Source organism: Nicotiana tabacum, chromosome 4 (assembly GCF_000715075.1).
Source record: "Nicotiana tabacum cultivar K326 chromosome 4, ASM71507v2, whole genome shotgun sequence".
NCBI lineage: Eukaryota > Viridiplantae > Streptophyta > Magnoliopsida > Solanales > Solanaceae > Nicotiana > Nicotiana tabacum.
This window is the reverse complement of record NC_134083.1, coordinates 54591427-54663515: the sequence shown is the minus strand read 5'-3', so window position 1 is coordinate 54663515 and position 72089 is coordinate 54591427. Positions and strand designations below refer to the sequence as shown.

The 72089-nt window shown below is 39.4% G+C and overlaps 3 protein-coding genes across 3 annotated transcripts; 2 read left to right on the top strand and 1 right to left on the bottom strand.

The window, feature by feature from the left end:
- Positions 1-50312: 50312 nt before the first annotated feature.
- Positions 50313-51011, bottom strand: LOC142179927 (uncharacterized). The gene has a single exon (XM_075250822.1). It carries the CDS (start codon positions 51009-51011, stop codon positions 50313-50315), a length of 699 nt encoding a protein of 232 aa, XP_075106923.1.
- Positions 51012-53440: 2429 nt separating this feature from the next.
- Positions 53441-57575, top strand: LOC107783646 (histone acetyltransferase MCC1). The gene is made up of 6 exons (XM_016604649.2): positions 53441-53604; positions 54533-54903; positions 55064-55208; positions 55286-55385; positions 55473-55701; positions 57171-57575. The coding sequence occupies exons 2-6, from the start codon at positions 54782-54784 to the stop codon at positions 57352-57354; spliced, it is 780 nt and encodes a 259-aa protein (XP_016460135.2). The 5' UTR covers positions 53441-53604; positions 54533-54781; the 3' UTR covers positions 57355-57575.
- Positions 57576-67911: 10336 nt separating this feature from the next.
- LOC107791379 (uncharacterized) lies at positions 67912-70029 on the top strand. Its single transcript, XM_016613433.2, has 3 exons — positions 67912-68265; positions 68593-69403; positions 69708-70029. Exons 1-2 carry the CDS (start codon positions 68000-68002, stop codon positions 69401-69403), a joined length of 1077 nt encoding a protein of 358 aa, XP_016468919.2. The 5' UTR covers positions 67912-67999; the 3' UTR covers positions 69708-70029.
- The last annotated feature ends 2060 nt before the right edge of the window (positions 70030-72089 follow it).

Below are 72089 nucleotides of genomic sequence, written 5' to 3'. Positions count from 1 at the left end.
CGACCCTCGGTAGTGCATAATATATATCTGGATCGGGCCGTATGACCTCGGCATAAATCATGCGTGATAATACTCGGAGCCTAATTTTGCTTGATATAAATTTATGGCTTGAGCGGTTATTAATTATTTAAATGACATGAGTTGATTCGGAATTTATTATTAGTGAAAGAATTATTATTCACTACTTGTTACTAAGTTGTATTAATTGTTTACATAATCCATGCTTATTTATAATTCCTGCATTTTATTGTTAGCCCATAGTAAGTGTCGATGTCGACCCCTCGTCACTACTTCTTCGAGGTTAGACTTGATACTTATTGGGTACATATTGTTTATATACTCCACGCTACACGTCTGCACTAACCGTGAATGTTTTGAGGCAGGTGCATCTGGTAGTTACCTTGACGCACACCTCTGATACTCCGAGACTGAGCGGTGAGCTGCCTTCTGAGCTGTTCTGCAGCACCCAAAGTCTCTCTTTTGTGTTTTTGCTTTCTGTCTACTCTATTTCGGACAGTAGCTTAGTGCTTTGTATATTCTACTAGTAGCTCATACACTTGTGACACCAGGTCTTGGCACACACGCTAGTAGACCTTATGGTTTTAAGGTTATTACTATTGTTATGATTGCACTTAGCTACTTTCGCCTTATTTATTTAAATTTGTTGTTTCGTAACCTTTTAATTAATGGAATTTAATTACTTGGAAACTTGTTAAAAAGAGTAATCACGTGGTCAGTTCACTGATGGCTTGCCTAGCGGCGGAGCTGGATGCCATCACGTCCTATAGGAGATTTGGGTCATGACAACATGGTATCAGAGCCAGGTTCACGTAGGTCTCAGAAGTTATGAGCAGGCTTAAGAGAGTCTTGCGGATCGGTGCGGAGACTTCCGTACTTATCTTAGAGAGGCTATAGGGTGTTAGGAAACTACTCTTTCTTCATCTCTTATCGTGCAGTTGATGTTGTACTATTCTCTCATAGATGGTGAGAACGCGCGCAACAGATGTAACTGATCATGGAGGAGCTGCTCCCCCTATTACTAGAGGCCGAGGCAGAGGTCGAGGGAGGGCTCCGGCTCATGGTAGAAGACAATGACATCCTAGAGTTGCCCTAGCTATGCCGCTAGTGGATCCAGTAGAGGATCCTATTATTGAGGAGCAGGGCAAGGTGCCTACATCAGAGCCAGCCCCGGTGGATTTCATCTCCGCACAGGGATTCCAGGAGGTCATGGGCCGTATGCTGCGATTAATGAATTCTATGACTCAGGCTGGTTTATTCCCATAATACCCAACTACATCTCAGGCTGAAGGAGGAGCACAGACCCCTACCACTCAGGCTCCAGGGCATGCAACTGCCGTGTATCAGACCCTGAGCACACTACCCATGGGCGTAGCCCAGCTAGTTGCAGCAGCTATACCTTAGCCAAGACAAACTGCAGCCGGCGATCCGCAGAGTCTAGTGGAAAGATGGACCAGGCTATAACCTCCTGTCTTTAGAGGTGAGCAACATGAGGACCCCCAGGACTTTATTGATCGATGCAGGGACAGACTGCACAACATGAGGATATTGGAGTCACATGGGGTGGATTTTACTACTTTTCAACTCAAGGGCAGGGCCCATAGGTGGTGGCAGTCATATCTTCTCGGCAGACCATCAGGTTCTCCTCCCATGACTTGGGATCAGTTCGCACGCCTCTTCTTGGACATATATATTCCACCCTCTCAGAGGGAAGAGTTGCAATTTCAATTCGAGCAGCTCCAGCACGGCCAGATGTCAGTGACCAACTATGAGGCGAGATTCTATGAGTTGTCTTACCATGCACTTATGATACTTCCTATCGATGCATAGAGAGTGCAGAGATTTGTTATAGGTTTGCACTGTGCTAGCCAGAACACTATGGCCCGAGAGGTTGAGATGGGGACTTCTTACAAGCTATTTATGGAGATAGCTTGGAGGATCGAGGGTGTTCGTCAGCGGAGCCGAGAGCAGGCAACGAGGGATAAGCAGTTTCTATATTGTGGAGAGTTCAGTGGTGCCCCAGTTGGGGGCAGGGGTCAGTTCGTGAGGGGTCAGTCTAGCAAGCCCACATATCCAGCACTGCCGCCTCCTCGGGTTGCCCCAGTGCGACCCTATTTCAGCGCCATTCCAGAGAGTTCCTACTGGTCACCATCTATTCAGAGTTCCTCCAGTGGGTATTCTGGTCATCAGGGTCAAACTTCTAGTCAGCAGCCCGTCGTTCCAAGGGGTTGTTACGAGTGTGGGGATCCTTGCCACATGAAGAGGTTTTGTCCCAAACTTCAGGGTAAGGCAGTACAACAGGGTCACCAGCCTATGATTACTGCACCAGCTACCACACCAACCGTCCGGCCATCCATAGACAGAGGGCAGGTGGGTAGGGGTCGTCCTAAGGGTGGAGGTTAGACAAGTGGAGGCCAGTCAGGTGGCGCTCCAGCTAGATTCTATGCTTTTCTGTCCAGACCAGATGCAGTGGCCTCAGATGCCATGATCACAGGTATTGTTTCTATCTATGGTAGGGATGCTTCAGTACTATTTGATCTAGGGTCTACCTATTCATATGTTTCATCTCGATTTGCTCATTTCCTGGGTGTTACTCGTGAGTCCTTGAGTACTCTTGTTTATGTGTCCATACTAGTGGGCGATTCTGTTGTTATGGATCAGATTTATCGGTCCTGCATTGTTACTTTATGTGGTTATTAAACCTGAGCGGATCTTCTGTTGCTCAATATGACCGATTTTGAGGTCATCCTGGGAATGGACTGGTTGTCTCCATATGACGCCATCCTTGATTGCCATGCCAAGATTATTACCTTGGCGATGCTAGAGTTGCCTAGATTGGAGTGGAAGGGTTTGTTTGTCAGTACATCTAGTCGAGTCATCTCCTATCTGAAGGCTCGACACATGGTAGAGAAGGAATATTTGGCTTATCTAGCTTATGTTCGGGATACTACTGCAGAGACTCCGGCAATTGATTCAGTGCCCATGGTCCGGGAGTTCTCTGATGTGTTTCCTTATGATCTTCCAGGCATGCCACCAGATTGTGATATTGATTTATGTATTGACTTGGCTCCAGGTACCCAGCCTGTATCCATTCCACCATACCGCATGGCTCTGAGAGAGTTAAAGGAATTGAAAGAATAACTCGAGGAGTTGCTAGCAAAGGGGTTCTCCGGGTCGAGTGTATCACCTTGGAGTGCACCAGTGGTATTTGTGAAGAAGAAGGATGGGACTATGCAGACGTGTATTGATTACCGCCACTTGAACAAAGTTACTATTAAGAATAGTACCCGTTTCCACGTATTGATGATTTATTTGACCAGTTACAGGGTGCTAGGATGTTCTCCAAGATTGACTTGAGATCGGGGTACCATTAGTTGAAGATTCGGGATTCGAATGTTCTGAAGACGGCTTTTCGGACTAGATATGGACATTATGAGTTTCTAGTGATGTCCTTCGGTTTGACTAACGCCCCGACGGCGTTTATGAATTTGATGAACCGGGTGTTCAGGCAATATATTGATCCGTTTGTCATTGTCTTCATTGATGTCATTTTGATCTACTCACGTAGAATGGAGGAGCACGAGCAACATTTGAGAGTGGTGCTTCAGACTTTGTGGGAACAGAAGCTATATGCTAAGTTCTCCAAGTGTGAGTTCTGGTTAGATTCTGTGGCATTATTGGGGCATGTTGTATCAGGCAAGGGTATTAAGGTTTATCCCAAGAAGATCGAGGCAGTTTAGAGTTGGCCTCGTCCCACCACAGCGATCAAGATCAGGAGCTTCTTGGAGTTAGCAGGTTATTATCGCCTGTTTATGGAGGGCTTCAAATCTAATGCAACACCTTTGACTAGATTGACCCAGAAGGATGCTCCGTTCCGATGGTCTAATTATTGTGAGGCGAGCTTTCAGAAGCTCAAGCCTGCCTTGACTTCAGCACCGGTGTTTGTGCTGCCTTCCGGTTCGGGGATGTATATTATGTATTGCGACGCTTCACGCGTTGGTTTGGATTGTGTATTGATGCAGGATGAGCGATTTATTGCATATGATTCACGTCAGCTGAAGCCCCATGAGAAGAATTACCCTGTACACGATTTGAAGTTGGACGCGATTGTTCATTCTCTTAAGATCTGGAGGCATTATCTTTATGGGGTGTCCTGTGAGGTTTACACCGATCATCGTAACTTGCAGCATTTTTTCAAGTAGAGAGATCTCAATTTAAGGCAGCGAAGTGGCTTGAGTTGCTAAAAGATTATGATATTACTATCCTTTATCATCCGAGCAAGGCTAATGTAGTTGCGGATGCCTTGAGCAGAAAGGCAGAGAGTATGGGTAGTTTGGCATTCATTTCAGCAGGGGAGAGGCCACTAGCTTTGGACATTCATTCCTTGGCTAACAGACGTTTGAGGCTAGATGTTTCAGAGCCCAGTTGAGTTCTTGCATGCGTTGTCGCCTAGTCTTCACTATTCGAGAAGATCAAGGCTCGCCCGTTTGATGATTCGCACTTGTTGGTTCTCAGAGAGACGGTACTGTAGGGTGGTGCCAAGGAGGTTACTATCGGTGAGGATGGTGTTCTGCGACTCCAAGGTCGCCTATATGTTCCTAATGTTGATGGCTTGAGGTAAAATATCCTAGAGGAGGCACACAGTTCTTGATATTCTATTCATCTAGGTGCTACAAAGATGTATCGTGACCTGAGGCAGTATTATTGGTGGCGGTGGATGAAGAAGTACATAGTTGAGTATGTAGCGAGGTGCCTTAATTTCCAGCAAGTTAAGTATGAGCATTAGAAGCCAGGTGGCCTACTTCAGCAGATGACTATACTTGAGTGGAAATGGGAGCGCATTACTATGGACTTCGTAGTTGGGTTGCCGCGGACCTTGGGGAAGTTTGATGCAGCTTGGGTCATTGTCGACAGGTTGACGAAGTCGACACACTTCATTCTGGTTGTTAACACGTATTCTTCAGAGAGGTTGGCTCAAATTTACATTCAGGAGATTGTTCGGTTGCATGGTGTGCCTATCTCCATTATATCAGATAGAGGCCCTCAGTTTACTTCGCATTTCTAGAAGGCAGTACAGAGTGAGTTGGTGACCCGGGTAACGCTCAGCACAACCTTTCATCCGCAGACCGACGGGCAGTCGGAGCGGACGGTTCAGATCATGGAGGATATGCTCAAAGCATGTGTGATTGACTTCGGAGGGCAGTGGGATCGATTCTTGCCTTTGGCCGAGTTTGCTTACAACAACAGTTATCAGTACAACATCGAGATGGATCCGTTTGAGGATTTATATGGTCGGCGATGTCGTTCTCCTATCGGATGGTTTGAGACCGACAAGGCTAAGTTATACGGTACTGATTTAGTGGAGGATGCCTTGGAAAAGGTAAAGTTGATTCATCAGCGTCTTCGCACAGCACAGTCCAGACAGAAGAGTTACGCGGACCAGAAGGCGCGTGATTTATCATTTATGGTGGGCGAGAAGGTTCTCTTGAAAGTCTCGCCGATGAAGGGAATCATAAAGTTCAGTAAGAAGGGCAAGTTGAGCCCAAGGTTTATAGGTTCATTTGAGGTGTTGAGACGAGTTGGAGAGGTTGATTACGAGCTTGATTTGCCTCCCAGTCTATCGGGAGTTCATCCAGTTTTCCACATGCCTATGCTCCGGAGGTATCATGCCGACAGGTCATATGTGTTAGACTTCAGCACGGTTCAGTTAGATGAGAGCCTAGGTTATGATAAGGAGCTAGTTGCCATTGTTGATAAACAGGTTTGCCAGTTGAGGTCCAAGAAGATTTCTGCTGTAAAAGTTCAGTGGAGGGACAACTAGTCGATAAGGCGACTTAGGAGGCCGAGGAAGACATGCGGAGCAGATATCCACACTTATTCAGCACTCCAGGTATGATTCTAGACCCGTTCGAGGACGAACGTTTGTTTAAGAGGTGGAGAGTGTAATGACCCGACCGGTCGTTTTGCTTTCTAAATCCCTGTTCCCCTAAATAAGACTCCTCGTATGTGATTTTACTATTTTGTGACTTGCGGGGATGGTTAGTTCAGGATTTGGAAGGGTTCGGGTTGAAATCATAACACTTAGTTCCTTGGTTTGGCTTTAAAAGGCTAAGTTTGACTTTGGTCAACATTTAGAGTAAATAACCTCGGAACCGGGATTTGACAGTTCCAATAGGTTCGTATGATGATTTTGGACTTGTGCATATGTTCGGATCGGGTTTTGGATGACCCGAGAGCGTTTCGACGCTTAATATTGGAAGTTGGCACATTGAAGGTTTTTAAACTTCTTTAAATTGTGTTTGAGGTAGGATTTGGTGTTATCCAGGTCCAATTGGGATTCCGAGCCTGGGAATAGTTCCATACGGTTATTTAATACTTGCACGCAAAATTTGGAGTCATTCCGAGTAGTTTAAGTATGATTCGGTGCGCTCGGAGTAAGTTGGAAGAATTTGAAGTTCATAAGTTGATTCTATTGGCTTTGGCGTATGATTCTTAGTTATAATGTTGTTATCTGTGTTCCGAGGGTGCGAGCGAATCCATTTTATGATTTCAAACTTGTTGGTACGTTTGGGAACGGCCTCGGGGCCCCCTGATGCCATTTGGGCTATGCGCGGAAGTTATTTGGCCTTAGTTGGTTAACTGAAGCACCCAACTTCTGGTTCAATCGCACCTGCGGAGGGCCGGCCGCAGGTGCGAGCTCGCAGAAGCAAGCCAGCAGCCGCAGAAGCGGCCCAGCATTGGCAGCCCAGAAACCGCAGATGCACGATCGTAGAAGCGGTCAAGGGATCGCAGAAGCCTGGGTGTGCGCAGGTGCGGCAGCGCAGAAGCGAGCCATCATTCCGCAAATGCGGATTTAGGCCAGCTAAGGGAGGACCGCATCTACGATGAGTTTTTCGCAGATGTAGAGCCACAGATGCGGCCAAAGAACCGCAGAAGCGAAAAAACCTATTGGGCAGAACCTTAATTTAAGTCGGGACTTAAACATTTTGGGCTCATTTATTGCATTCCTTAGGCGATTTTCGGAGCTCTTAGAGAGGGGATTTCACTAGCTATTTAGAGGTAAGTAATTTCTATCCAATGTGAGTTAAATACATAGATTATAGGTAGATTTTAACATGTAAAATTATGAAAATTATGGGTTTAGATGAAAAACTTAGACTTTGATAAAAATGGGATTTAACCACAAAAATGGTTGTGGGTTTGGGTAAAAACATTTATATTTGAGTTCGTGAGGTTATGGGTAACATTTATCTTTGAATTGTGTAATTACTCTAATAGTTAAATTATGAACTTTTGAACATGTATTGACTAAATAATATAACATTTGATTAGTTCCGAGTCGTTTGGCACAAAGTTGAGGCTTTAGAACAAATTTGAGGATCAGAAGCGAGCTTGAGAACGAGGTAAGTCTCTTACCTAACCTTGTAAGAGGGAACTCATCCCCTTAGGTGTATTTCGTTATAAATTATTTGTGTGGGGAACTACTTATGTACTAGGTGATGAGAATTTGTGCGTAGCTATATTGCATGTGATGTCCGGGTAGTCTTAAGTTTACATCATGTTAATAGATGCATCTATCGTTCGTGTCGTTCAACCCTCGGCAGTGCACAATATATTTCTAGATCGGGCTGTACGACCGCGACATAAATCGTGTGTGATAATACTCGTAGCCTAATTTTACCTAATATATGGCTTGAGCGGTTATTAATTATTTAAATCACAGGAGTTGATTCGGGAATTTATTATTATTTAAAGAATTATTATTCACTACTTGTTACTAAATTGTATTAATTGTTTACATAATCTATGCTTACTTATAATTTATGCATTTTATTGTTAGCCCATAGTAAGTGTCGATGTCGACCCCTATTCACTACTTTTTCGAGGTTAGACTTGATACTTACTGGGTACATGTTGTTTATGTACTCACGCTATATTTCTGCATTAACCGTGCAGGTTCTGAGGCAGGTGCATCTGGTAGTTACCCCGACACACACCCCTGATACTCCGAGACTTAGCGGTGAGCTGCCTTCCAAGCCATTCTGCAGCACCCGAAGTCTTTCTTTTGTGTTTTTGCTTTCTGTCTACTCTATTTCGGACAATAGCTTAGTGTTTTGTGTATTCTACTAGTAGCTCATACACTTGTGATACCAGGTCTTGGCACACACACTAGTAGACCTTATGGTTTTGGGATTATTACTATTGTTATGATTGCACTTAGCTACTTTCGCCTTACTTATTTAATTTGTTATTTCGTATTCTTTTAATTAATGGAATTTAATTACTTGAAAACTTATTAAAAGGAGTAATCACGTGGTCAGTTCAATGTTGGCTTGCCTAGCGGCGGAATTGGGCGTCATCACGGCCTATAGGAGATTTGGGTCGTGATAGTAAATGAGACATGATAAAATAAATAGTACGATAGCTGGGTGCCATCATGGCCTCAAGCGCTTATGCGCTTGCGCACCTGCACGACCATGTCCGCTACTGCGTCCCCAGGCCTTCTTGGCCAACCTTCGCTTCTGCGATAGCGGCTTCACAGGTGTGGAATTTTCCTCGCACATGCGCTCCGAGACTTCCTCCACAAAAATCGCACCTGCGACCACTCCTTCCGCAGGTGCGATGGTACCAGACTTCGGCAGCATCAGCAAGTCCTCAATTCCAAGTTTCAAACCGTTTTCAATCCATTTCAAACCCGAGGTCCCCGGGACCCCATCCAAACATACCAATACAACCCAAAATATAATACGGACTTAGTCGAAGCCTCGAATCACACCTAACAACATCAAATCTACGAATCAATGATCGAAACCTTCTTTAAACTTTCAAACATTTAAATTTTGCCGAACGCATCCGAATTACACTTAAACATCCCGGAATGGCATCAAATTTTGCGTGCAAGTCACAAATCACGATTACGAACCTATTCCAAGGCACAGAACCTCAAACGGATGCCGATAACATCAAAATCCACTTCAAACCAAACTTATGAAATTCTAAAACTTTCAAAATGCCAACTTTCCATATTAAGTGCTGAAATGCCCCCGGTTCACCCGATACTCAACCCGAACATGCCCATGTCCGATATCATCATACGAACCTATTGGAACTTTCAAATTCCGATTCTGAGGTCGTTTGCTCAAAAGTCAAACCTTAGTCAATTCTTCCAACTTAAAGCTTCCGAAATTAGAATTTTTCTTCCGAATCAACTCCGAACTTCCAAAAATCCAAATTTCGACCACACGTACAAGTTGTTCTACATGAAGTGAAGCTACTCGAGGTCTCAAACTGCCAAACGACGCGCTAGAGTTCAAAACGGTCGTCGGGTCGTTACATAAAATCTTCTCCTGTAATAACCGACTGACTTTGGTCGGTAAATTCAACTATAAATTTTATAAAATATTTTAAATAATAATATAATTAGTAAAATTTAAAATTGTGTGTCCACATTACCGGCCGATGTTGGTCGGTAATCAAAAAAGTACTTTGACTAAGCAAGTATGACCATTACGGTCAAATATTTGACCAATTTCGGTCGGTATATAATTTTAAAAAAATATAAAATATATTTTTGATAGTTTTCGTCCGTTTTGGATGGTGTTTTGGTCGCTTTTGTTGACCGATCAATATTGGTTGGTATGCCTCTGGTCGAATTTTCCCGAATTTTTTAGTAGTGAATATTAAACAAGATGTTGCATTATAAATTCCTATGCATTTTAGTTTCACTTACTTTTTTCTCTTCTATTTTAGATGGGGACACATTTATATCGATAAACTACCCTTTGTTTCAAATGATTGTCTTAGTCGACTTCGACGGTTAGACTGTCAACTTACTCTAATGTTTCTACCACTTTGGAATTGAAATTTTAACAACTTGACAGTATTTATATCACTGGTTATAGGATACACGATGCGTGTGTATCCGGTCTTAATAAATATTTTTTTTTAAAATCACATAAATACTATATTAACTAATTAAGTTTGAGCTATAAAATAAGTTTAAGAAAAAAGTGTGAGTTCCTGAAATGGTGATTGTTGATTCTATTTAACAATTAAATAAATGAAGAAATGGTGATAATAAAAATCCTCAATCATCTAATCAGTCACTATTGTCAGCTTAAAAATTATTCGTTACTACACTATCACAAGTTGTCGTGCTTCTTTTTATTTTCATTAAGAACACATAAACTCTCGAAGATTTAAGAATTTTTTTGAAATCTTTTTGAAAAGTATATATTCTTAAGTTCATTCTAGAAAACACACACAAGGTCATCTAACTGATAAAATATTTTTTTTCTCGCAAGCAAAATGTGAATTATTCTATTTCTTTAATCAATAAGAAATAATATAGAAAATATACAACAACGAAAAAAAATTAATAATTTGGCCAAACAGGCTTTACGTTGGAGAGACAACTGCCGAATATTATCAGTGAAATTAAGTTTTATATTCAGTTGAAAAAATCACTATAAAGCATTATTGAGCATACGGCATATTTTAGATTCCGTAGAAATTAATTAAATTATATTTCAAAATTATAATTTTAATGACATCCATATTGTGGCATCTCCAAGAATGAGGCCAATTTTTCATCTTCTCGGTAGTTTTTATCCATGCACACTATTAATTATAATTTGTTATATCTTTTTATTTGAAATTTGATTATTCGTAAATATTTAACTCTCATGTTTCTAATTTCATGTATTTTTTTTCTTAATTAATATTTATATCTCAAAACAACAAATTATAAATTCACAAAAAACAGATTTATCTCATTCATATACAGCTAAAAGTTTATAATATAAATGTAGCACTTATAAAAAACTACAAGAGCATCATTCAACTGGTAATTACGAACTTGAATTGATAGCTATGTAGAAAATCACACGAACTTTTGGCACCACAAAAATCTAAAAGATGTTTGTTATTACAAAACTATAAGAATAATCTAAACGTTAGAAAATTTACCTCAAATATTTTTTCCCCTTTTTAACTACAGAAAAATTTGACCTCTTTTATATGATATTAAATAATGGTATTAAATAATGAGTGTCCTACTTAATGTCTTGTTCTTTTTCCCTTTTTAACCTACGAAAATATAGACTTTCCTACTTTTTCTCTTCTTCTTAATTTTTCCTCATTTGTTTTTTACAATTTTATCCATTATAGAGTTCACTTATGAAGAGTACACGCTTTGCGCGTATACGTTGTCTCAATAAGTATTAATTTTTTTAAAAAGTCATATAAATATTATTGTAAGAATTATGTTTGAGTTATATAATAGATTTTAAAGAAGAAAGTGTAAAATCATGAAAATGATAGATTAATGTCGATCCTATTTAATTAACTCAATAAAGAAAGAATCTCTATCTCATGGAAGTGCTTAAAATCTTAAATGTTAGTTCTACTAAAAATAAATTATTAATTATAATTACGATTTTTATTCAACATGAACGGCACTTATGAAGGATAAAAGTTGATCAACATTTCATGTTAATAATTCATATTTTTATGATATATTGTGTCAATATAGATAGATAGATTAGACTCATTTATCGAAAAGTTTTTAGTGCGAACATTGATCTGTAAATCATATTCCATCAAAATTATGGTAAAATTTAATTAGTTGGATTCAAAATTTTAAATATTACATAAATTTTAAATGTTAATATAATTTATTAACATAGAATTATTTGTTGAATAAATAGTTTAGTTTTTTAAAGCTACAAAAGTGAAGATGTCGACCAACTTCAACTTTGTGACAACTAACTTCATATAAATTACTCTACAAAATTTTAGATTGTTAGGTACCTTAAATATTTTATTTTTAGTTAGTTTTATTTCCAAAACTTTATATTTAACTTATACTTCAGATTATTCATTTTTCAAACTTAACATATAAAAAATAACAATGTAGGTAATTTTCAAAATTAATTCTTCGAAACTACACTAATTAATACTTCCAAATCTAAAATCCTTGTGGTTTCCAATCAATAACTTTTTTTGGCTTTGTTTGTACTTTTAAGCTTTACTAGTTTTAGAGTACGCGCGTTGCGTGTGTACTTCATATCAGTGAGTATAAGTTTTTTTAAAATTACACATATATTATTAATCTATTTAATTGAGTAATATGATGAATATTGATAATATATAGCCAATTTAATAAAGAAAAAAATGCGTGCATTGCATAAAATTATCATAATGTCTTATCATGATTTTGGCATATGAATTGTGCATTTGATTTAGTTGCTTGACATGACAGAATAATATACTAACTCGTACTCAAATATATCTTGAAACAATATTATATTCTTCATGGCTTAAAAAATAAATTCTATTTACTCAAGTATGAATTTTATCTTATTCCTTATTGGAAATCAAACTGAAAAATTAAAAAAATAAACAAGACTCCATATTATTAGGTTTAACTATCATACGAATAATTTAATCAGATAGGTATTTTTTAAACCCAACTACATGTGTTCCTGGAAAAAAAATGATTATCACAAAAATTAAGGTAAAAATTAATATTTATTATTTTTTTGTCCAAAATAAAGAAATTTTATTCAACCATTTGTATATATGACATCCGCTAGTTCTGTTTGGACTCTAAAACTAGCCACCTCTATTACTACCTATCTAAAGAGCATTCACTATTTGTATTTACAGACATGCAAACTACTCTTAGCTAGGATAAATGTTTAAGCTTTCTAATATCTTCCTCCATTTCTTGTAACTCTGGTATCTGATGTGTAGTTGGAGAACAATTTCTCTAAGTCTGCGACGACTTTCATTCCTTTCATTCTAGAATCTTCTAGCATTTCGTTCACTCCATATGTGATAAACAGTTGCCGCGAACAACCATGCCAGTATTTCTGCTCTAGCTCTGCTTCCTCGACTTCTCTTGGAAATCCAGTTCACTTCCTCATTCCATGCCTTGGGTTATCTATTTTCACCCATCCATCTTAGTAAAGAGGTCTGAATGTGTCTTGCATAGCTGCATTCAAAGAACATATGCACTAATATTTCCGTAACTCCCATTGAACATAGCACACAATCCTTGGGAATATTTGTCCCCCATTTCTCTAGTCTGTCAACAGTGGCTAGCCTTTGTTTAATGGCTAGCCAGAAAATAAATTGATGCTTGGGTAACTGTCTTGCCCCCATAATGAGTTGTTTCCATGATACCTTCGGGTATTGTGGCTGGAAAGATATATAAGTTTTCTTTATGCTAAAACCACCATCACTACTGCATTTGTGTAATTCCACCATGAAGTCCATATTATCAAACCAGCTCCTTGCATCAAAGATTTTTCTCACAAGCCAGCATGCTTGTTGGGGGGTGGGGGGTAGGGGCGTCTTCATAGTAGCTTGAACTTTATTCTTTATGTAGAATCCATGTATCCATTGCACCCATAGGGACTCTTTTCTTGAGGCAACTGCCCACAACAACTTGCAAATGGCTGCTTTATTCCGAATATTGAAATCTATCAACTTTAGACCTCCTGTAGCCCTTGGCATACATAATGATTCCCATGAGATCAATGCTTTCCTTGAGGCTTCACAGCGCCCAGTCCATATAAAGGTTCTGCAGATGCTGGTAATTAGTTGTATCACTTTCTTTGGTATCAAAAGACCTGGGCCCAATATGTTTGCATTTCAAAGAGAACACTCTTGATCAGTTTTACTCTCCCACTATAAGATAGGAATTTGGTAGTCCAGCACCTGATCTTGGAAGTCATTTTCTCCACAATTGGCATACATTGTTGTATGGAGATCTTCTTGGATGAAATGGGTACACCCAGATATTTGAATAACAGCTCACCTAATACAAATTGCATTTCATTCAGGATCTGATCTTCCAATGCTTGTGAAACACTAAAGATGTATAGTGAGCTCTTGTTCAAGTTTGCCTTCAAGCCAGACACACTAGAGAAGTGATTGAAAGCTCGGAGCATCAGCTGTATGGAAATTCGGTCAGCCCTGCAGCACATAAGCAAGTCATCAGCAAAGCAGATATGCACCAGCTTTATTCTACTACATCTGGGGTGGTAATTGAAGTCAGGGTTATGCTGCAACTATTTTAAGAATCTGTTGAGGTATTCCATGACCAAGACAAATAAATATGGGGACATGGGATTACCCTATCTCAGTCCTTTATTTGCCATAAACTTGGGAGTGATTCCACCATTTAAAATGGAATAGCTCACAGTAGTCACACTCCATGATCTACCCAACAAATTTTCCCGGGAATCCAAATTCTAGAAGAACAACTTTAAAGAAGTCCCATTCCACTGAGTCATATGACTTCCTTATATAAACTTTGATAATACATCTAGAAGAGATCCCCTTTTGTGTATAACATTTAACAAGCTCATGTGCCACAATTACATTATTTAGGATACTCCTTCCTGCTATAAATGTTGATTGTGAAGCTCCAACTAATTGATTTACTACCATTTTGAGTCTGGCAGTGAGAATTCTTGATATAATCTTATATAATGTTGTACAACATGCTATGGGCATGTACTCCTTCACATAATTAGGATTTGTCACCTTTGGCACTAAGGTAAGAGTAGTGCAATTGGCCTCTCTTAGCATTTTCCAAGATTCAAAGAACTGTAAGACAGCTTCACTTACATCCTCCCATATCACACTCCAGTATTCTTTAAAGAATTCTGCATTGAACCCATCCACCCCTGGAGCTTTATAATTTGGTAGATCTCTCAGTGACTGGAGAATATCTAACCTTGTGACAGGTTGAATCAACAGCTTTTGTTGGTCCCTCTGCAAGCAAGGACCATCCTTGGCAATGTGTGTATTCAAACAGGGTAGTTCTTGTGCTCTGATTCCCAACAGTTGTTGAAAGAATGCTATGAATTCTTACTGCACTTGCTTAGGATCTGTTAGTTTTACTCCATGCTCATTGCATATAATTGCAATATTATTCCTGGAATGCCTAGCTTTGAGTTGAGCATAGAAAAACTTAAAGTTTGAATCACCATGTGTGATCCAAACAGCTCTCGACTTCTGTCTAAGGACTTTCTCCTATATAGTAGCCCATTTATCCAGTTCCAGCATTAACTCTTTCTCTTCCATAATCAATTGAGCATTAAACAGGTCTACTTCCAGTTCTTCCTGAGTGTCTTTGAGCTTTGCTTGCAGGTCCATAATTTTCTGATCTAGCTTATTAATCTCTTGGTTCATCTGTGTAACGACCCGGCCGGTCATTTTGAGAGTTGTGGCCTCGTTCCCTCATTTACTGCTCCATTCGTGTATTTTATAACTGCTATGTAACTTGCTAGGGTAGTTGGTTCGGGTCTGGTGAGGTTTCGGAATGAATTGATATACTTAGTCTCAAGGATGAAAACTTAAGTTGAAAAGGTTGATCGGATGTGGACTTATATGTAGACGACTCCGGAATGGGATTTTGATGGATCTATTAGCTCTGTTGGATGATTTTGGATTTTGAAGCGTGTCCGGATTGTGATTTGGAGGTATATAGTTGAATTATGCTTGAAATGGTGAAAGTTGAAAATTTAGAAGTTTGACCGAGAGTGAACTTTGTGGTTACCATGATCGGATTGGGGTTCCAAAAGTTGGAGTAGGTCTGTGGTATCATTTGTGACTTGTGTGCCAAATTTGGGATCAATCGGACGTGATTTGATAGGTTTCAGCGTCGTTTGTAGAAGTTGGAATTTCCTTAGTTTCAATACGGTTGATTGGGTTGTGATTCATGTTTTTGATATTGTTTGAGATGATTTGAGGGCTTGACTAAGTTCGTATCATTTTTTAGGACTTGTTAGTATGTTTGGTTGAGGTCCCGGGGAGCCTCGTGTTGACTTTGGATGGTTAACAGATCGAAAATGGGATTTAATGCATTGCTGAACCTGGGAGTTCACTGTGATCGCACCTGCGAGGGGTTGGCTGCAGGTGCGATGCCGCAGGTATGGCCGGAGTAACGCAAAAGCGGGGGTTGGATTAAGGACTATGGATCACAGACGCGGAATAATTTTCGCAGGTGCGGACTCACACCTACGCGTGGAGTGTCGCAGAAGCGGAATGGAGCTGGGGAGGCTGGTCCACAAAAGCGGATGATTTGCGCAGATGCGCACCCACAGAAGCGGGGTTTTTTACCGCAGAAGCTGTTGGTCGGCTTTGAGTAAGTTCCGCGGATGCGGATGATCGACCGCAGAAGCGGCTAAATGAGACACATAGGCGAAAAGGCTGGGCAGAACACTTAAATTAAAGGGTTCGCGAATTGTTTTTTGGACATTTCAACTCGATCAAGGCAATTTTTGAGAGGATTTTCGAGGGGTTTCTTGAGGTAAGTCACTTGTGCTAATTTTTGTTCGATAATCTTGTTTCCCCATTGATATTTACACCTAGATTGTGTGGTTTTAAGGTGTAATTTGGGGATTTGAGGCTAGAGATTTGGAGAGTTGAATTTGGGGATTTGGGTGGCGATTTGGTGTCAGATTTTGGCAAATTTGGTGTGGTTGAACTCGTGGTTGAATGGGCTTTCAGATATTGTGACTTTTACGTTTAAGGCGTGGACCCAGGGTCCGGGTTTTGAGTCAATTTTTGACTTTTGATTAAGAGTTTAGTATTTTCTTATGAAATTGATTCTTTTAGCCCGTGTTTATTGTATCGCATTGTTTGTGGCTAGATTCGAGGCATTCGGAGACCGTTTCGCGAGGCAAAGGTGTATTGGAGTAGAGATTTGCTCGGATTGAGGTAAGTAACAGTTCTAAATTTAGTTCTGAGGGTATGAAACCCTGTAATATATGTCATGTGATTGTTTCGGAGGTGACGCACATGCTTGGTGACGGGCGTGCACCGTAGGAATTATGACTTAGTGAATTCCATGGAACTGAATAGTTGGAAAATCTATTGTTATCCGTATAGTCTTCATGTGTAATAGAAAATGAACTGTAAATCGTGTTAGAAATCATATTTAGACTATGTGTTGGCACTGTAGGGACCCACAGAGGTCGTATACATGTTGAATTATCTACTAAATTGTTGTTTTATACTCGGTCACAGTTTTGCTTGCATATTACATCTCAGTCTTTATTGTTCATTATTGATACATCATATCATTAATGTTTGGGCTGATTATCATGATTACTGAGATCCCGAGAGACTAGAGAGATTGATGATTGAGTGAGGCCGAGGGCCTGAATGTAAGTGATATTTATGGGATCGGGCTGCACGCCGCAACATATTTTATTTATTTATGGTTGGATCTGGCTTATTATAGCGCTTGGGCTGAAGGATCCCCTCCGGAGTCTGCACACCCACAATGAGCGCAGTGGTTTTATATTGAGGGATGGATCTTCCCTAGGCTTGGATCTTGCCGGAATCATTTATATTTAGGGATGAATTTTCCTTAGGCTGGATTTGCCTTATACAGTACTGAGTGACTGACTGTCAGTCTACATATATATATTTGGGATGGATCTTCCCTGGGCTGGATTGGTCATATACAGTACTGAGTGATTGAGTATTTTAGATCGTGAGTACACAGAGTTTTCACTAAGGTGAATTACATACAACATGTACATTGGCATGTAGATATAGAGAGGTTGTATTCCTCATATCATTCAGAATTGATCTATCTTACTTGCATTGAGTTTAACTGTTGAACTTGAAAGCATGCATATCTTTCTATGTTGAAATTTTTGTAAATTGAAATTATATCCGTGAAGCTCGTCACTACTTTCAGTCCATAATTTAGTCTTGTTACTTACTGAATTGGTTGTACTCACGCTACACCTTGTACTTCGTGTGCAGATCAAGGTGCTTCTGGTCACGGTGGATGTTGATTCCTTTTCGCAGCTTGATCGTTGGAGATTCCAAGGTAGCTACCCGGCGTTCGCAGACCTTGTCTCTCCTTCCCTATCTTTACATTTTATGTACTTAGTTTTAGTCTTTTATAGACAGTATTTCCAGACTTGTGTTGTATAGACGCTCATGTACTCTGTGACACCCCAATGTTGGGAATTACTTTATTGGGTTTTGGCCTTCTATCCAGGTTTTGAGAGTTTGATGATTTAAACCTGTATTATTCTTATTTTTTATTTAAAAGTATTAGTATGTGCAAAGTGTCAGCTTGCCTAGTACTATGATAGGCGCCATCATGACATGTCAAGTTTTGAGTCGAGACAAGTTGGTATCAAAGCCTAGGTTACATAAGTCTCACAAGTCATGAGTAGGTTTAGTAGAGTCTTGCGGATCGGTACAGAGACGTCTGTCCTTATCTTCGAGAGGCTGTCGAACCCTTAGTAAACTTCACATTCTTGTATTCTTGTCGTGTGAATTTGTTGATTCAGGTCACTAAATTTCTGATGTTCTATTCTATCATAGATGATGAGGACACGTGCTACCAGACAAGATGACTAGCCACCAGTACCACCAACTAGCGCCACGAGAGGCCGAGGTCGCGGTAGGGGCAGAGGTGCAGCTCGTACAACAGCTAGAGCAGCACCTGCTGATCCACTAGTTGTTCCTGCTCAGGATCAGGTTCCGGATGTGGTTGAGCCAGCGGGGCCAACTCAGGCACCAACTATGCCCATTGTGATTTAAGTAGGCTTTGATCCAGATATTGACTGTTTGCATTGGCCTTGCTCAAGTAGTTTTGACTCAGGCCGCACTAGCCACTTATCAGGCTGGGGGAGGTACTCATACCCCCACCGCCCGTACTCCATAGTAGGTGATGCAGGGACTTCAAACACCGAGGGTACTACCAGTCCAGCCGGTTACAGTTGCTCAGGACCGGGTGGGTCCCGTTATGACCGATGATGAGCAGAGGATACTTGAGAGGTTTGGGAGGCTCCAGCCTCTATCATTCAGTGGGTCTGAATTTGATGATGCCCAGGACCTTTTGCATAGGTGCCAGCGGATTCTTTGCCCGATAGGTATTCTAGAGACCAGTGGGTCTCATGAACTACTTTTCACTTTATTGGGCTACTTTCAGATGGCGGGAGGCCTATGAGAGGCACAGGCCAGTCGGTGCAGCACCACTTACATGGCATGAGTTCTCCATTCTCTTCTTAGTCTCGCAGGGAAGAGCTGCGCAGACAGTTTGAACAGCTTCGTCAGGATGGCATGTCTGTGACTCAGTATGAGATGAGGTTTTCGGAGTTAGCTTATCACGTAGTTTGGTTAGTTCCCACAGACAGGGAGAAGATTAGGAGGTTCATTTATGGCCTCACATATCAGTTGTGGTTGCTTATGACTAGAGAGAGGGTATCTGGTGCTAATTTTAATGAGGTGGTTGATATTACTCGGCAGATAGAGATGGTCCATAGTCAGGAGCATGAGGATAGGGAGGCCAAGAGGCCTCGAGGTTCGGGTGGTCCTAGTGGTGTTCATTCTGGGGGACAGTCTTACCACAACAAGGGTCGTCCGTATAGGCCCACTCAGATGGCTCGTCCAATTCACCGTGGTGCATCATCCAACCATGGTTCATACAGTGCTCGTTAGAGTCAGTCATCTCTCAGTGCCCTTCCAGCTCAGAGTTTGTCTCGTGCTCCTTCAGCTCCGGGTTCATCTACACCGGGTGTTTCTAGCAGGAATTTTGGTTCTCGGGCTCTGCCTCAGTACTTGTCGCCATTTTTAGAGAGGGGTTGTTTTGAGTGTGGAGATTTGGGTCACATAAAGAGATATTTCCCCCGCCTTTTGGGAGGTCCAGCTCAGTAGAGGAGTCGAACTACAACTTCAGCACTAGTTACTTCACCACCTGCCCAGCCAGTTTGGGGTGGGGCTCAGTCAACTAGGGGTCGCCCAAGAGGGGGATGCCGATCAGGTGGCGGTCAGGCCTGATTCTATGTTACTCGTGCCAGACCAGATGTTGTTGCTTCAAATACAGTGATCACAGGTATTATCTCAGTATGCCACAGGGATGCCTCTATAATATTTTACCCAGGTTCCACTTATTCGTATGTATCATCGTATTTTTCTCATTATCTGGATATGCCCCGTGAGTCCTTAGTTTCATTTGTTCATGTATCTATACCAGTAGGCAACACCCTTATTGTGGACCGTGTATATCGGTCGTGTGTAGAGACTATTGGGGGATTGGAGACTAGAGTTGATCTCTTATTGCTTAGTATGGTTGATTTCGACGTGATCTTGGGTATGGATTGGTTGTCACCATGTCATGTTGTTCTGGATTGTCACGCTAAAATGTGACGTTGGCGATGTCGGGGTTGCCAAGGATTGAGTGGAGAGGTTCTCTAGACTATGTTCCCAGCAGAGTGATTTCATATTTGAAGGCCCAACAGATGGTTGGGAAGGTTTGTTTATCTTATTTGGCCTTTGTGAGGGATGTTGGTGCTGATACTCCTTTTATTGATTCTGTTCCGGTGGTGCAATATTTTCTGGATGTGTTTACTATAGAACTGTCGGGCATGCCGCCCGACAGGGATATTGACTTGGTGTTGGGCACTCAGCCCATTTTTATTCCTCTGTATTGTATGGCACCAGTTGAGTTGAAGGAATTGAAAGAGCAGCTTCGGGAACTTCTTGATAAGGGGTTTATTAGACCTAGTGTGTCGCCTTGGGGTGCACCAGTCCTATTTTTGAAGAAGAAGGATAATACTATGAGGATGTGCATCGATTATAGGCAGTTGAACAAAGTTACAATCAAGAACAAATATCCTTTGACGCACATTGATGATCTATTTGACCAGCTTCAGGGAGCGAGGGTGTTCTCTAAGATTTACTTAAGGTCTGGGTATCACCAGTTGAAGATTTGGGACTCGGATATTCTAAAGACAGTATTCGGGACCCGGTATGGTCATTATGAGTTCCTTATGATGTCTTTTGGACTGACCAACGCCCCATCAGCATTCATGCATCTAATGAACAGTGTATTGCAGACTTATCTCAACAAATTTGTCATAATGTTCATTGATGATATCCTGGTGTACTCTCATACCCAGGAGGAGCATGCCTAGCATTTGAGAGTTGTGTTGCGGTGGTTGAAGGAGGAGAAGCTTTATGCCAAGTTCTCCAAGTGTGAGCTTTGGCTTAGTTCGGTGGCGTTCTTGGGGTACGTGGTGTCCAGTGAGGGGATTCAGGTGTATCCGAAGAAGATTGAGGCGGTTCAGAGTTGGCCCAGACCATCCTCAACTATGGAGATTCGGAGCTTTCTCGGCTTGGCCGGCTATTATCGTCTCTTTATGGAGGGTTTCTCATCTTCTACATTGCCCTTGACCAAATTGACCCAAAAGGGTGCTACTTTCATGTGGTCGGATGAGTGTGAGGAGAGCTTTCAGAAGCTCAGGACTGCCTTGACAACAACTCGAGTTCTAGTTTTGCCTTTAGCTTCAGGCTCTTATACAGTGTATTGTGATGCTTCTATTGTTATTGGGCGTGTCTTGATGCAGGAGGGTAGAGTGATTGCTTATGCTTTGCGTCAGTTGAAGCCCCATGAGAAGAACTACCTTGTTCATAACTTGGAGTTGGTTTCCATCATTCATGCATTGAAGATTTGGAGGCACTATTTCTATGGTGTGTCTTGTGAGGTATTTACAGATCATCGGAGTCTCCAGCACTTGTTCAAACATAAGGATCTAAACTTGAGGCAGCGGAGATGGTTGGAGCTGCTAAAGGATTTTGACATCACCATTCTGTATCATCCTGGGAAGGCCAATATGGTGGCCGATGCCTTGAGTAGAAAGGTGGTGAGTATGGGTAGCCTTGCATTCATTCCTGTTGGTGAGATACCTCTTGCAGTTGATGTTCAGGCCTTGGCTAGCTAGTTCGTGAGATTAGATGTTTCGGAGCCCATTCGGGTTCTAGCTGTGTGGTTTCTCGGTCTTTCTTACATGATCGCATCAGAGAGCGCCAATATGATGATCCTCATTTGCTTGTCCTTAAGGACACGGTTTAGTACCATGATGCCAGAGATGTTACTATTGGGGATGATGGGGTGTTTAGGATGTAGGGTCAGATTTATGTGCATAATGTAGATGGGCTACGTGAGTTGATTCTTGAGGAGGCCCACAGTTCGCGGTATTCCATTCATCCAGGTGACGCAAAGATGTATCAGGACTTTAGACAACATTATTGGTGGAGGAGAATAAAGAAGGATATAGTGGGATTTGTAGCTCAGTGCCTTAATTGTCAGCAGGTGAAGTATGAGCATCAGAGACCGGGTGGATTGCTTCAGAGGCTAGAGATTCTAGAGTGAAAATGGGAGCGGATCACCATGGATTTTGTAGTTGGGCCCCATGGATTTCGAGGAAGTTCGATGCTATTTGGGTGATTGTGGATCGGATGATCAAGTCCGCGCACTTCATTCCAGTTGGGACTACTTATTCTTCAGAGCGGTTGGCTGAGATTTACATCAGCGAGATTGTTCGCCTTCACGGTGTGCCAGTGTCTATCATTTCAGATCGGGGCACGCAGTTTACATTATAGTTTTGAACAACGGTGCGGTAAGAGTTGGGCACCCAGGTTGATTTGAGTACAACATTTCACCCTCAAACAGACGGACAGTCTGAGCGCACTATTCAAATATTGGAGGACATGCTACGTGCTTGTGTCATTGATTTCGGGGGTTCTTAGGATTAGTTTATGCCGCTCGTAGAGTTTGCCTACAACAACAGCTACCAATCTAGCATTCAGATGGCTCCGTATGAGACTCTCTATGGGAGACGGTGTCGATCTCCAGTGGGTTGGTTCGAGCCAGGGGAGGCTAGGCTATTGGGTACTAACTTGGTTCAGGATGTTTTGGACAAGGTTAAATTGATTCAAGATCGGCTTCACACGGTGCAGTCTAGACAGAAGAGTTACACCGATAGGAAGGTTCGTGTTGGGGAGAAAGTTACTTCTTAAGGTGTCACCCATGAAGGGTGTTATGAGGCTCGGGAAGAAGGGCAAGTTGAGCCCTCGGTATATTGGGCCGTTTGAGGTACTTCAGAGGATTGGAGAGGTGGCTTACAAGCTTGACTTGCCACCTAGTTTGTCGAGTGTGCATCCAGTGTTTCATGTTTCTATGCTCCGAAAGTATGTCGGCGATCAGTCTCATGTTTTGTATTTCAGCACAGTTCAAATGGAGGGTGATTTGACTTATGATGTGGAGCCGGTTGCCATTTTGGATAGGCAGGTTCGAAAGTTGAAGTCAAAGGACATAGCTTCAGTGAAGGTGCAGTGGATAGGTCAGCCAGTTGAGGAGGCTACTTGGGAGACCGAATAGAAGATGCAGAGTAGTTATCCACGCCTATTTGAGACTCCATGTATGTTTCTAGACTCGTTCGAGGATGAACGTTTGTTTTAGAGGGGGAGGATATAACGACACGGCCGGTCATTTTGAGAGTTGTAGCCCCGTTCACCCATTTAATGCTCATTTTCTACTTTGTAACTGCTATGTGACTTACCGGGGTAATTGATTCGGGTCCGGTAAGGTTTCGGAATGAATTGAGACACTTAGTCTCAAGGATGAAAACTTAAATTGAAAAGGTTGTCCGGATGTGGACTTATGTGTAGATGACTCCGAAATGGAGTTTTGATGAATTCATTAGCTCCGTTGGGTGATTTTGGACTTAGGAGCGTGTCCGGATTGTGATTTGGAGGTCTATAGTTGAATTAGGCTTAACATGATGAAAGTTGGAAATTTAGAAGTTTGGCCGAGAGTAAACTTTGTGGTTACCAGGCTCGGATTGGGGTTCCGAAAGTTGGAGTAGGTCTGTGGTGTCATTTGTGACATGTGTGCAAAATTTGGGGTCAATCGGACGTGATTTGATAGGTTTCAGCGTCATTTGTAGAAGTTGGAATTTTCTTAGTTTCAATAAGCTTGAATTGGGGAACGATTCGTGTTTTTGATATTTTTTGAGGTAATTTGAGAGATCGACTAAGTTTGTATTGTGTTTTAGGACTTGTTGGTATATTTGGTTGTGTCCCGGGGGGGCTCAGGTTGATTTCGTATTGTTAACGGATCGAAAATGGGATTTAGTGCATTGCTGAACCTCGGAGTTTCCTGGTGTGATCTCCAGCCGCAGGTGCGGCTAGAGTAACGCAGAAGAGGGGGTTGGATTGAGTACAGTGGAGCACTGATGTGGAATGATTTCCGCAAGTGCGGACTCGCACCTGAGCGTGGAGTGTCGCCGAAGCGGAAGGGAGCTAGGGAGGCTGGTCCGCAGAAGCAGATCGAGGTTTTCGACCACAGAAGCGGTTGTTCAGCTTTGAGTGAGTTCCGCATATGCGGATGGTCGATCACAGAAGCGGCTAAATGAGCCGCAGAAGCGAAAAGGCTGAGCAGAACACTTAAATTCAAGGGTTCACGATTTTTCTTTATTTTTGGAAATTTCAACTCGATATAAGGCGATTTTTCAGAGGATTTTCGAGGGGTTTCTTGAGGTAAGTCACTTGTGATCATTTTTGTTCGATAATCTTGTTTCCCCATTTATTTTTCCACCTAGATTGTGTGGTTTTAAGGTGTAATTTGGGGGTTTGAGTCTAGGGATTTGGAGAGTTGAATTTGGGGATTTGGGTGGCGATTTGGTGTCGAATTTTGGCAAATTTGGTATGGTTGAACTCGTGGTTGAATGGGCTTTCGGGTTTTGTGACTTTTATCGTGTTTTGAGACGTGAGCCCGGGGGCCGGCTTTTGAGTCTAAGGGTATGAAACCCCGTAATATGTGTCATGTGATTGGTTTGGAGGTGACGCACATGCTTGGTGACGGGCGTGTGGGCGTGCACCGTAGAAATTATAACTTAGTCAATTCCATGGAACTGAATAGTTCGAAAATCTGTTGTTATCCGTATATTCTTCATGTGTTATAGAAAATGAACTGCAAATCGTGTTAGAAATCATGTTTAGACTATGTGTTTGCACTGTAAGGATCCACAGAGGTCGTATACATGTTGAATTATCTGCTAAATTATTGTTTTGTACTCAGTCACAGCTTTGCTTGCATATTACATCTCAGTCTCTATTGTTCATTATTGATACATCATATCATTATCGTTTGGGCTAATTATCATGATTACTGAGAGCCCGAGAGACTAGAGAGATTGATGACTGAGTGAGGCCGAGGGCCTGATTGTGAGTGATATTTATGGGATTGGGTTGTACGCCACAACATGTTTTATTTATTTATGCTTGAATATAGCTTATTATAGCGCTTGGGCTGAAGGAGCCCCTCCGGAGTCTGCGCACCCACAGTGAGCGCAATAGTTTTATATTGAGGGATGGATCTTCCCTAGGCGATCTTGCCTGAATCATTTATATTTAGGGAAGGATTTTCCCTGGGATGGATTGGCCTTATACAGTACTGAGTGACTGACTGTCAGTCGATACATATATATTTGGGATGGATCTTTCCTGGGCTAGATTGACCATATATAGTACTGAGTGATTGAGTATTTTCAAAAGTGTGAGTGCAAGAAGCTTCTAGTGTGGAACATTACATACAGCATGTGCATTGGCATGTAGATATAGAGAGGTCGTATTCCTCATATAATTCAGAATTGATCTTATCTTACTTGTACAAAGTTTAACTGTTGAACTTGAAAGTATGCCTATCTTTCTATGTTGAAATTTCTATAAATTGAATTATATCCATGAAGCTTGTCACTATTTTCAGTCCATTATTTAGTCTTGTTACTTACTGAGTTGGTTGTACTCACACTATACCCTGCACTTCGTGTGCAGATCCAAGTGCTTCTGGTCATGGTGGGTGTTGATTTCTTTACGCAGCTTGATCGTTGGAGATTCCAATGTAGCTGCCCGGCGTTCGCAGACCTTGTCTCTCCTTCCCTATCTTTCCGCTTTATGTACTTAGTTTTAGTCTTTTATAGATAGTATTTCTACACTTGTGTTGTATAGATGCTCATGTACTCTGTGAAACCCTGATGTTAGGAATTACTGTATTGGGTTTTGGACTTCTATCCAGTTTTGAGAGTTTGATGATTTAAACCTGTATTATTCTTATTTTTCATTTAAAAGTGTTAGTATGTGTGAGGTGTCGGCTTGCCTAGTACTATGATAGGCGCCATCGCGACAGGTCGAGTTTTGGGTCGTGACAATCTGCTTCACAATAAGTTCTATTTGCTTTAGTCTCTTGCATACTCCATACATAGCATACCCAGGTATACTGGATTCCCATACAGACTGCACCACATCTTTGAATGATTGTTGTTGCAGTAGAACATTGAGGAGTCTGAAAGGTTTTGGTAGCTTTTGTCTGACAATATTAGTAGTAAGAAGTATATGAGAGTGGTCTGAACAACCATGATTTAGATAATGAGCTTCTATACTACTATACATGCTAATCCATTGAGCATTGCCAAATGCCCAATCTATCAAGCTGTAAATTCTGTCTCCAGGATCTCTCTTGTTACACCAAGAGTACTGACATCCCTTCATTCTGATCTGATGTAAGGCCCCAAAAAATTCTGCTAAGAAAATTATGATTTTGTGGTGCCAAGGTAGATTAATTAGTTCAAAGGTTGTAGAGCGGTACGGACTTTTTAGGTTGAATAGTGCACGGTGGAGTTAAAGAAAAAATTTGGGCAGAAAGATGCATTTCTTCGGTCCACTTTGCGGCCACAGAATCACTCTACAGTTCGCATAATGGCCGCAGAATGGGCAGGTGTGGGTGCAAATCTGCGGACGATTATGCGACCGCAGAACTATTTTGCGGTGCATTATGCAACCGCAGAACAGGTCTGCGAGCCGCATAGTGACCGCATACCTGGGCAGAATACGCCTAGTTTCGAGGGTCCATTTCACGAGCCACAAAACCATTATGCGGTTGCATATGCGACCGCAGATCGTGTCGCGGAGTTTATTTTTTGGGTTTTCATAACCCGACCCTATTTCGTTAAATAGACGCAATGGACCATTTTTTTTCAAAAATCTGATAATTTTAGAGAGAAGGGAGAGTGTTCTAGAGAGAGAGAGAAACCAAAGTGCTTGTTTCATCAAGATCTTGTCCAAGCTTTGAAATCCAACAAGGAAATCTCAAAAGATCTTCACCTAAGAGGTAAGGTTTCATACCCTAGTTTTCAATTTCGGATTTGGGTGGAAGATGGTTAATTAAGAGTGTGATTCTCGGGTGTAAGAGTATTATTTATACATACATTTACCAATAAGGTGTGTGAGACGATTGTTGAGCTCAAATGGGTATAGATTGGGTTGTGAAGTAAAAAAAATCTTGTGGAAGAACCTTGTAAACAATTTGCACATCTAGTGTTTGATAAAATGCTCAAATAGGCTGAAACCATGAGTATCTCTCTAATTGTGGTTCAATTTTTTTATGTTTTGAAATAGATTGGGATTGCTAGGATTTTTTTGGAACATTGTAGTAATTAAGAAAAGCTCAAGCAAGGTGTGTTGGCTAAATTTTCTCTCTTAGAATCAAATTTCCATAATATCCCCATAAGTTTCAAAGTATGGTTGGCTTCGGGGTTTTAAATTAAAAGATCTGCCCTTTATCATTTGAATTGATTCTGATAGCTTGTGTTGATTTTATCGAACTAATTGTGGTTAGATTCGAGACATTCAAAGTTGGATAATCAAGGAAAAGGCCTACTATTGGATTAAATTAACGCAAGTCAAGGTAAGTGACTTGCCTAACCTTGTGTGGGGGAAATTCCCCTTAGGATTGGTATTAATATGAACATTGTGATGTGTTGAAAGTTGTGTACGCATGGTGACGAGTGTGTACACGGGCTAAATGTGAAAGATTATATCTTTAAATTGTGTAGATCTCTATTACATAGTAATTAAATTATCTTATCCTGTTATATTCATCATTATTGGTCTATTTTTTTTATATTTTAAATTTACCTTACCTTTTTCCTGCTAATTGCTTTACCTGTTTAGTTGAAAATTTATTTCTTTTATTCTGTGCTCATTATTTGAAAGTCGAATTTCTTAATTGAATTATTATTAATATGAAGTATTTGACATTAAAAAAAAATTGGTATTGAGGCAAGGTATTAAATTTGTGAAATATTATTTTTGTTGAGTTATTCACTTCCGAATATTTTATGAGATTTTGTATTCATTGTGATTGAACAGCGAGCTCCTTGTTGTGAAAATAATATTGTTGTTGATTTATTTTGGCAAGTTAAAATATTTGGGCACTTGAGATGCAAATTGTGATACATTGTGATATTGATACGCATGTGGTGGTATAAGGTCTGGGTGTTGAAACGCATGCGGTGAGATAAGGGTGGCTTGATACGCGTGGCTAGTGGAGGAACTACTACAAGTCATGCGATATGATAAGGGTGGCTAAAACGCGGGATGTTATTTCGAGAAAAACATTTTCTTTAAAATTAAATGTGAAGGCTCCCGCGGTGATATAAGAAAATGAGATATTGTGAATTTATTTATGATTTGGGACTACGAGACGGTACCTCGGGAGTGCCCTTGTTGATATTTCTTTATGAATGCATTTGCCGTTGGTTTTTTTTATTGTGTGTGTGTTTTTTCTTAAAATTGTAAATTTATGTTTTCCTTCCGCGAGGTATTATTTGCCCTTATTCTGTGTAACGATCCGATCGGTCATTTTGCTTTCTAGAACCCCGTTCAACTAAATAAGACTTCTCGTACATACTTTTACTATTTTATGACTTGCGGGGATGGTTAGTTCGGGATTTGCAAGGGTTCGGGTTGAAATCGGAACACTTAGTTCCTTAAGGTTGGCTTAAAAGGCCAAGTTTGACTTTAGTCAACAGATTTGAGTAAACGACCTCGAAATCGGGATTTGATGGTTCCAATAGGTTCGTATGATGATTTTGGACTTGGACGTATGTTCGGATCGGGTTTTGGATGACCCGGGAGCGTTTCGGCGCCTAATAGTGAAAGTTGGTTCTTGAAGGTTTTAAAAGTTCTTTAAATTTTGTTTGGAGAGGGTTTTGGTGATATCGAGGTTCAAAAGGAATTTCGAGACTGGGAATAGTTCTGTAATATCATTTAAGACTTGCACGTAAAATTTGGTGTCATTCCGAGAAGTCTAAGTACGTTTCGGTGCATTGGAAGCAAATTGAAGAACTTGAAGTTCTAAATTTGATTCAATTGGTTTTGGGGTGCGATTCTTAGTTTTAGTGTTGTTTCGGGCGTTCCGAGAGTTCGAGCGAGTCCGTTTTATGATTCCAAACTTGTTGGTATGTTCGGGCGGGGCCCCGAGTGTCAATCGGGCGAGGCTCGGACCAAGATGAGAATTTGGAGCAACAGCTGATGCACCAGATCTGTCAAAATCGCACTTGCGCTTGGTCAGTCGCATATGCGAGCTCGCAGGTGCAGGCCAAACCTCGCAGAAGCGGCCAAAGGAGGGCGCCCAGGTTCCGCAGATGCGGCCCATCCTCTGCAGAAGCAGGTACCCGTCCGCAGAAGCGATCCCAGCCGGCCCAGTGAATTCCGCAGAAGCGGACCCTTGTCCGGAGAAGCGAGGGCGCAGGTGCGGCCCTATGACCGCAAGTGCGGAAACTGCTGGAGGTAGAGAGCCTCATTTATTACGGGTTAGGATCATTTTTATCACACTTTCTTCCACTCTTGGGCAAATTGAGAGCTTCTAAGAAGGGGAATTCGACCTAGCTTTGTGAGGTAAGTAATTTCTTTTAAATATGAGTCTAGTACATATATTATGGGTAGATTTTCACAAGCAAAATTTGGTAGATGTCACGACCCAATTTCGCCTATAGGTCGTGATGGCGCCCAACACTATAGCTAGGCAAGCCAACTAATAAGTCAAACATACATTGGTTAAACTTTTATTCCAAGAAGATAATAAAATACCAATTTCTACTAATGTGTGTGCCAAGACCCGGTGTCACAAGTGCATGAGCATCTAGTAGATTATACAAAACTCCAAATATTGTCTGAAATAAAATAGACAGAATAGAAATATCAGAAGAGACACTGGTAGCTGCAGAACGGCTCAGAAAGGCAGCTCACCACTATGCCTCGGGATGACGTGGGTATGTGATGATAGGTCCTCCACTAGTACCTGTCTCAGATCCTGCACAAAAAGTGCAGCAAGTGTAGTATGAGTACGTAAACAACGTGTACCCAGTAAGTATCAAGCCTAATCTCAAAGTGGTAGAGACGAGATGGCCGACTTTGACACTCACTATAGGTCAATAATAATTGAAATAAAACTAAGATATTTAAATCAGCATGATTTACAGAATTTACAAATAATTTATTTACTCAGCGGAAATAATCAAATTCCTTCAAATGTAACAATTCTCAATATATTAATTAAATTCCTTCAACTCAAATAATTTTCAATTTATCAATTAAATCTCATTTACAGGAGTAACAATTAATTCCTTAATAAGCAAGAATAATAATTTATTAAATTTCAAGGATTTTCCTATTTATTAATTAGCTTCATGAGCTGAAATAATTTATTAAAGTATCGTGTAATTATTATTATTAAGCACGATTTCTGCCGAGGACGTACGGCCCGATCCAGAGTGTCGTATACACTGCCGAAGGACGTGCGGCGCGATCCATAGATGCATCTATCCTATCGAGGCGTTCGGCCCGCTCCACAAGAAAGGAGGACATTTTCTTATGTGCCTCAACCAATTATACCGACAAGTCCTAAAACATCATACGAACTTAGTCGAACCTCTAAATCACATCAAACAATACTAAAATCATGAATCATACCCCAATTCAAGCTTAATGAAACTAAGAGTTTTCAACTTCTACATTCAATGTCGGAACTTATCAAATCAACTCCGATTGATCTCAAATTTTACACACAAGTCATAAATTACATAACGGAGCTATGAAAATTTTCAGAACTGGATTCCGACTCCGGTATCAAAAAGTCAACTCCCAGGTTAAACTTCCAAACTTTAAATTCCTATTTTAGCCATTTCAAGCCTAATTTCACTACGGACTTCCAAATAAAATTCCGATCATGCTCCTAAGTCCAAAATCACCATACGGAGCTGTTGGAATCATCAAAATTCTATTCCGGGGTCGTTTTCTAAAAATATTGACCGAAGTCAAACTTAGCACATTAAGGCCAACTTAAGGAACCAAGTGTTCCGGTTTCACCTCAAACACTTTCAAATCCCGAACCAACCATCCTCGCAAGTCATAAATCATTACAAGCACCTACAGGAAGTTTTATTTTAGGGAACGGGGTTCTAAAAGTTAAAATGACCGGTTGAGTCATTACATTCTCCACCTCTTACACAAACGTTCGTCCTCGAACGGGTTTAGAATTGTACCTGGAGTGCTGAATAAGTGTGGATATCTGCTCCGCATGTCTTCTGCGGCCTCCCAAGTCGCTTCCTCGACTGGTTGGCCCCTCCACTGGACTTTTACTGCAGAAATCCTCTTGGACCTCAACTGGCGAACCTGTTTATCAACAATGGCAATTGGTTCCTCTTCATAACCCAAGCTATTATCTAGCTGAACTGTGCTGTAGTCTAACACATGTGATAGGTCGGCATGATACTTTCGGAGCATAGATACGTGAAACACCGGATGAACTCCCAATAGGCTGGGAGGCAAGGCAAGCTCATAAGCAACCTCCCCAACTCGTTTCAACACCTCAAATGGGCCTATAAACCTTGGGCTCAATTTGCCCTTCTTCCCGAATCTCATAATTCCCTTAATCAGCAAAACCTTCAAGAGAACTTTTTCACCTACCATAAATGATATATCACGCGCTTTCTGATTCGCGTAACTCTTTTGTCTAGACTGTGCTGTACGAAGTCGCTCCTGAATCAACTTTACCTTTTCTAAGGCATCCCTAACCAAATCAGTACCATATAACTTAGCCTCACCTGGCTCAAACCATCCGATAGGTGAACGACATCGCCGACCATATAAAGCCTCAAATGGAGCCATCTCGATGCTGGATTGGTAACTGTTATTATAAGCTAACTCGGCCAAGGGCAGGAAACGATCTCGCTAACCTCCAAAGTCAATCACACATGCCCTGAGCATATCCTCCAAAATCTGAATTGTCCTCTCTGACTGTCCATCGGTCTGCGGATGAAAGGCTGTGCTGAGCTCTACACGGGTCCCCAACTCACTCTGTACTGCTCTCCAGAAATGCGAAGTAAACTGAGGACCTCTATCTGATATGATGGAAATTGGCACACCGTGCAACCGAACTATCTCCTGAATATAAATCTGGGCCAACCTCTCTGAAGTATACGTAGTCACAACAGGAATAAAATGTACCGACTTAGTCAGCCTGTCAACAATCACCCAAACTGCATCAAATTTCCTCAAGGTCCGCGGCAACCCAACTAAAAAATCCATAGTAATTCGTTCCCATTTCCACTCTGGTATGGTCATCTGTTGGAGTAGGCCACCTGGCCTCTGGTGCTCATATTTAACTTGCTGGCAATTTAGACACCGAGCTACATACTCAACTATGTCCTTTTTCATTCGTCGCCACCAATAATGTTGCCTCAAGTCACGATACATCTTAGTAGCACCTGGATGAATAGAATATCGAGAACTGTGTGCCTCTTCTAGGATCTTTTTCCTCAGTTCATCCACATTAGGAACACACAGACAATCCTGGGGTCGTAGAACACCATTTGCACCAATAGTGACTTCCTTGGCACCACCTCGTAGTACCGTTTCATGAAGAACCACCAGGTGTGGGTCATCATACTGGCGAGCCTTGACCTGTTCAAATAGTGAAGACCGGGCCACAACACATGCAAGAACTCGGCTGGGCTCTGAAATATCCAGCCCCACAAGTCTGTTAGCCAAAGACTGAATATCTGAGGCTAATGGTCTTTCCTCTACTGAAATGAAAGCCAAACTACCCATACTCTCCGCCTTTCTGCTCAAGGCATCTGCAACCACATTTGCTTTTCCCGGATGATACAAGATAGTAATATCATAATCTTTTAGTAACTCCAGCCATCTGCGCTGCCTCAAATTTAGATCCCTCTGCTTGAACAAATGCTGCAAACTGCGATGATCTGTGTAAACTTCACAAGACACCCCATAAAGATAATGCCTCCAAATCTTAAGAGCGTGAACAATCGCAGCTAACTCCAAATCATGTACCGGATAATTCTTTTCGTGGGGCTTCAGCTGACGTGAAGCATATGCAATAACTTGCCCTTCCTGCATCAATACACAACCCAAGCCAATGCGCGAAGCGTCGCAATACACTGTATACATCCCCGAACCAGAAGGTAACACTAACACTGGTGCTGTAGTCAATGATGTCTTGAGCTTCTGAAAGCTCACCTCACAATCATCGGACCATCGAAATGGAGCACCCTTCTGGGTTAATTTGGTCAAAGGTGCTGCAATAGATGAAAAACCTTCCACGAACCGACGATAATAACCTGCCAAACCCAGAAAACTCCTGATCTCCGTCGCCGAAGTGGGACGATGCCAATTCTGAACTGCCTCAATCTTTTTGGGATCAACTTTAATACCTTCGCCCGATACGATATGTCCCAAAAATGCTACAGACTCTAGCCAAAACTCACATTTAGAGAACTTGGCATATAACTTTTGTTCCCGTAATGTCTGAAGCACTACTCTCATATGCTGCTCATGCTCCTCCTTACTACGTGAGTAGATCAAAATGTCATCAATGAAGACAATGACAAATGAGTCAATATATGGCCTGAATACCCTGCTCATCAGATCCATAAATGTTGCCGGTGCATTAGTTAAACCAAAAGACATTACCAGAAACTCATAATGACCATATCTAGTACGGAAAGCAGTCTTCGGAACATCTGAATCCCGAATCTTCAACTGATGGTACCCCGACCTCAAGTCGATCTTAGAGAATACCCTAGCACCCTGCAACTGGTCAAATAGATCATCAATATGCAACAACGGGTACTTATTCTTAATAGTGATTTTGTTCAATTGGCGATAATCAATACACATCTGCATTGTTCCATCCTTCTTTTTCACAAATAATACCGGTGCACCCCAAGGCGATACACTCGGTCTGACAAACCCTTTGGCTAGTAACTCTTCAAGCTGCTCTTTCAATTCTTTCAATTCTTTCGGAGCCATACGATACGGTGGGATAGATATAGGTTGGGTATCTGAAGCCAAGTCAATACAGAAATCAATATCACGATCAGGTGGCATACCTGGAAGATCTGACGGGAATACATCGGGGAACTCCCGAACTACAGGCACTGAATCAATAACCGGAGTCTCTGCAGTAGTATCCCGAACATAGGCTAGATAAGCCAAACAACCCTTCTCAACCATGTGTTAAGCCTTTATAAAAGAAATAACTCGATTAAATGAACTAACAGGCGAACCCTTCCACTCCAGCTTAGGCAATGCTGGAATAGCCAAGGTAACAGTCTTGGCATGACAATCTAGAATAGCATGATATGGAAACAACCAGTCCATACCCAGAATAATTTCAAAATCGGTCATCTCAAGCAATAGGAGATCTGCTCTAGTTTCATAACCACAGAATGTAATAATACAGGACCGGTAGATCCGGTTCACAATAATAGAATCGCCCACAGGAGTGGACACATAAACAGGAGTACTCAAGGACTCACGAGAAACGCCCAAGAATGGAGCAAATAGAGATGACACATATGAATACGTAGATCCTGGATCAAATAATACTGAGGCACCTTTGCCACAAACAGAAATAATACCTGTAATCACGGCATCTGAGGCCTCCGCATCTGGTCTAGCCGGAAAAGCATAAAATCGAGCTGGAGCGCCAACTGGCTGGCCTCCGCCTGGCTGACCTCTACCTCTAGGATGGCCCCTACCCACCTGTCCTCCACCTCTGGATGGTCGGACTACTGGTGGAGCAACTGGTCCGGTAAGCATAGGCTGCTGACCCTGCTGTACTGGTCTACCCCGAAGCTTGGGACAAAACCTCTGCAAGTGACTGGGATCCCTGCACTCGTAACAACTCTTCGGTGTGATGGGCTGCTGACTAAGTGTCTGGCCCTGGGGACCTGAATACCCACTGGGAGGACCCTGAATAGCTAGTGGGCGGTAAGAACTCTCTAGGATAGCATTGAGATAAGGTCGCACTGGAGCACCTCGAGGAGGTGGTGGTGCTGGATAAGGGGGTCTGCTGGACTGTCCCCTCACGAACTGACCTCTGCCCCCGGACGGAGCACCTCTGAACTCTCCAGAGTACCTAAACCACTTATCTCTCATAATCTGCTCTCAGCTCCGCTGACGTACACCCTCAATCCTCCGGGCTATCTCCACAACTCGCTCATAAGAAGTACCCATCTCAACCTCTCGAGCCATAGTAGCCTAAATACCAGTATGTAAACCGGCTACAAACCTTCGCACTCTCTCCGCCTCGGTAGGGAGTATCATTAGTGCATGGCGAGATAATTCAGAAAACCTCGCCTCATAATCGGTCACTGACATCTGACCCTGCTGGAGCTACTCAAACTGAAACCGCAACTCTTCCCTCTGGGAGGGTGGAATATACCTGTCCAAGAAGATACGGGTGAACCTATCCCAAGTCATGGGAGGAGAATCTGCTGGTCTGCCAAGAGCATAAGACTGCCACCATCTACGGACTCTACCCTCTAGTTGAAAAGTAGCGAAATCAACCCCATGGGATTCCAATATCCTCATGTTGTACAATCTATCCTTGCAACGATCAATGAAATCCTGTGGATCCTCATGTCGCTCACCCCCGAAGACAGGAGGATGTAGCCTAGTCCATCTGTCCAATAGTTTCTGAGGATCGGCGGTTACAGCTGGCCTGGGCTCAGGTGTAGCTGCTGCCACTGGCTAGACTCCACCCACGGGTAGTGCACCCTGGGTCTGATATACAGCAGCTGCCTGTCCATGAGCCTGCGCAGTAGGGGTCTGTGCTCCCCCGCCCGCCTGAGATGTGGCTGGGTCTGCCGGAAATAAATCAGCCTGAGTCATTTTGTCCATGAATCGCAGCATACGACCCAAGACATCCTGAAATCCCGGTGCAGATGTGAAGTCCACCGGAGCTGGCTCTGCCACAGGCATCTCACCCTGCTCCTCAATAATGGGATTCTCTGCTGGATCCACTGGCAGCATAAGCGGAATAGTCCCGGGACGTCCTTGCCCTCTACCACGGGCTGGAACCCTCCCTCAGCCTCTGCCTCGGCCTCTAGCAACTGGGGGAGTAGCTCTTCCCTGGTCTGGAATCTCATTAGAGCGTGTTCTCACTATCTGTGAGAGAATAAGAGAAGGATATTTAGTACTACATCAATTGCACGATAGAATATGAAGAAAGGTAGTTTCCTAACACCATATAGCCTCTCGAAGATAAGTACAGATGTCTCTGTACCGATCCGCAAGACTCTATTAGGTCTGCTCATAACTTGTGAGACCTACGTGAAGCTAGTGCTCTGATACCATGTTGTCATGACCCAATTTCGCCTATAGGTCGTGATGGCGCCCAACACTACAGCTAGGCAAGCCAACTAATAAGTCAAACATACATTGGTTAAACTTTTATTCCAAAAAGATAATAAAATACCAATTTCTACTCATGTGTGTGCCAAGACCCGGTGTCACAAGTGCATGAGCATCTAGTAGATTATACAAAACTCCAAATATTGTCTGAAATAAAATAGACAGAATAGAAATATCAGAAGAGACACTGGTAGCTGCAGAACGGCTCAGAAAGGCAGCTCACCACTATGCCTCGGGATGACGTGGGTATGTGATGATAGGTCCTCCACTAGTACCTGTCTCAGATCCTGCACAAAAAGTGCAGTAAGTGTAGTATGAGTACGTAAACAACGTGTAGCCAGTAAGTATCAAGCCTAATCTCAAAGTGGTAGAGACGAGATGGCCGACTTTGACACTCACTATAGGTCAAGAATAATTGAAATAAAACTAAGATATTTAAATCAGCATGATTTACAGAATTGACAAATAATTTATTTATTTAGCGGAAATAATCAAATTCCTTCAAATGTAACAATTCTCAATATATTAATTAAATTCCTTTAACTCAAATAATTTTTAATTTATCAATTAAATCTCATTTACAGGAGTAACAATTAATTCCTTAACAAGCAAGAATAATAATTTATTAAATTTCAAGGATTTTCCTATATATTAATTAGCTTCACGAGCTGAAATAATTTATTAAAGTATCGTGTAATTATTATTATTAAGCACGATTTCTGCTGAGGACGTACGGCCCGATCCAGAGTGTCGTGTACACTACCGAGGGACGTGCGGCGCGATCCATAGATGTATCTATCCTGCCGAGGTGTTCGGCCCGCTCCACAAGAAAGGAGGACATTTTCTTATGTGCCTCCGGAAGGAGAGTATATTAATTATGAGATGAATTTGGGAGGAGAACAATTTTTTTTAACAATTAATTGATTTAAACAGACAATAAAGCCTATGAGATTTCCATCCTTTAATATCTTTATCTAACAATTCACAATATATTCATATAGATATCAATTAATATAAATAAATCAAAGAATACAATTTACACAAGTAAGGCATGCTTTGAGTCCTAAACTACCCGGACTTTAGCATTAATAGTAGCTACGCACGGACTCTCGTCACCTCGTGTGTATGTAGCCCCCACAATTAGCAACAATTATTTAATTTTTAATCTCCTATGAGGTAATTTCCCCCTCACAAGATTAGACAAGAGACTTACCTCATCTTACTCCAATTTAATCCACTATAAGGCCTTTTCCACGATTATCCAACTCCGTCTGGCTCGAATCTATCCAAAATAATTCGATACAATCACTAAATATTATAGGAATCAATTCTATAAGGAAATACTACATTTTTGATAAAAATTCCGAAATTAATTAAAAATTCGCCCGCGGGGACCACATCTCGGAATCCGACAAAAGTTACGAAATCCGACAACCCATTCAATTACGAGTCCAACCATACCAGTTTCACTCAAATCCGACTCTGAATCGATACCGAAATCTCAAAATTTCGTTTCTATGAGATTTCTAAACTTTTCCAAATTTCAATCTCAAAACACTAATTAAATTGTGAAAACAATGATATACTTGTATATGTAGACCAAATCCGAGTTAGAATCACTTACCCCAATATTTTTTTCCTTGAAAATCTGCCAAAAGTCGTCTCTACTCAAGCTCAAGTTTGCCAAAAATGGCAAATGGGACGAATGTCCTCTGTTTTTATAACTTACAGCTCTGCCCAGTTCGATCAAGGAGCTCGATCAGGGGAGCTCGATCTCAGGGAGTTCGATCAAGGAGCTAGATCTCAAGGAGCTCGGTCTCAGGGAGCTCAATCTCAGGGAGTTCGATCAAGGAGCTCGATCTCAAGGAGCTCAGTCTCAGGGAGTTCGGTCTCAGGGAGCTCGATCGGGGTATCGAGGTTGGGCCTTCGACCAGGGCATCGAGCATGGGTCTCGATCCTAGCCCTCGAGCCTTACCCTCGATCATGCCCTCGAGCCTTGCCTTCTATCGAGGCTTCGATACTAAGCCTCGTCCCTGGCTTCGACTCAGGCCTCGATCGTGGGCTCGATATCTGGGGCTCGATCTGAGGCTAGGTATCTGGGGCTCGATCTGAGGCTCGATCACAGCCCAGAATATGCAGCAGAAGAGAAAATTGCAGCAGCTTTTTAAGTCCAACTTTTGATCCGTTAACCATCCGAAACTCACCCGAGGACCTCGGGACCTCAACCAAATATAACAACAAGTCCTAAAACATCATACGAACTTAGTCGAACCTCTAAATCACATCAAACAACGCTAAAACCATGAATCATACCCCAATTCAAGCTTAATGAAACTAAGAGTTTTCAACATCTACATTCAATGTCGGAACTTATCAAATCAACTCCGATTGACCTCAAATTTTACACACAAGTCATAAATTACATAACGGAGCTATGAAAATTTTCAGAACTGGATTCCGTCTCCGGTATCAAAAAGTCAACTCCCCGGTCAAACTTTCAAACTTTAAATTCCTATTTTAGCCATTTCAAGTCTAATTTCACTACGGACTTCCAAATAAAATTCTGATCATGCTCCTAAGTCCAAAATCACCATACGGAGCTGTTGGAATTATTAAAATTCTATTCCGGGGTCATTTTCTAAAAATATTGACCGAAGTCAAACTTAGCACATTAAGGCCAACTTAAGGAACCAAGTGTTCCGGTTTCACCTCAAACACTTCCAAATCCCGAACCAACCATCCCCGCAAGTCATAAATCATTACAAGCACCTACAGGAAGTTTTATTTTAGGGAACGGGGTTCTAAAAGTTAAAATGACCGGTTGGGTCATTACAGTAGAAATCATGGGTTTAGATGAAAAACCCAGGGTTTAATAAAAATGCGATTTAACCACAAAAATGATTACGAAACTTAGTGAAAATCATATAGTATGTTCCTAAGGTTATGGGTAACAACTTTCTTCAAAAATTTCTGGTGGGCCCGGGGGGTGAATTTTAGGAATCTTATAATTTTGGTTGGGTAATCACTTTAATAGTGGAGATATGAACTTTTGAGCATAGATTAACCGATTTATATAATGTTTGGCTAGTTCTGAGTTGTTTGGCATCAAATTTGGAGGTTTGAGCGCATTCTTGAATTGGGAAGTAAGCTTTGAGACAAGATAAGTCTATTTTCTAACCTTGTAAGAGGGAACATTTCCCATAGGTGAACTTAATTAATATGTGTTGTTATTTGTGGGGGCTACGTATGCACGAAGTGACGAGAGTCCATACGTAGCTACTATTCATATTTATGTCCGGGTAGTTTTAGGTTTACACCATGCTTGTGGACACCGTTATTTGATTATATTTGTTAACTGTATCAAATGGAACTGAGTTGAGGATTTTTAAGGATTTAAAAGTTTCAAGTCGAATTGTCTTTATTTTGAAAAGAATCAAGAATGGGTTATGATTTATTGATAAATATATATTTGACCGCGTCGCATGTATGATCCGTGAGCGGAGTAATAGATGCATTTATGGTTCACGTCGTTCGACCCTCGGCAGTGCACAATTTACATTTATCTATGGTTCGCGTCGTTCGACCCTCGGCAGTGCACAGTTTACATTTATGTTGGATCGGGCCGAACGTCCTCGGTGGTATTCGTGTGTGATAATAGAACTGGAAGTTCCTTTCATAATCGGTATAAATTCATTGTTTGTGTGATCATATGTTTTAAAGGAAGGAAGTGATTCAAGCTCTTAAATATTTCTGAAGACTTGTTCAATTATTTCTTGTTTTGAGACTTATTATTGTATATCATGCTTAATTAGAATTTCATATTATCATGTTATTGGCCCTAGTAAGTGTCGGAGTTGACCCCTCGTCACTAGTTCTTCGAGGTTAGACTAGACTCTTACTGGGTACATATTATTTATGTCCTCACGCTACACTTCTGTACTTAATTGTACAGGATCTGAGGCAGGTGCATCTGGTTACCAGTCTGGTGTGCAGATTTGATCCCCATCTCGAGACTTCACGGTGAACTGCCTTCTGAGCCATTCTGCAGCAGCTGGAGTCTCCCTTATGTTTTTTTTTTCTCTTTCTATTTCATTTCATACAGTAGGCTAGTGTTCTTTTGAATATTCTACTAGATTTTCCACATACTTGTGACACCAAGTCTTGGCACGCACACTAGTAGACTTATTATTTTAGATTTGTTTAAATGATTACGATTTGTACTCCTTTGCTTTCGTTTAATTATGTCATATTTGAAAGTTTCTAAATCTTTTAAACAAATGAGGAAATGTTATCCACTTAGTAATTTTTTAAATGGGAAACCATTAGTTTAACCAGTGTTGGCTTGCCTAACAATGGTGTTGGGCGCCATCGCGGCCTAAGATGGAATTGGGTCGTGACAACATGGTATCAAAGCACTAGGTTTACATAGGTCTCACAAGTTATGGGCAGACCTAGTAGAGTCTTGCGGATCGGTGCGAAAACGTCCGTACTTATCTTCGAGAGGCTATAGGGTGTTAGGAAACTACTCTTTATTCATCTCTTATCGTGCAATTGGTGGCATACTAAAACCCTTTCTCTCCTTCTCTCACAGATGGTGAGGACGCGTACGGCGTACATTCCAGACCCGAGAGGAGCTGCTCCCCCCATTTCTAGAGGCCGAGCAGAGGCCGGGGGAGGGCACCAGTCTGAGGTAGAGCATGAGGGCATCCTAGAGCTTCCCCGGTAGCACCACCAGCGGATCCATTAGAGGATCCCATCATTGAGAAGTAGGGCGAGGTGCCCACCACAGAGGCATCCCCGGTAGATTTCATGTCAGCACCGGGTTTTCAGGAGGTCATGGGCCGTATGTTGCGGTTCATGGACACTATAACCCAGGCTGGTTTATTTCCAGCAGACCCAGCCACATCTCAGGCAGGAGGGGGAGCACAGACTCCTACTGCCCAGGCTCCGGGGCATGCAGCTGTAGTATATCAGACTCTGGGTACACTACCCGTGGGCGGAGCCCAGCCAGTTGCAGCGGTTGCACCTGAGCCTAGACCAATTGCGGACGGTGATTCGCAGAAGCTATTGGACAGATGGACTAGGCTAAACCCTCCTATCTTTGGGGGCGAGCGGCATGAGGATCCCCAGGACTTCATTGACCGGTGCAGGGACAGACTGCACAACATGAGGATATTGGAGTCCCATGGGGTGGATTTCACTACTTTCCAGCTTGAGGGCAGGGCCCGTAGATGGTGGCAGTCTTATCTTCTTAGCAGACTAGTGGGTTCTCCTCCCATGACTTGGGACCAGTTTACACAGCTTTTCTTGGATAGGTATATTCCACCCTCTCAGAGGGAAGAGTTGCGAGGTCAGTTCGAGCAGCTAGAGAAGGGTCAGATGTCAGTGACCGATTATGAGGCAAGATTCTCTAAGTTATCTCGCCATGCACTTATGATACTTCCTACCGATACAGAGAGAGTGTGGAGATTTGTTGCGGGGTTGCACCCCAATATTCAGGCTAGTATGGCCCGGGAGGTTGAGATGGGTACTGGTTATCAGCTAGTAGTAGAGATTGCTACGAGGATTGAGGGCTACCCCCAGAGGGGTAGAGAGCAGATACAGCAGGACAAGAGGGCTCTAGAGAGTTTAGAGGTGCCCCGGCCAGGGGCAGAGGGCAGTTTGGAAGGGGTCAACCTAGCAGGGCCATATATCCAGCATCGCCACCTCCTCGGGGTGCTCCGGCGCGACCCTATTTTAGTGTTATGCCAGAGAGTTCTTATTGTCCACCAGCTCATCAGGATTCTTCCAGTGCCTATTTCAGCGCCATGCCAGAGAGTTCATACCGCTCACTAGCCATTCAGGGTTCTTCTAGTGGGTATGCAGGCCATCGGGGTCAGACTTCGGGGCAGCAGTCTATGGTACTGAGAGGTTGTTACGAGTGTGGAGATCCGAGTCACATGAAGAGAACCTGTCCCAGACTTCGGGGCAAGGCAGTACAGCAGGGTCATCAGCCCATGATTGTAGCACCAGTCGTCCGACCGCCCAGAGGTGGGGGACAGGCGGGTAGGGGCCATCCTATAGGTGGAGGCCAGGCAGGGGGAGGTCAGCCAGCTATTATTCAGTCAAGTGGAGGCTAGCCAGCCGGTGCTCCAGCTAGATTTTATTCTTTTCCGGCCAGACCAGATGTAGTGGCCTCAGATGCCGTGATCACAGGTATTATTTATGTCTGTGGTAGGGATGCTTTGGTGTTATTTGATCCAGGATCTACCTATTCATATGTATTATCTTTGTTTTCTCATTTCCTGGACATTCCTCGCGAGTCCTTGGGTACTCCTGCTATGTGTCCACTCATGTGGGCGATTCTATGGTTGTGGATCGGATCTATCAGTTCTGTGTGGTCACATTTTGTGGTTACGAGACTAAAGTAGACCTTTTGTTACTTGATATGACCGACTTTGAGGTCATCCTGGGCATGGACTGGTTGTCCCCATATCATGCCATCCTTGATTGCCATGTCAAGACTGTTACCTTAGCAATGCCCGAGTTGCCTAAATTGGAGTGGAAGGGTTCGTCTGTCAGTACATCTAGTCGGGTTATCTCTTTTTTGAAGGCTCGACATATGGTCGAGAAGGGTTGTTTGGCTTATCTAGCCTATTTTCGGGATACCACCGCTGAGTCTCCGATGATTGATTTAGTGCCAGTAGTCCGGAATTTCGCCGATGTATTTCCTTCTGACCTTCCAGGCATGCCACCAGATCGTGATATTGATTTATGTATTGACTTGGCTCCAGGCACTCAGCCTATATCCATCCCACCATATCGTATGGCTCTGAAAGAATTGAAAGGGTTGAAGGAACAGCTTAAGGAGTTGCTAGCGAAGGGGTTTGTCAGGCTAAGTGTATCACCTTGGGGTGCACCAGTATTATTTGTGAATAAGAAGGATGGGACTATGCGGATGTGCATTGATTACCGCCAGTTGAACAAAGTCACCATTAAGAACAAGTACCCGTTGCGGCGTATTGATGATTTGTTTGACTAGTTGCAGGGTGCTAGGGTGTTTTCTAAGATCGACATGAGATGGGGATACCATCAGTTGAAGATTCAGGACTCAGATGTTCCGAAGACTACCTTTTGTACTAGATATGGACATTATGAGTTTCTAGTGATGTCCTTCGGCCTGACTAATGCCCCAGCGGCATTTATGGATTTGATGAACAAGGTGTTCGTGCCTTATATCGATTCCTTTGTTATTGTCTTCATTGAAGACATCTTGATTTACTCACGTAGCATGGAGGAACATGAGCAGCATTTGACAGTGGTGCTTCAGACCTTGAGGGAACAGAAACTATATGCTAAGTTCTCCAAATATGAGTTTTGGTTAGATTCTATGGCATTCTAGGGGCATGTGGTATCAGCCGAGGGTATTAAGGTGGATCCCAAGAAGATTGAGGCGGTTCAGAGTTGTCCTCGTCCTACTTCAGCAACTGAGATCAGGACTTTCTTGGGGCTAGTAGGTTATTATCACCGATTTGTGGAGGGCTTCTAATCCATTGCAGCACCTTTGACTAGATTGACCCAAAGGGTGCTCCGTTCCGTTAGACCGATGATTGTGAGGCGAGCTTTCAGAAGCTCAAGACGGCCTTGACTACAACACTAATTCTAGTGTTGCCTTCCGATTCGGGGATGTATATTGTGTATTGCAACGCTTGACGTGTTGGCTTGGGTTGTATATTGATGAAGGAAGGGCGAGTTATTGCATATGCTTCATGTCAGTTGAAGCCCCATGAGAAGAATTATCCTGTGCACGACTTGGAGTTGGCCGCGATTGTTGATGCTCTTAAGATCTGGAGGCATTATCTATATAGGGTGCCTTGTGAGATTTACATTGATCACTGCAGTTTGCAGCACTTGTTCAAGCAAAGGGATCTCAATTTGAGGCAGCGCAGATGGCTTGAGTTACTAAAGGACTATGACATCACTATTCTTTATCATTCGGGTAAGGCGAATGTAGTCGCGGATGCCTTGAGTAGGAAGGCAGAGAGCATGGGTAGCTTGGCATTCATTTCAGCAGAGGAGAGGCCACTAGCTTTGGACATTCAGTCATTGGCTAACAGACTTATGAGGTTGGATATTTCAGAGCCCATCCGAGTTCTTGCATGTGTTGTTGCCCAGTCTTCACTATTGGTGCAGATCAAGGCTCGACAATTTGATGATCCGCACTTGGCAGTTCTCAGGGAGACGGTATTACAGGGTGTTGCCAAAGAGGTTTCTATTGGCGAGGATGGTGTCCTGCGACTCCAGGGTCGTCTATGTGTTCCTAATGTCGATGGCTTGAGGGGGAGGATCCTAGAGGAGGCACACAGTTCTTGATATTCTATTCATCCAGGTGCTACGAAGATATATCGGGACCTGAGACAGCATTATTGGTGGCGGCGGGTGAAGAATGACATAGTTGAGTATATAGCTAGGTTCCTAAATTGCCAGCAAGTTAAGTATGAGCACCAGAGGCCATGTGGCTTACTCCAACAGATGACTATACTAGAATGGAAATGGGAATGCATTACTATGGACTTCGTAGTTGGGTTGCCACGAACCTTGCGAAAGTTCGATGCAGTTTGGGTCATTGTTGACAGGTTGACCAAGTCAGCACACTTCATTCCAGTTGCAACTACTTATACGTTAGAGAGGTTGGCCCAGATTTATATTCGAGAGATAGTTCGGTTGTACGGTGTGCCTGTTTCCATCATATCAGATAGAGGCCCTCAGTTCACTTTGCATTTCTGGAGAGTCGTACAGAGTGAGTTGGGGACCCGTGTAGATCTCAGCATTGCGTTCCATCCACAGACTGACGGGCAATCAGAGCGGACAGTCCAGATCTTGGAGGACATGCTCAGAGCATGTGTGATTGAGTTTGGGGGACAGTGGGATCAGTTCTTGCCTTTTGCCAAGTTTGCTTACAACAACAGTTATCAATCCAGCATCGAGATGGCTCCATTTGAGGCTTTATATGGCCGAAGATATCATTCTCTTATCGGGTGGTTTGAGCCCGGCGAGGCTAAGTTATATGGTACTGATTTGGTGAAGGATGCCTTGGAAAAGGGAAAGTTGATTCAGGAGCGACTTCGCACAGCACAGTCCAGACAGAAGAGTTACGCGGATCAGAAGGCGTGTGATGTATCATTTATGGTAGGCGATAAGGTTCTCTTGAATGTCTCACCGATGAAGGGCATTATGAGATTCGGGAAGAAGGGCAAGTTGAGCCCAAGGTTTATAGGCTCATTTGAGGTGTTGAGGCGGGTTGGGAGGTTGCTTATGAGCTTGCTTTACCTCCTATCCTATCAGGGGTTCATCCGGTTTTTCACGTTTCTATGCTCCAGAGGTATCACGTCGACTTGTCACATGTGTTAGACTTCAACACTATTCAGCTAGATGAGAGCTTGGGTTATGAGGAGGAGCCAGTTGCCATTGTTGCTAGACAGGATCGCTAGTTGAGATCCAAGAGGATTTTCGTGGTAAAGGTCCAGTGAAGGGGCCAACCAATCGAGGAGGCGACTTGGGAGTTCGAGGAGGACATATGGAGCAGATATCCACACTTATTCAGCACTTCAGGTATGATTCTAAACCCGTTCGAGGATGAATGTTTGTTTAAGAGGTGGAGAATGTAATGACCCGACCGGTCGTTTTTCTTTCTAGAACTTCAATCCCCAAAATAAGACTTCCCGTACATGCTTTTACTGTTTTATGACTTGTGGGGATAGTTAGTTTGGGATTTGGAAGGGTTCGGGTTGAAATCGGAACACTTGGTTCCTTAAGGTTGGCTTAAAAGGCCAAGTTTGACTTCAGTCAACAGTTTTGAGTAAACGACCTCGGAATCAGGATTTGACAGTTCCAATAGGTTCATATGATGATTTCGGACTTGGGCATATGTTCAGATCGGGTTTTGGATGACCCAGGAGCGTTTTGGCGCCTAATAGTGAAAGTTGGTTCTTGAAGGTTTTAAAAGTTCTTTAATTTTGGTTTGGAGCGGGTTTTGGTGATATTGGAAGTTCATTTAAGACTTGCACGTAAAATTTTGTGTCATTCTGAGTAGTTTAAGTACGTTTCGGCGTATTGGAAGTAAATTAAAGAACTTGAAGTTCTTAAGTTTGATTCAATTGGTTTTGGGGTGCGATTCTTAGTTTTAATGTTGTTTCGGGCGTTCCGAGAGTTCAAGCGAGTCCGTTTTATGATTCCAAACATGTTGGTATGTTCGGGCGGGGCCCTGGGGGGCCCGAGTGTCAATCGGGCGAGGCTCGGACCAAGATGAGAATTTGGAGCAACAGCTAATGCACCAGATCTGTCAAAACCGCACCTGCGCTTGGTCAGCCGCACGTGCAAGCTCGCAGGTGCGGGCCAAGCCCCGCAGAAGCGGCCAAAGGAGGGCAGCACAGGTTCCGTAGATGCGGCCCATCCTTCGCAAAAGCGGGACCACAGAAGCGGGTACCCGTCCGCAGAAGCATTCCCAGCCGGCCCAGTGAATTCCTCAGAAGCGGACCCTTGTCCGTAGAAGCAAGGGCGCAGGTGCGGCCCTATGACCGCAGATGCGGAAACCGCTGGAGGCAGTGAGCCTCATTTATTACAGGTTAGGACCATTTTTATCACATTTTCTTCCACTCTTGGGCAATTTGAGAGCTTCTAAGGAGGGGATTTCGACCTAGCTTTGTGAGGTAAGTAATTTCTTTTGAATATGAGTCTAGTACATATATTATGGGTAGATTTTCACATGAAAATTTGGTAGAAATCATGGGTTGAGATGAAAAACCTAGGGTTTAATAAAAATGAGATTTTACCACGAAAATAATTATGAAACTTAGTGAAAATCATATATTATGTTCCTAAGGTTATGGGTAACAACTTTCTTCAAATATTTTCGGAATCCGGGCATGTGGGCCCGGGGATGCATTTTAGGAATCGTGCAATTTTGGTTGGATAATCACTTTAATAGTGGAGATATGAACTTTTGAGCATAGATTGATCGATTTATATAATGTTTGGCTAGTTCCGAGTCGTTTGGCATCAAATTTGGAGGTTTGAGCTCATTCTTGAATTGGGAAGTAAGCTTTGAGACGAGGTAAGTATCTTTTCTAACCTTGTAAGAGGGAACTTACCCCATAGGTGAACTTAATTAATATGTGTTGTTATTTGTGGGGGTCACGTACGCACAAAGTGACGAGAGTCCGTATGTAGCTACTATTCATGTTTATGTCCGGGTAGTTTTAGGTTTACACCATGCTTGTGGACACCGTTATTTGATTATATTTGTTAATTGTATCAAATGGAACTGAGTTGAGGATTTTTAAGGATTTAAAAGCTTCAAGTCGAATTGTCTTTATTTTGAAAAGAATCAAGAAAGGGTTATGATTTATTGATAAATATATATTTGACCACGTCGCATGTATGATCCACGAGCGGGGTAATAGATGCATCTATGGTTCGCGTCGTTCGACCCTCGGCAGTGCACAGGTTGTATTTATCTATGGTTCGCATCGTTCGACCATCGGCAGTGCACAGTTTACATTTATGTTGGATCGGGTTGAACGTCCTCGGTGGTATTCGTGTGTGATAATAGAACTGGAAGTTCCTTTCATAATCGGATAAATTCATTGTTTGTGTGATCATATGTTTCAAATGAAGGAAGTGATTCAAGCTCTTAAATATTTCTGAAAACTTGTTTAGTTATTTCTTGTGCTGAGTCTTATTATTGTATATCATGCTTAATTAGAATTTCATCTTATCATGTTGTTGGCCCTAGTAAGTGTCGGAGTCGACCCCTCGTCATACTTCTTCGAGGTTAGACTAGATACTTACTGGGTACATAATATTTATGTTCTCACACTACACTTCTGTACTTAATTGTACAGGATCTGAGGCAGGTGCATCTGGTTACCAGTCTGGTGCACAGATTTGATCCCCATCTCGAGACTTCACGGTGAGTTGCCTTCCGAGCCGTTCTGTAGTAGCTGGAGTCTCCCTTATGTTTTATTTTTTTTCTCTGTCTATTTCAGTTCAGATAGTAGGCTAGTATTCTTTTATATATTCTACTAGATTGCCTACATAATTGTGATACCAAGTCCTGGCACACACACTAGTAGACTTATGATTTTGGATTTGTTTACATGATTACGATTTATACTCGTTTACTTCCGTTTAATTATGTCACATTTGCAAGTTTCTAAATCTTTTAAACAAATGAGGAAATTTTATCCACTTAATAATTTTTTTAAATGGGAAACTATTAGTTTGACCGGTATTGGCTTGCCTAACAATGGTGTAGGGCGCCATCGCGGCCTAAGATGGAATTGGGTCGTGACATTCTGTGTAGTTAAATTATGACATACTACTTACTTTATTCATTCCCATTGTAATTATTATTATGATATTGTTAAAGTTTTCGCCCTGTTTTTTATTATTTTCAGTAGGGCCCTGACATGACCTCGTCACTACTCTACCAAGGTTAGACTTGGCACTTACTTGGTACCGTTGTGGTGTACTCATACGACGCTTCTGCACATCTTTTTGTACAGATCCAGGTACTTCCTATCAGACCAGGTATCAGTGAGCTAGACTGTACGTGGAGACTTCAAGGTATATCTGTCATCGTCCGCAGACCTCAGAGTCCTCCTCTATCCCTATTATGTTGTTTTACTTATTCTCTTTAGACTATGATATATAGGGATACTTAGAATAAATTCTTAGAAGCTTATGACTTATTCCTATCGAGTTTTGGGAGTTGTAACTATTTGAATCGCAGTTTGATTTATTTTATATGTTGAGATTTGAGTTTCAGTTTTGTATTCCGCATAATTGATAGGCTTACCTAGATTAGAGACTAGGTGCCATCACGACATCCTACAAAGGAAAATTGGGATCGTGACAAGAATGGACTCCCATGTTTCTTTACTTTGAAAGTCTTGTGTTTCTATCTGTTGAATTGGTGATCCATTAATTATATCATTAACAGATAATATGGTGTTAAAATCACCAAGAATAATCCAAGGGTCGACCACCATACTATTGATTAATATCAATTGTCTCCAGATATCTTTCCTTTCATCAATGGTGTTGTAACCATATACGAAAATTGCATAGCAGGCAAATTGAGAATCCTTATCTTTTACTTTACAGTGAACTATATGAGGTTTTAAGTACTGGATATCAACTTCCACTTGTTGTGATTTTCAGCAAACCCATATTCTTCCATTTGGGTAGTCTGCATAATCACAGTAAACCTGCCACTCTGCCCCTAACTTCCTTTGAATCTTCCCTGCTCTTCTTGCCTTAAATTTTGTCTCAAGGCATCCCAAAAGAGCCATTTTATTCTTAAGTAGAAAGGATTTGACTTCCTTCTGCTTGAAGGGCTTATTTAGCCCTCTAATATTCCATGATCCAAAGATCATGAGGGCTGCTTGGTTGGACTAGTGCCCTTTACCACTTTATTAGTGGTAACCTCTAGTTGTATTCTCAAAGCACTGAATTGATTCCTTCTAAGCACGAGTTCCAGTTCATCAATTCCCTGGCTTTTATCAGTAGTTATTGGCATTGCTTTCTTCCCTCTGACAATTAGCTTCCTCTGTTGTTGCCCTTCCCTTTTAGCTTCTTGATCATCTTTAGAATCTCCTTGTTAGCACCTTATTCAGTTACTTGAGCATTAGTCTGATTATCCCATATCTGATTAGGCACATCCTTAGCTTTCCATTCCAACTTCTTTTGTTTCTTTTTATTACTTAGTTGATGTTGTTCAGGTACTGTTGGTCCCTCCTTGCATTTCCCTGTGATATGTCCCACTTTCAAACAATCTTGGCAATACATGGGCTTCCATTCATACTCAATAGATTGTAGCAGCACTTTCCATTAGTTAATTCAAGGGAGATTGAATCAGGCTGCTAGGATATATCCATCCCAACCAATATCCTAGCATAAGCAATTCTTTGCTCTTGAGCAGTTAACCTATCGGTACACACTGATTTCCCAAGATAGCTTGCTATTCTACCCAAATTTCCAAGGGCCCAGAATTGAATTGGCAAGTTTGGGAACATTACCCATATAGGAACAATTTGAGTAGGTTCGTTGTTCATTTGGAACTCTGGATCCCACTGTTTAAGAATAAAAGGCCTATAGTTGAACGTGTATGGTCCTTGTTGGAGAATCGATGCTTTATCTTCCTCACTCTCAAATTTGAAAATGAAGTGCCCATCATTATGAAGGAATACCTGAGGTGTATTGGCGAAGCTCCAGGCTCCATAGACAAATTTCAGCATTTCCTTAAAAGTAGGGTTATTGCCAATAACATAATCAATTAATGGTAGACTCCACTTCTGATTCTGGTCAGCTATCTCCTGGGGATTTAGCTTAACTACTTTCACTCCATCTTTCATTACAGGTGGGAAGTAATCAAGCTTCAATCTCGTTTGTTGCTCTCTATTTCCTTTAACTACTTCAGCCATTGTAGGCTTGACTCCGCTAGATGTGGCAGAGAAAGTCAATTTTCTCGCCGCATTTGAAGCCCCTACATCAGGCTCCGGAGGAGTTAGTGCAATGTCCGGCTGGGGGCCCGTTTGTATCACTGTAGGAGCACTCACCATTCCTGGAAGCCAATGGTCCAATTGAATCGGTTCTAAGGTCTGGGGAACACCTGACTCTAGTGTTATCTGCCTAGAGGTCAGTACCGGAGCTTTGGGCGAGGTCGTCGTCGGACCCGGTTGTCTTTTCTTTCTCGTCATCTCGGATTTGGCGCACGTTAGTAAACCCTAACGTAACATGCGCCGAGAGAGCGTTCTGAATATTTCATTATTTTAAAAAATTAATATTTATTATTATTATTATTATTATTATTATTATTATTATTATTATTATTATTATTATTATTATTATTATTATTATTATTATTATTATCTTAACCAACATAAGGTATCGTAACGTAATATTATTCTCAAAAGGTATAAAAATCTATTAATATTTCATGTAATGTGCATTAAGATAAATCATTATAATAGTGTTTGCAATATCTATTTTTATCTACATATATATTTTTTTATTTTTTGAATTATAAAATAAATTATAATTAACTAATTAAAAGGTATTCATTGATAATATTTAGTGATTGTACTTGAATTCAAATTTCATTGAAAATATTTAGTGATGGTACTTGAATTCAACTGATTGGATATTATCTCTCTTAATTCACGAATAATTTTGCTGAAATATGATCTCTTTTATTATTTGGTTGGCTTTATCATGAGAATCTTACTATTAGTACTGATATTTATCACAATTCATAGTTATATTAATAATTAAAGATAATCATGAGTCAGAATACACATAAAGTATAAAAAACAAAAAAATTAAAACCAAGGAATTCCATTTTAAAATTTCAAAACTAATTATTTCAAAACTAAATTCAAAATAAAATACATAACTGGTGGCGTTTGGATCTTGTGATTTAAAATTGTACTCTTTGTCCCTCAAGTGATTTCAACGCCCATCAAAGAATACAATTCATATTATCTCAATATGAAAAGTATGTTAGTTTAAATGAGGAAATAATTTAAATAAGGTAAAACTTTTATTACTTTTAAAGTCTTAAATATTAAGAGTCTTATATATTTTAAATAAGGAAAGATTTCTAGTAAAATTAAATGACTATTCCTAGATATTAGGAAAATAATTTAAATGATCATTCCTAGATATTAGGGAATTGATTAAAATGACTATTTTGCCAATGTGAACTCTACTTTAAAAGGTAAAAAAGGCGAACGACATTTCGCTAAGAGTTTTTGTGCTTTAAATATAGTATAGATAAATATTTAGGTAAACATACTCATAATTATAATAAAATAAATTATATGTCTACCTAATGTGAGAGGGTTCATATTTTTGGAGTTAAAGATTAGTTATTTTACCCAATTTAAATAAGGATTGTATTTATATATATTTTAAAATTTATTTGAGTTTAAATTCCTAATATTTAGGAATTTATACGTAATTCAAATAAGGAAAGACTTAATAGTTAAACTTTTATTTATTTTAAAATCTTAAATATTAGATAAATAGTTAAATGATAATATTGTCTAGTGTAAAATTACTTTTAAAAGGATAAAAAAGACAAACAACATTTCACTAAGGAGTTTCGTACTTTTAATATAGTATATATATATAGATATAGATAGATAGATTATTTAGCCAGCGTTTATCATTATTTCTTACTCTAATTTATTAAAGAATTAATGTTAAATTACTCCAAAAATTAGTCAACTTTATCATCAAAGTCAAATGTGGCATGTTTGAAAGATCTTAGATCACCTTGGGCACTTTTGTGTATTTAACTCAATTTTGATGTGTTTGAAATATAGATCGCAATGGCTCAGATTCATATATAGTTCCGATCTTCGCGTCCCATTATTTGTTTAATATTTGAATGGTTCTTTAGCAAAACAGACGTCAATAAACTTTAATTTCTAATCAACTAGTATTTGTGTGCACCCAATGTGTACATACATAATGAGTCATGACAATTAGATAGAAGGGGCGAAACAGGGAAGTTATTGTTTGCTAGTAACACCAATTACCTTGTAACTAGATGTATTAGTAGATTTTCACTATCACTTATATTATGTATAAAATTGACGTTTTAAATTTCGGTGTTTAGTCAGCGTCATATAAATTGAACAAAAAATTAATATTTTGATAAAAATTTATTCGCATTAAATATTTTCGCTAAATTATGTTACTTATTATAATTAAGTAATTTAGTGAAGTAAGAAATACATATAAATTAACTGTTATTAAGTTAACATAATTTGATATAAACACCTTAACAACTGCCTATTATCATTTTCAAATATCACTTGACAAGAATGTCAAATTAACCACACAAAATAAAATTAAAAAAAATTGAATTCGAATAGAGAATAGGGGCAAAAGAGACATTCCAATGCACCGGCGAGTTGTGTCGCCGAGTCAGAGTCGTTGACCGGAAGAAAATTAAAGGAGGGCTTTTTAGCGTCGATAAAGAATTGGATTCCTATTTTTTCTTCCCGTCCAAAGGATTTTTCACTTCGACGAAAGAGAAAGGAATATTTTTTAACTTTCTCTCTCTGATTTTTCCCATTTCTTATCCCTGCATATTGTAATTCACATCTCATATCCCATTTTCAAGCTTCAGCTGCCACACCACAGGTAATTATTGCTGCTGATCTGACAATTTACATGGTCTTATAGGGATCAATTTTTTTTTTTGCTATAAAGATCATAAAATTCGATTCTTTCTTCATATCCGCTATGTGGGTTTCTATTTGTTCTACTGCTGTTAGCGTGTTCAATTTTGGTATTCTATATATTTTATTTCGGTTTGAAAATTTTAGCTAAGCTTGGTAGTGAGTGGAACTTCTTTTACTCCAGTTGAATTTGGTACCTTTTGGATTTTGTCTTTTTTATTTCTTTGTGGGAAAATTTAGCTAAGTTCTGTATGTGATGAATGTAGCTTTCTTTATTCCTTGAGTTCAATTGGTACTCTTTAGTTTCTTTTGTTTGTTTAAAAAACTCAAATGGTGTGTGATTTATGTCTCCACTAGAAATTTGCATAGGGTGAAGATTAGCCTACAGGTCATAACATTAGTTTCTGAATACCTTTTTTTGTGAATTAGAATTGGGACTCACATTTGCTAGATAATTGTGCAGGATTTCGAAAGCCTTGTTGTTGGTTTACCTCATTGTGTTCCCTTTTTCTTTTCCCACTTGAAATTGAGAGTTAGAAGCTAGAACCTGGTTCAACTCGAACTATTCTGAAGTTTGCTGTCAAATATTGAGTGAAATTTCCCAATTCTTACTGCCAGTTAAAGTTAACCTCCAACTTGGGATAATCATGAAGATGAAACTTGATAAGATCTTTCATCATTTGAGTCTCCAAGTTTTTAGTGTTGCTTGTAGATAGTATTTTTCTATTGGTACTAATAATTCATTTGTATTAGCATACAAGAGAGTCGTATATATAAGCTCTGAGCTTTTAGATACTAGAGATTTGGATAAAATCTCTTCTACTCAAGGAAAAAGCAAATGTGCTTCTTTGTGAACTTGCTCACCCTTGCGTCCTTTTTATTTTCTGTAGTACATATTTGGCGTGCCGATAGTTGCTGGAGCTACTATTACCAAAGGGCGTATTACTGGACACTTTTAGATTACTTTCTTGTGAGGTCTAGTTTTGCTACTACCTCACGTGTATAAAGGAATTGAGGAAGAGCAAGAAATCACCTCCAGCTTGCAGAGACTAAATGGCCATTCTGGTTCATGATGTATAGATGGAGGGAAGACTTCTCAAACGAGCTTTACAGATACACCAAATTTTTGTTGGGGATTGATGCTAGATTGTCCAATGCAGAACCTCAAACTCTCCCACATTCCGCTCATTCAATATAGGCCTATACGAACCTCTGATTTGGAAGTACTTGAGAAAATCCACGGGGATCTGTTCCCGATCAGGTATGATTATTTATTTCATGTTTGGGTCATTCAAGTAAGATGCTGTCAGATAGTGTCTTGAACTTTTAAACTGGAATGTGTTCCATAACCAAAAGTTTTTGATCTTTAAGGTACACATTTCATTTTGTTAATAACTCTTTTTTTTTTTCGGGGTACTTAGATATGAATCTGAGTTCTTCCAAAATGTTGTTAATGGCCGGGGCATTGTTTCATGGGGAGCTGTTGATCGCAATCGTCCCAATGGGCAAAATGACGAACTTATTGGATTTGTGACTGCCAGGACTGTTCTAGCAAAAGACAGTGACGTGAGCCTTTCTGCTCTTTTACTCGTAGAATTTAGCCTTATAAAATTTTATTGATTTTGAATCACATTTATCTGTAGATAGAAGATTTTCTGAGATATGACTCATCGAGATCACAGCAAACACTGATTTACATATTGACACTGGGAGTTGCAGACTCTTATAGAAATCTCGGCATAGGTGAGGCTTTGTTTTTCCGTTTACACTCTTATATCTATTTCTTTCATTTTATGACTTACCAAATGGTCTGTACTTTTTGATTTTCAGCTAGTTCTCTAATTCACGAGGTCATAAAATATGCCTCGAACATCCCGACTTGTCGAGCAGTTTACCTACATGTGATCTCATATAATAACCCTGCCATATACTTGTACAAAAAGATGTACTTTCAATGTGTGAGGAGGCTGCCTGCGTTTTATTTTATTAACGGTCAGCATTATGATGCGTACTTGTTCATCTACTATGTGAATGGTGGTCGCTCTCCTTGCTCACCTCTGTAAGTGCAGCCATCCCTTTTCCCTGAACTCACTTGATCAGAGGTTTCTCTTTCTTTATGATTGATTAATTTGTCATATGCGATAATTATCCTGGTAGAGAGATCATTTATCATTTATCATGGTTCAAAAGAGTGTAGGTGGTGAAACTATATCATCTTTTTGGGAGTAAAAGATACTCCATAAAGTATCCTTGAGGATGACTTGGTATTCGCAGTTTTCAGTATAATATCTTGGCTATAGGAGATGAAGTCAGATAGAGGATTTGGTAGAAAGGACATTGAGCTAATCTGCTATTGCAAACTCATGGACCACTATATTTTCCAATTTGTCCAATTTTACATTGAGAGTTCAATATGCTTTGTGGCTGCTTTTGTGAATTTAAACTTGGAAAAATGGGGGAAACCCTGGTAGAACTAACTCTATTTATCTTTACCTTTCCTCTACTTTGGCACTTTGCCTTGTTTGACTCAGTTTCAGTTAGGAAGAACACACATACACTTATTCGAGATGGGCAATCGGCTTCTTGCATGTTTTAGTGGCAACTCCCTAAATTAAAAGAGCATTAAACATGTGAAATACAAATGAGTATAAGTTTTGGGGATTGGAGGGATGAACATGGCTTCCTGCCCTCTTCTCAAAGTAATAGCCTGAGATTGGTAGCACAAAGTAGCCCAGGTTTCTAGTATACTTTAACTGCAAAGCAGAAAGAGTAAAATTCATCCGACAATCGAGAGAGCTTGGTGGTCTTAACAATAGTTCCGGCGGGGAGATTCTCTTAAAAATAAAGGAGACGAATAGATCTAGTTCATGTTCATGTAGAGTAGATTCAATATCACATAATCTGTTCAAAATGTATTTCCTTTAGGAGGCTCCTATTCAAATAGCTAATAGCCTTGGAGTAAAAAAGCAAAATATTAAATTGCCAAGTTTTTCAAGGGGGAAAAGGGGAATAAAGCTCGCAATGCTGAAGTGCTGCATAACAAGATCCAGCAACTTGATGGAGACAAATAGTGCTAGAGGAAAGAGGCTTCTGTTTCCCACTTAGAAGGTTAAAGCATCAGTAGAAATGCACTACAATTAAGCATTGAGGTAAAATAGAGCAAAGGATATAGCGTTAAAAGATTATCTACATCTATTATTTCTTCGATTCTTGTAGCTTCATGCATCTTTGAGCTAGGGATGATTTTTATTGGTCTTTGTGACATGATAGTGGTAGTCATATCTGCAGTGTTTCACCTAATACTTCATGGCGGTTAAATTATTGGGTGGGATAAAAGCAGGTGACAAACACTAATTTACATTTGCACAATCTGACATTGAATTGAAACAAATGATAGTTTGAATGTCCAGTCTAGGATTTGCTTTTCAAACACAACAGCAACAACAACAATTGCTACATCTCAATCCCAAGCTACTATTCTAACAGATGTTACTTTAATATTTGGCAATGGCCCCTCTTGAATTTCAGTGAGCTCGTTAAGCTTTTAGTTACTTGTGCAAAGAGTGGATTCAAGACGGTGGCTGCCAAGCTATGGACGAAAGAAGAGAGAAAGCCCTCCAAATGGCCAAAATCCAAGGAGTCTGGTTCCCTTCTCCCAACAAAACATAACAGGAGGATGTCAACTGAGGATGCTGTGTCTCAATTTGTTTAATCTCTAGCTCCTGCAGTTTTGATGATACTGGAAATGGAACCAAAAGTCAGAAAGAAATGTCACAGTCCTCTATTTGTTTTCTTATTTAACTGTGTTTTACCTGTACCTATAGTAAACCTTTGTCATATTTCATCTTCTGTGCTTGTGATTTACTAGTTGGTATGTATATTATTGTGAAAGGTCACCCAAGAAATTCAATAGTATGTGTTGAGATTCTGTTTTATTCCTCTTAAGGGGTTGTTTGGTATGATGGATAAAGAAAATAATCCTTGGATGAAAATTTAGTACCGTCTTATGCCTTGTTTGGTTACTAATCCTAGGGTAAGTTATCCCAGGATTAAAAACAGGCTGGGGTAACTTATACCTGCCAAAGGGTGGAACAGTAATCTCAGGATAAGTTATCCTAGGATAAAGCAGTAAATGTGTAATTAATCCCAGCATCACTTGTCTTCAAACCAAACGACTCCTTAGTTTCTTCGATAACTTTTCTTGTTGCTGTGATTCAAGAAATGCTCAAAAATAATAAACTGTGCCTCTGACAAGCATCAGATGTCACAATGCTTATCATTGACATAACAAAGCCTATCTACAGAGACAGAATTTAGCCGGTGAATTTGGAGTGAGTTCAATCTATTATATGTACACATATATAAATGTATGTATGAACTCATTCATGCAGCGTGGCCTTTCTCAATAAAAAGCTACGCCTTATATGAAATGTAAACTGCTATATTTTTCTTCTTTGGCATATAAACTATAGTAATAAATATGGATTCTAATGGTGATAATTGATAAAACATGAATTTGTTCGTTTTTCGTTGTACTTACACGGGGGAACTGTGAAAGCAACACTTGAGAAAAATTGGTAGCAAAGAATGATCATTGCATGTTGAAAACTCATGAAAGTTAGTAAGTTTGTAACATATATATGTATTATAATAAATAGTATATAGTTACGTAAAAAAGGATTAGTAGGTGCAAGGGAGATCAACTGTGCAATTCGTCACTCGAAGAGCAGTTGAGCGTTCTTCGCTAGACGCGCGGATTCTCCCTTAAGTTAATTACTACTGGTCGTATCGCGCGGTCAATATTAAAATATATTAATTAAATTATATTGTGATCGGACTCGTTTGAACATATTAGATCGTATTGCTTTATTAAATTTCAATTGTCACCTTATTTGTCAATATGATATATCCAATAATAAAATCAGTATTAAATTAAAGCGACTTTTATAACTATTAAATAACTTTTTTGTTCTATATTTTTCTTTATTCTATTATCCAATGTTTAGTATTTTTACATTGTTAATAGAAATTTTTATTAGCATATTACTTTGTTTAATATTTTTATCTGCTCGCTTTCTTTTTGTAATATAAGAGAAGATATATGTATTTTATTAATCTTGAAATATTTTTTATTTTTAATTTTATTTTGTTGTTGTCAATAATATTATCTGAATTTTAATGAATAAAATATCTATTAAATTAAAGGGACTTATATAGTCAACGAATAACTTTTTTGTTATGTATTTTTTTATTATATTATCCAATATTTAATATAATTGAATTGTTAATAGAAATTTTTATTAGCATATTACTTTATTTAATATTTTTGTCTACTACTTTCTCTTTTGTATTATAATAGAAGATATATAATTTATTACTCTTGAAATATTTTTTTATTTTAAATTTTATCTTATTGTTCTCAATAATATTATCTGAATTTTAATGAATAAAATCTCTATTAAATTAAAGAGAGTTGTATAGTCATTGAATAACTTTTTTGTTCTTTAATTTCTTTATTATATTATCAAATATTTAGTATTATTGCATTGTTAATAGAAACTTTTATTAGCATATTACTTTGTTTAATATTTTTATCTACTATTTTTATTTTATAATATAATAGAAGATATATATTTTATTACTCTTGAAATATTTTCTTATTTTAAATTTTATCCTATTGTTCTCAATAGTATTATATAAAATTTAATGAATAAAATCTCTGTTAAATTAATGAGACTTATATAGGCATTAAATAACTTTTTTGTTTTGTATTTTTCTTTATTACTCTATCCAATATTTAGTATTATTGGATTATTAATAGAAACTTTTATAAGCATATTACTTTATTTAAATTTTTGCATGCTACTTTCTTTTTATAATATAATAGAAGATACATATTTTTTATTTTTTATTTTATTCTATTATTCTCAATAATATTTTCTGAATAAATAAATTTTTTATTTTTTTAAAAAAAAAGAAAAATTATTTAAAAAACAAAGAAATTTTAAATTGGAAGTTTTTTATTTTTTGTAATTTTAATTTTTTTATTTTAAAATAATTTAAAAACACTAACTTGAAACTACTCTCCAACTTGAATGTGCATTTTTTTAAAAGAAAATCATTTTTTATTATAAAATATTTTATTTTATTATTTTATAGATATTTAAATTCAAAAATAACAACCAATAACTAATTATTAACTACTTATGCCATGTTACTTTTTTTTAGGCTGCCACTTGGATTAAGGAGAGGGCTTTTTCCTCTCCTTTTAATAATATATAGATATAGATTGTGACCGTGTTTGTTTGAACAAATTAGATCGTATTGCTTTAATAAATTCAATTGTCATCTTATTTGTAAATGTGATATACCCAATAATAAAATCACTATTAAATTAAAGTGACTTTTATAGTTATTAAATAACTTTTTTGTTCTATATTTTTCTTTATGCTATTATCCATTGTTTAGTATTTTTACATTGTTAATAAAAAAATTTATTAGCATATTACTTTGTTTAATATTTTTATCTGCTCACTTTCTTTTTGTAATATAAGAGAAGATATATATATTTTATTAATCTTGAAATATTTTTTATTTTTAATTTTATTCTATTTTTGTCAATAATATTATCTGAATTTTAATGAATAAAATCTCTATTAAATTAAAGGGACTTATATAGTAATCGAATAACTTTTTTGTTATGTATTTTTTTTATTATATTATCCAATATTTAATATAATTGAATTGTTAATAAAAAAAATATTAGCATATTACTTTATTTAATATTTTGTCTACCACTTTCTTTTTTGTAATGTAATAGAAGATATAATCGCACCTTAGTCGTGCTTGAGTTTTGTAGCTTATGGCGCTACCCGTCTCCTCAGGATTTGTATTATGCACTTAACATGCTTGTGGTTGATATTCGGGCATTTCGTGAGTATGAGCGTTACGGCTCGAGGTATGTTTTCCTTAGATTATTATGTGTGGACCGGGTGGCACGCCGCCACGGGTACGTTGTTTGGATCGGGTGGCACGCCGCCGCGGGTATCATGGTTGGATCGGGTTGCACGCCGCAACGGTATTATGTGTGGATCGGGTTGCACGCCGCAACAGTATAATATTGAGTACAGTTTCAAATAGCTATTATTGTGTGTTTTGCTTCTCATTTCCTGAGGAAGGTTCATAACATCCTTTCGGTTGTTTAATTAGTTACGTGCGTTGAGTAGTTCTTTCGAGAGTTTATTTTTCCTTATGTATCGCCTTCGATCTGTAGCTTGTTGGCACATTGTGGCTCATACGAGATTTTTGGCAGTGTTTGAGGTGGTTTATTGCCTGAGCAGCTTGTATTGGGTGAGACGAGGTTATTGGACCTGGGATCAGTGCGATCAGATATATATATATATATATATATATATATATATATATATATATATATATATATATATAAAGCATATTAAAGAGTAAATATTTTTATTCAGTCCAGAATGAGGTAGTGGTTCTTGTCAGGAGGAGAGACTCCATAAATTGTGATTCGGTAGGTGGGTATGAGTTCTACATATCTTCTCTGTCGTGGCAGTATTGCAAAAGTTGGAACAAGACTTATATGGGTCATGAGGTGTGTTGTGAGCATCGGATTCGTGGGATTTCGGTTGTTATTATCAGGGGATGTTATTATGGTCATGTGAATTACGCGGTGCATGGTGGAGATTCCGCGAAGGTATGCAAATATGTATTGGTGCATCGTGTAGTGATTAATACGGTGTTTGTATGTTGGAAATAGACCTGGTAGAGGATTTCACATGTTGGAATTTGGCTCTAAGGCTTTTTTGACTAGATAAAAGAGAGGATTTTTAGGTTTGCTCGAGCAAATGTTCTCAACTGGTTGTGGTAGCATGGGTAGGTGCACGAGGTGTTAAACAATAATTTCAGACAACTCCAGTGCAGTTCTTAGCATGTTCGAGGACGAACGTATGTTTAAGTGGGAGAGAATGTAACGATCCGACCGGTCGTTTTGCGCTCTAGCGCATCGTTCGGCGGTTTGGGGCCATGAGCAGCTTTACTTCAGGTATTATGACTTGTACGCGTGGTCGAAATTGAATTTCAGAAGTTCAGAGACGATGTGGAAAGAAAATTCTCATTTCAGAAGCTTTAAGTTGGAAGAATTGACCGAGGTTGGATTTCGAGCAAGTGACCTCGGAATTGGGATTTGAAGGTTCCAACAGGTTCGTATGATGATTTTGGACTTGGGCGTATGTCCGGATCGGGTTTTGGATGACCCGGGTGCATTTCGGCGTCTATTGGGGAAGTTGGCATTTTGAAAGAATTCCATAAATTTGGGTTGAAGTGCATTTCAATGTTATCATTGTCCGTTTGGGATTCCGAGTCTGGGAATAGCTCTGTGTGGTGATTCTGGTGTTGGGAGCGTGTCCGAAAGTGGATTTGGAGGTCCGTAGGTCATTTCGGGGTCTTTTGGCGAAAGTTAGAACTTTGAAGGTTTTTGAGAAGTTTGACTGGAAGTGGACTTTTTGATATCGGGATCGGATTCCGATTCCGAAAGTTGGAGTTAGTCCGTAATGTCAATTATGACTTGTGTGCAAAATTTGAGGTCAGTCGGACGTGATTTGATAGGTTTCGGCATTAATCATAGAAGTTTGGAATTTCAAAGTTCACTAAGTTTGAATTGGAAGATGATTCGTAGTTTCGATATTGTTTGGCGTGATTTGAGGCCTCGAATAAGTTCGTAATGTATTTTGGGATATGTTGGTATATTTGATTAAGGTTCCGGGGGCCTCGGGTGGATTTCGAGTGGTTAACGGATCGAATTGGAGTTGAAGAAAGAGCTGAAGCAGCTGGTGTCTGGTGCAATCGCACCTGCGAGAAAGGGCCGCAGGTACGAGCCCGCAGGTGCGACGTTATGGTCGCAGAATCGGTCCTGGACCACCTGGGCAAGGGCCGCAGATACGGAGTTGGGGGCGCTGATGCGCATCCGCATGAGCGGTCAAGCCTCCGCAGAAGCATGATTGCAGGAGCGGGTTTTTGTTCGCAGAAGCGGACTTGGATGGACTTGATGGAAAGACGCACCTGCGATGGGGAATCTCCGCAGGTGCGGAGCCACAGAAGCGGCTAATGGACCGCAGATGCGAAAGTTGTCTAGGCAGAAGGGTTCTTTTAAAATCGGGATTTGGCCCATTTTCTCTCATTTTTTCTTTTGGCTGGGGCGATTTTGGAGAGCTTCAAGGGGAGATTTTTATCAAGCATCACAAGGTAAGTGATTTCCACCTATTACAAGTTAAATATATGGTTGTATAAGGATTTAAACACGGAAATTTATAGAAATTGTGGGGTTTTGAGTAAAAAATCTAGAAATTTTATTTTTGGATTTTGACCACAAAATTGGACGTAGAACTTGAAATAAATTATATATTTGAGTTTGTGGTGATATGGGTAAGGTTTATCTTCGAAAATTTTTAGAATCCGGGCATGTGAGCCCGAGGGTGATTTTATCGACTTTTCAAGCGGAGTTAGGAATTGTTATAAATTGGATTATAATAAATATTAGAGTGTGTATTTATGGATTTGCACGTTTATTGACTAGTTTTGGAGCGCTGGGCATCAATTTGAGTTATTGGAAGGGTTTGGGTGCCGGTGATGGAATTCTGGAACGAGGTAAGTCTCTTTTCTAACCTTGTAAGAGGAAAATTACTCCATAGGTGAACTTAATTAATATGTGTTGTTATTTGTGGGGGCTACGTACGCACGAAGTGACGAGAGTTCATATGTAGCTACTATTCTTGTTTATGTCCGGGTAGTTTTAGGTTTACACCATGCTTTGTGGACACCGTTAATTGATTATATTTGTTAATTGTACCAAATGGAACTAAGTCAAGGATTTTAAGGATTTAAAAGCTTCAAGTTGAATTGTCTTTATTTTGAAAAGAATCAAGAAAGAGTTATGATTTATTGATAATTTATATTTGACCGCGTCGCAAGTATGATCCGCGAGCGGGGTATTTCTTTCTACTACTCTCATGGGAGCGGGTCGGTCACCTCGGCAGATTAATATATGCATCTATAGTTCGTGCCGTTCGACCCTCGACAGTGTACAATTTATATTTATGCTGGATCGGGCCAAACGTCCTCGGTGGAATTTTGTGCATGATAATAGAACTGGAAGTCTTTTTTTTTTAATTGGTATAAATTGAATTGTTCAGTAATTTCTTGTTCTGAGTTTTATTGTTATATATATCTTGCTTAATTAGAATTTCATATTATCATATTGTTGGCCCTTAGTAAGTATCGGAGTCGACCCTTCGTCACTACTTCTTCGAGGTTAGGCGGGATACTTACTGGGTACACGTTGATTTACATACTCATGCTACACTTACTGCAAGTTTTTATGCAGGTGCATATATGTCTATTGGCCTTGTGGGCGCAGAGGCGCAGTTATTGCGGGGACTTAGGTGAGCTGCATTCCACGTTACGAGTCGGCAGTCAGCAGAGTCTCCTTCAGAGTATTTATATATTTCCTGTCCAATTTGTATTCCAGACAGATGTTGTATTTTATTTTATATTCCTAGTTGATGCTCATGTACTTGTGACACCGAATTTTGGGCGATTATAGGTTGCACTGTATTTGAATTTTTAAAGATATTATTATTTATTTTGTAAACTTCATCTTTTACTATTTAATTGAAGGAAATATGATTTCAGAAATATTAAAAATGAGAACCAAATTAAGTATTTATTTTTTTTGGCTTGCCTGACCGCGGTGTCCGGCGCCATCACGACCATTAATGAATTTTGGGTCGTGACACCTGGGCACAACATGGATGGAGGAACAGAGGGTAGATTCGAAGCATCCACCTTAGCATGCGATGCTGAGAAGTTGAAGCCGAGGCGGACGCGAAGCGTCCACCCCAGCATCAATCCCTGAAGCTGATTCAGAAAAGGAAAAGGAAAACTTTGGCCCACGACTTTTGTATGCAATATATATATATGTCAAAAATACCTCTTTTAGGGCATCGAACACACATTTTAAAGGGGATTCGACCTAGGGAGAGCAAGGAGCCGTCGTGGAAGCCGGATTTCATCTTCTTCCACCAAACTTCATAATTTTTATGTTTCTTTGTATGATTTGTTGTTTGGCTACCATGTCTATGTGGAGCTAAACTTTACGTTCTAGGGTTATGGTTCTTTCATGATTATTGCTATTCGAATATTGATTTTGCTTTCTTGATTTATCATAGTGGTTTATTTATTCAATCTTGCGCTTAATTATTTGATTGCTTGATCACTAATTGAACACTATCTACGAATATAGAATTGAACTCGAAAGTGAGAATTCTAGATTGCACATAGGATTTAGTAGAGCAAGTTCTTGAACCTGGGCATCAGGGAACAGATTCGCTGTTCGGATAGACATATACCTAATTACCTTGCTTGGTTGATGTACTGGAATTATAAATACGTTCTTGCTCATTCTAACTCCATAGCCATATAAGCATTAGGTTAGCTTGAATAGACGAGTAAGAACTCGACAGATTCTTATGAGCAATATTAACCATGTCAACCAATAAGCTAGATGAATTAGTTAGTCAATTCAATTGAAGAATACAATAGGAATGTTAGATAGCCTATAACTTTGGATCGTTTTCATTACATTGATAACATAAAAATTTGTTCTTCCTTTGTTCAGAGTTCATTATTTATTTTCTTTTTAGTTTAATTACTTTAGCATCACTACTTTTGTGTTTAATCCTTGTTTAGATTATTAGGATAGTCTGATCTAGTTAATAGTTGATAACAAGTCCTCGTGGGTTCGACACTCTATCTTATCACTTTATTACTTGACGAACGCGTATATTTACGTGTGCGTTTGGCCGCAACAATTTGCTAAAACTTCAGACTAAACATGCTTAAGTTTTTATCTTACAGTATGTAATTTTCTAATGAGTTTTTGCTAATGCATGGTGAAGTTATTTAGTTCATCTGCTAAAACTTCATACCAAACCATGCTGAATTTTTGTCCTGCAGTATACAGTTTTGTCATCAGTTTTATCCGAAACTTCAGTCGAAACAAGCTGAAATTTTTTAGTTCATTTGCTAAAACTTCAGACTAAACATGCTTAAGTTTTTGTCCTGCAGTATGTAATTTTCTAATGAGTTTTGCTAATGCATGCTGAAGTTATTTAGTTCATTTGCTAAAATTTCATACCAAAACATGCTGAAGTTTTGTCCTGCAGTCTACAGTTTTGTCATGAGTTTTATCCGAAACTTCAGTCTAAATAAGCTGAAGTTTTTTAGTTCAGTTGCTAAAACTTCAGACTAAACATGCATAAATTTTTGTCTTGCAGTATGTAATTTTCTAATGAGTTTTTGTTAATGCATGTTAAAGTTATTTAGTTTATTTGCTAAAATTTCATATCAAAACATGATGAAGTTTTATCTTGCAGTTTACAGTTTTGTCAATAATCTTTTATTAACGAAGGGCAAAATTGTCTTTTTAAAACGCTTTTAACCACAAAAAAAAAAGTATGAATACAAACAAAAAAATAAAACGGGTACAAGTTAAAAAGAGACGACCAAATTGGCACCCCATGCAATTTTTACGTTTCCATCAAGTGAATGCATATAGCTGCTAGCAGTTCTGTGAATTAAAAAGTAATAGAATATCCATTCCCCTTAATTCCTTTCAATATAGTAATCCTAAAACTGTAGATAGAGCAACATAATTATCACGTTATAGAAGCATCCAAATTGACTTGTAATTACAAGAATGATTTTCTAATAAGTCGTTAGAAGTTAGAAAAGAATTGGTTCGGTAGTTCGTCCCAAAAGACAATAGGGGTTTCGTGAGCTCCTGAACTTTTGATGTAGCACACAAAGAAAAAGATACAGTTATGCAAATTCTTTATTAATCCATGGTAATTAAAATGAAATTGCCCAATAAGACAATGTATTAAACTGTCCGACATCTTGTACAAGTTTAAACTGCTAAAATTTTAATCCCATTAATTTCAAAGAAAGTGTTTAACTTAAACAAGTTACTATACACTTTGAGAAGACTTTTTCTTGACATATGTTTTTTGTCTGCTAATCTTCTACATAGAGTGTAATATATAGCGTAAAGCATACACAAATACCTGCGTTGCGTAGATATTGCATAACTTGTCCCACTAGCCTTGTGGTAAAGAAAAATTGAAGTCAATCTATATCAACTTTGAACTATAACACAAAGAAATTACCAGTGAACTCAAGTTAGTTAAACTTAAGGTTAGTGAATTTTCCCCTTAATATGCTGTTTTTTATATTATTTATCGGCATATTTTGTGATCAAGATATGTGAAATAAGAATAAAAACAACCATGAAGAATTGAAGATAGATTAACTAAATTAACAAAGTCTTCCATCTTTTAACCTATATAGAAAATATGAAGGAATCTGAGCATCTAATTTGCCTTAAGGTCAGTCAGCGATGTATGTAAAATAATTTTGTGTAAGGCGCATGTCGACATATATATTATCACAATTCGTCTTGTACACGATTTTGAGTCTGTGGCCGTTGGGTTTTACTATGAGGCTTACTTAATTCTTATCCTAAATTGATATCTAATTTTAATTATTTTCTATCGATGTAGACTGATATTTTATGTGTTAGTTTGCTACAATAATAATTACGTCTAAATCTCAAACAAGTTGTGATCGATTATATGAATCTTCATTATTCACTTACATTTATCTCATGCTAACATTACACAAAATATTATTTCTGCACATGTGCCACGCACACAAACACCACACACATAAATAGTAACTATTTATTTGGCAAAGTAGCGTTAGATGATACCACTTGATTCAAACGGTCTTTGGTAATGACTAGTATCCAAAAAACTAGGCGAGTTCTTAATTCCTTTCTAAGTTTTAGAGTGAGTAGTTACTCGATACATATGCACGTGGGAGATAATAGGTATCTGATAGAATAATTCAGGTGCACGCAAGTTGAGCTGTGTACCTCACAGTTAACAAAAAAAATAAATTATATATCCAACCGAATCTCAAGGCAATAGTAGAGTAAATCATCATAACATATTACCACAATTAATTAATGAGGACAAAGTAACAAACCAAAGAGAGGAGCAAAGTGTCCTAGTCATCAACCAACCCCTCACCCAAAGCCCAAGACTCCAAAGATAGAAATGCAAAAGGAGCACGAAACATAAACATCATAGATGAAATAATTTCCTCTAAACACTAGTATATATATATTAATAGCTCCTTCTTAGAAACAGGAAAACTAAATCGAGTAAGTAGTAGACTGATATATAAAGCTCACATATAGTGCAAAGGGTATAGGAAAGATGAGAAGATCAGCAGAATTTGATGATATGAGTGGGCTAAAAAAAGGTCCTTGGACTCCAGAAGAAGATCAAAAGCTAGTTGATTACATCCACAAATATGGCCATGAAAATTGGAGAGCTCTTCCTAAACTTGCTGGACTTAATCGCTGTGGAAAAAGCTGCCGCCTTAGGTGGACTAATTATCTCAGGCCTGATATCAAGAGAGGCAAATTCTCTGAAGATGAAGAAAAACTCATCGTCAAACTCCACTCACTCCTCGGTAACAAGTACGTAATGCGTACTATATACTATTCCTTCCTTTTCACATATTAGTTTGTTCTAAAAAATGACACATTCCTATGTTTTCTTAATGATGAGAAGCTTTATAACCATAAAAATATTATGGTATGTTTACGGCCACAAGTTTCAAAAGTCTTAGAACCAAAGAAATGTTAAGTATGATGTGTTTAACGCCACAAATATTAAAAAGTTTTTTAAATTCCGTGTCAAGTCAAACTATGTGAAACAAGATGAAACGGAAGGGTATAAATCTCTTAGATTAACTGATATATGGTAACTGTATTATTGACACCCCTAAGTTTATTTTGTTGCAGATGGTCAGCAATTGCAACACGTCTACCGGGACGAACTGATAATGAGATCAAGAATTACTGGAATACTCATCTGAGAAAGAAACTTCTGCAGATGGGAATTGACCCTGTAACTCATAGGCCTAGAACTGATCATATCAACCTTTTTAATGCCTTAATTGGGAATTTGCCTCCTCAACTTCTTGCTGCTTTTACTTCCAGTTTTATCAATACTAATACTAGTTCCATCAACCCTCAATTCGATATGAATAATACTCTCACCAATTCCTTGTTTTCAGATACGACTCAACTAATTCACCAAATCCAATTGTTACAGAACTCTAGCTTATTAGTTAATTCTCTAATTAGAAATGCCACTGCAACAACTTCTCCCTTAAATATAGAAGCTTTGAACCAAATTTTAGGGTCACATAATCAGCTTCAAGAGTACAACTCTACCTTCCAGCAATTTCTATCCAACAGTAGTGACTCATTAATTGATTTTGGTCTCAAATCCTCAAATGTAAATGCAGAATTCACACATGCAAATAATTTTTCTGGTAAATTAGATTATCAGGAAATTAATGACACTAAATTAGGAGGTGATCAACTGATACTGAGTGGCACATGTAGCACGTCATCAAGTGTTATTGGAAATGATCAAATGAAAAATATCAGTAAAATGCCAAACGAGAACACAAGCGATATCTACCCAAAACAAGAGCTGATAATGCAGCCTTCATCTGCATCAACGTCCACCTTTGAAGCCTGGGACCAAATTATGGGTAATGAAGAAGCAAGCGACTCTTACTGGAGAGACATCTCAAATCATTGAGTAAGTTGTTTTCTAATTAGTTTAGCATTTATTTCTTAGTTTAACTTCTACGCACGTAAACAATATATGTAAAAGAAATTTTACACCATAAGGTTACATAAATTACTTGTTATTGTTCTTAAGAACTGGATCAGTAACTAAGAAAAATAAGCCAAGTAGCTTTGCTAACATACACTCGTGACGCTGAAATTTTTGGCACTAGTATATAAGTTAAATCTTTTTTATCTTTTACCTATTTAAAGATATTCATAGTTTTTTTAATTGATGTTATTTGCTAATTCTTTATGTTGTTTAATTCTTGCAGCCAAGCTTCAAGGTCTCTATGACTGCTACTCACCTTGAATTGCTTTGGTTGCATATGAGAGCGACGGAATATTGAGACACTTTCTTTTTTTACTGCCACCATTTTTCGTTTTTTCTTCTTCTGTAAAATAAAATATTTTGAATTCTTTTCATCAATTGGCGTGCAGTTTCTGGTTTCCATTGTATCAGAGTTTTTTTTTTTGGGGGTACTTAATAAACCTACACTCGAACAGATTCTGCATGTTAAGCAATCCATTTCTCCTTAAATTTGGAAAAGTGGAGTATAAATATCGACTATATATATATGTTTTTTTTCGACTGTATATATATGCTTTAATTTATCTTCGTGAATGAATAAATTATCTTCTTGTGCTGGATATGATACATACAGTTTCTTAAGAGTGCAGAACATCGTTCAGGTTCCAATATCATGTTTAACTAATAATTTTAGGATTTAACTAATATAAAGAAAGTTTACACTATATATGTAAATTAACCTTTTGTGGCATGTTACATGCCTTGTTTTCGAAGATACAAATTAATTCCACAATAAATCAGGGGTGGTTACCCATAGTATTTTTTTTATTTACCTGATAGTCTAATACTTTAAGCATTTGGCTTATTTATCTGGAAAAGAAGGGGGGGGGGGGGAAGAGAATTTGTCCGTTGGTGAGGAGTGCAGGTGTGTGTGTGTGTGTGTTTTTCCTTTTCTTAGAACTTCCGGTGATAAGAGTGAAAACTGCATTGGAAAAGAAATGGAATCCCTGTTGAAATGATAATGTCCTGGATTTTAAGACCTTTTTAATTCTCGATCTAGTTAACAAGACATAAGTTCAAAGGATACCGTTAGAAGCTAATGAAGTCCATTTAGCCCCGAGAAAAAGCAAGTGATCGTGTTTTTAATTATGGTAGGTAATGCTGTTGAACTGATAAAACAACTAACCACTCCACCAACCATTACCAAATAATATGGCAAGATCATTTCATTGAATATGAAATGTATTTGAATCTTCTTTTTACAAGTTTTCACATGCACTAGTTTTAGGATACGTGCGTGCGTTGCGCATGTATTTTAGTTTCAACGAATAAATTATTTTTAAAAATTATATAAATATTATTAAAAATTATGTTTGATTTATAAATTGAAAGTGTAATTAAATAAATTAAAATTGAAACTTTTGAAGTTAGATCACGAAAGAGATTGTGTCCTGTCTTAGTTTTGGGATGTGGCCATCGTCATGATTGCGGGAGTAGTATTTTTCAATTTTGGTTATGCTCGTAGAAATCCAAAAAAATCTCTCAGTGTACCAAAATTTGCATCATTAAAGTATTAGCAGAACACACTATTTGTCTTATTATGCATGCTAAACTATAATGAAACATCCTCATAAGATATTCTCAGAAGTTTTCTAATATAACTCCAAAATAAAAGTGCGTGAACTCCAAGATGATGGGTTATAATGAACTAATCTTGAAATATATGCCTACAAATAGGGGCGGAGCTACAGTAGTGGGTGTAGGTTTGGGCGAATTCAGTAACTTTTTTCGAAACTCTATATTTATATTAATATATTTACTAAATCTATATAAATATATATTACCGAACCCAGTAACAAAAGAGGTCTTGATTCAATGGTAAGAGTTGTGGGTTCTTTAGTAAAGATGAGGGTTCGATTCCCGCAAGACTAGGTATAATATAAATTATTTTGGTATTATAATCAAAGTTCTAACAATATACATGAATGCAAAATTCAAGTACTAATACAAATACATGCATGCAAAATAAAACAGTTAATACATAAACTTTTTGCTTAGAGAAAAAGAACATGGAACGGACTGCTAGAACCATCGCAAGTTTGACGATTAAAATATTTATAAAAATATTTGATATTTCACCAAATACTTTTTGAAAAATTAGTCCTTCAAAAAATTTTCCAAATAATAAAGACTCCTAACGAAAAAGGGAAAAAAAAAAAAAAAAAGGTGTGTGAGAATTAGCCAAACATAAGGAGTTGAACTAAGAGGCAAAAATTTATTAAATTTTCCTAGACTATTAATAGTAGGAGAATAATTAAATAACTATTTCAAAATTATAGAGAAATTAATTAAACAACTATTCCTAAGTATTAATGAAACTCAAATTACTATGTTGTCTAATGTGAAATTCCTAGTTTTAAGATATGCGTGTACCTCATCTCGATCAATACTAAATTTTTATATTATATTAGAACTTGTGTGCAAGTTATAAAATAAAATTTTAAAAAAAAGTATAATCATGTTCTGAAATGATTAATTGTTAGTCTTATTTAGTTGTTGTCACGACCCAAAATCTCACCACAGGTGTCGTGATGGCACTTAGTCTATAAGACTAAGTGAGTCGATT

Bases quoted from the DNA above. Each gene is read 5' to 3' on its own strand.
- LOC142179927 (XM_075250822.1), bottom strand. From the start codon at position 51,011: ATGGTGAGTGCTCCTACAGTGATACAAACGGGCCCCCAGCCGGACATT.
- LOC107783646 (XM_016604649.2), top strand. From the start codon at position 54,782: ATGCTAGATTGTCCAATGCAGAACCTCAAACTCTCCCACATTCCGCTC. The intron at 55,209-55,285 runs GTGAGCCTTTCT...ATTTATCTGTAG, and splicing joins TTCTAGCAAAAGACAGTGAC to ATAGAAGATTTTCTGAGATA. The intron at 55,386-55,472 runs GTGAGGCTTTGT...TTTGATTTTCAG, and splicing joins TTATAGAAATCTCGGCATAG to CTAGTTCTCTAATTCACGAG.
- LOC107791379 (XM_016613433.2), top strand. From the start codon at position 68,000: ATGAGAAGATCAGCAGAATTTGATGATATGAGTGGGCTAAAAAAAGGT. The intron at 68,266-68,592 runs GTACGTAATGCG...ATTTTGTTGCAG, and splicing joins CACTCACTCCTCGGTAACAA to ATGGTCAGCAATTGCAACAC.